This window comes from Triticum aestivum, chromosome 7D, assembly GCF_018294505.1.
Source record: "Triticum aestivum cultivar Chinese Spring chromosome 7D, IWGSC CS RefSeq v2.1, whole genome shotgun sequence".
Lineage (NCBI taxonomy): Eukaryota > Viridiplantae > Streptophyta > Magnoliopsida > Poales > Poaceae > Triticum > Triticum aestivum.
The window spans coordinates 122,478,900-122,550,988 of record NC_057814.1 but is presented as its reverse complement, the minus strand read 5'-3'; positions in this window follow the sequence as shown (position 1 = coordinate 122,550,988).

Sequence of the window (72,089 nt, the reverse complement as noted above, 5' to 3'; positions counted from 1 at the left end):
CTTTCTTCCCCGTCTCCGGCCAGTTCGGCCGCCGCCGCCCCCCGGTCCCGCTCGTCGCAAACAGAGCTTCCCCCACCCTTCCAGCGCCACCGTTCGACTCCCCATGATCTTGTGGAGCTGCCCAGCACCTCAGCCTCGATCGGAAACCACCGGAGCCCAAACCCCCAATCACTCCCGAAGCGCCGTCCGCCGCGAAGCTCACCGCCGGCGGCTCCCTCCGTCCCCACCTGCCTAGCAACCACCGGGAGGACCGCCCTGGAACCATGGATCCATCCCCGCCCTCAGATGCCATCGAGGAGCACCGTTCGCCGGCAAGGATCGCCGGAGCCCCCGCCTCGGCTCGGACAGAGGAGGAAGGAGGCGGGGGACTAGTCAAACCTGACCAGTGGGCCCGCTGGACCCACTGTCAGTGACCCAACCCCGCCACCACGTGTTTAAGTGGACGCGTAAACCCCTGAAGTATGCCTCCTCTGCTTCGAAAACGTATTTTCCCCCGAAACATTTTCTTTTTCTAATTTTATTAAAAACAGAACTTTGACTGGCTATATCTTTTTAAATAAAACTCCAAATGAGTTGATTCTTTTTCCTACCTTTCTCAAATTCTGTCTAGTTTATTTTAGTATTTATTTGAAAATTTTCCAAACAACTTTTTTGTACCGTTTTAAAATTATGTGTTAATTTAAATTTCCTCAAAATAGGATTTTTGAAGAAGGAAAGCAACTTTCAAAAGGTGCACCCCCTTGCATACTCTTGAAGGCAAGCATTCTGAACTCTGGCATAATATGTTTGTGTGTTGTTGATACGGTTACGACACCACCTTGGCTTGGGCATACGTTATTTTATGTGACAATAAAATCATACGCATGAGTGCATAATATAGATGCTTTGCTGTTAGAAATGGATATGCTGGTGATGGTAATCATCTCGTAAGCTTCTCATGCATACCGGAAGGAAGCCGGGAAAGTCGCGGTCTTGGGTAGACATGAGCTTGTCCCTAGTTCCTCGTCGAGACGAGTGTGTCCGGTATGGCATGATGAGGTATGATGAGCGGTGATTCTGTCTGTTAGTTGAAATATATTAGTTATGCTAATCATACAGGGAATACTTGGACCTCCTGAGTCGGCCGTAGGTCGAGTCTTGTTAAGTAACCCCCCCCATACTTGTTTCGTACTACCACTTGTCCCTACCGCAGGTAGGGTACGGTTCAGTAAGTTGTCAACCCCGTCCTAGCACACACCGTACAGAGAGGCCATGGTGGAAGATACCGGAGGCCTCCGGTAGGCATGCCACCTGGTCCGGGGGCATGGGTGTTTCCGGTTGGGACCGAGAGGGGGGCACCCCTTAGAGCGCGCGATATAAATTTGATCCCATGCTAAGTCGAGGTTGTAGCCTCCCCACTTAGAGTTTTGCTTGACATGTGTCGTGGGTGATTCCAGACACCGGTAACTTAAGCTGGTGTGTGCGGGTCAGGTGTGTTTTCAATTAAAAGACCGTAAGCGGAATTAGTCCCGATGGACTAAATAAATCCGTTACTCGTGGGTATAGAGTACACCCTCTGCAGAGGTTAAATCTATTCGGATAGCCATGTCCATGGGTAAGGACTACAGTCTGAGATGGGTCTAGTGACGGTCTTCGGAGGAGAAACGGTTGAACCAGAACATTGATTTTAACCTATGACATATGAGGATCATGATTATTATTATTGTGGACTAACCATTTACATTATTTGAATTATTGAGTATCCCTGGGACGGTTCTACCTCCTGGATACTCACTGCGACTATTCTCTTATAAGCCCTTTATGTGGTGTCGCATAGACGCCCGACTGTGGCATGCTTGCTATTTCTTTTATATTATAAGCCCTTTATGTGGTGTCGCGCAGACGCCCGACTGTGGCATGCTTGTTATTTCTATTATTTATAAGCCCTTTATGTGGTGTCGCATAGACACCCGACTGTGGCATGCTGGTTATTTCCATTATTTAGAAGCCCTTTATGTGGTGTCGCATAGACGCCCGACTGTGGCATGCTGGTTATTTCCATTATTTACAAGCCCTTTATGTGGTGTCGCATAGACGCCCGACTGTGGCATGCTTGTTATTTCTTTTATTTATAAGCCCTTTATGTGGTGTCGCTCAGACGCCCGACTGAGGCATGATTTATTTTATTTTCCTTTCGAGGCGTCGCTTCAGACACTCGATCGGTGCATTCTATTTCTACTCCCGTAATGCATTATACATGAATAACCTGCATGCGTGCATCATGAATTTTTGTTTATTTCGTGACTGACGTTATGATCGTAGAATCTTTCAGAGCATGATTATCCACTATTATATTATACCCGTGTTCATAATGTTTGCGAGTACATTCAAAGTACTCACTGGCTTGTCCCTGGCTATTGTCTTGGCCAGATTTCTTGCTCGGAGAGGAGCGTTGTGATGACAGCCCCGGAACCTACGCAATGATGATAGCAGCCTCGAGAAGATAGGAGTTATCCCGGTCAGCTGTTCTTGTGGGAAATGGAGTCCCATAGACGCAGATGAACCATAAACCGCTTCCGCCATCAACCACTAGAAACCTTTTGTTGTACTCATAGGCCACAATGGTCTTGTACTACATATTTTGTGCTTTGCTTGGAATTTCTGTAACAAGTTGGTGCCTCATCAGCTAACAGTAATCCTGGGGCTGGTGAGCACAAGGGCCATTTTCTGGAAAATTAATATCCCGAAAAACCGGTCATGACAAACTTGGTATCAGAGCCAGGCTGACCATTGGCTGATCCTATCTTAGCCAGGTCAATAAACCTAGGTTAACCAACCCACCAGACCTTAACCTAAAACCCCGACCAAGCTTCTCGCGTAAGATAGCCACACAGTCCCGACGCTTTTGGCAGTCGGTGCCCAACCTATCAGCCTAGCCTGTCGATCACGCGCCAGTGACCAACACCTAACATGTCTCATTCGGAAGCGTGCAAAGGAAGACTCCGTCTCCTTTTTCTATAAAAAGGGCACGCTAGCCTCAACACAGCACAGCACAGCCTCTTTTCCAAACCAAGCTGCGATGCCTGGACCCATTGTTCACCATGAGACCACAGCCACCAACCTTGGATGTTTTGTGACCGTGCTCGCAAACCTCACCCGCCGTGCCTATGCATTAGAAGAGCCCCCAGAATATGTTGTGTACCAAGGACTCATGAGCGGTGAGAGCCGTCAGTTCTGGGCCACTGTGCACATCTATGGTAGGGGTCTATCACCGGAACGCCCCTACAGGTTCACTGGAAGGACAACTTCCTTTGAGCCACAAGCCATCCAACTAGCAGCTCCAGAGGCTATAGTTCAACTCCGGCACTTGTCGCCCAGAGTTAACTGTTGCTCGTTCTACTACTACCCTAGCCATGACGGGTATGGTAGGCCGCCCCAGGTTGCCAACGGAGACCACGAGACGGATCCTGCATTGTTGCATCTGGTGCGCTATGTAAGTGCACTAGAGGAACTATTCGACCAGATCACCCTTGATCTGATCGCAGCTCGTGGAGAACTGGTTCGCCGAGCCCTGGCGAGAGGAGAAGAGGAGCCCGACGCCGACAACCCAGTCGTGCTGTTCGGACACCCGATCGAGTCCTTGAGGTCTGCCCCAGCCATCGACCAAAATACTTTGGTGTCCCCAGAAGTGCTTCGTCGCCTTTTGGGAACACACCCCAACGGGATTGTGGCCAACAACCCCCGCGATGGTCATCATCGCTACCACGACCCTGCAGCCCCTCAACCTCATCCGGCTAATCCCGACGGTGAAACCCGTGGAGAAGCCTCGACGTCCACTAGGCCAGCCCGCTTAGACATTAACGAAGTAGACTAAGTCGCTCGAGTAGTAACGAGCCTTAGTATTTCTACGCCTTGTAATTGTGTGATCCTGTATCACCATTATTAAATGATGTCTACTTGTGCGCCCCTATTTTTGAATAGTAGCCATGCATAAGTACGTCAGCGTATAGTTGCAATTTTTAATTCCGGGCACAGCTACCAAAACCAACCCCGACGACACCCACAGTAATGCGTCACTTTGCGGGATATGTGTATCTGTGGCTTTGACCCTCGACCCCATAGAACAGAACCGACAACTAGTTACCTTTCACCACGGTAATTAACCTAGCCCCAATGCTATATAAAAGGCCACCTCGTGACCTTGCCAAGCACCCCTCACCTTGTTCACAACGCGCACAACCATTTCTTTGCCATGCTGACCCCCAGTATTTACCTGAGAACTCCAGATGCCACCCAGGAAGTTTTGTTAAAATATTGTGGGACTTTACCTGCAGTACCATGAGTGCCATCCATCCACCCCAGTACGAGTTGCTCAAATCAAGGATCACCCCATCCACCTCGAAATATTGGGCAGTGGTGCACATCCCTCCCGCAAACCCAAACCAAGACCCAACGGAAGTCTCCTTCGTGGGGAAATCCATGCCGACTCCGCATCTGGCCATAGAAGCTGTTGCGTACGAAGCGCTTGCTCGTCTTCGATTCGCGGTACCCTATGCCAGCGAACGAGGATATTATTATTTTCGAAGTCGTGCAGCACCCGGAGAAGTAGCATCTTTTCCCGGTGGACGAGTCGAAAGAGACCCAGTACTGGCCAACCTTGTCCAGTATGTCATCGCTCAAGAACGTTTGACCCAGCGAGTTATGGGTTATCTCCAGAGCCTCGTTGATTTAAATCCTCAGATCGCCATCGGCAGACCACTGAGGCCCGACCAGGAGAGACGCGTTCATCGACTGGTCAACCCGCTTCCCCCGATAGAAGAAGAGTGCGCCCCAGTACCAGAGACGTTCTCTCGGGACCCTGTCCATTTGCCGTTTTCATTGTAAGCGTCATAGCTATGTTTATTTGTGTGTTGCAGCTTATGATTGCACCCTAAGTTTGTGCTATGAGTAAACTCTTGGTTTCAACTAATGGGAGTATTATTTTTAAAAACAATTTTAGCAAATCTCGAGGACGAGATTTTTTTCTTAAGGGGGGTAGTGTTGTAACACCCCAAAATTTTGGCCTTGTTTTATTATTTAAAATTTTGCCAGGAAATTAAATTTTCTATTTTTTTGGATTTATCTTTTGATTTCAGAACCCCTCTTCTCTTTAATATTGTGGGTTTTTACCTCAAGTGGAAACTTTCCAAAAGTATTATTGGACTTGTATGCCCTCTCAATAAAACAATTCTTTATCAGTGGATTTATTTGCATAATTGTTTCTCCTAAGCTTTATTCTTTTAAAATGATTTTTCATAAATTTGGAGCCTCTTTTGCACTGCAACCATTTGATAATTGCATTTAAAACTTTCACCAAAATTTGGGGATGTCATGTGATATTTCCACATCACTTTTATGCAAAAATATCTTTTGGTCATTGGAGATTTTGAGCTCTACACCAAATTTTCAAATCTGGCCCAGTAGGTATTTCTGCACTACGACCTATTTAAATATTCATTTAAAAATTCTTCCAAGTGTTTGGAGATGTCAGTAGATGCATATAATTCAACTTTATGCAAAAAACATTGGTGTTCTTTGAAAAATTTGAGTGAATCAACCTCATTTTCATTCTGGTCCAGCTTAGTGATTTGTACTGCAACCCTAATTTATTTTGCTCTAGTGCCCATGATCTCTTTCCTGCTTGTAGTCCTCTCTACCGAACCCTTAAGTCCCGGAGATTGGACCCATTGGAGTACTTTTAGTCCATGCAATAATAGCCCTTAGTTTCTGCCCGAAATTGGCTTTCTCAAAAACTTGCACTATCAAGTTTCTAGTTTTGCCAAACTAACCTTGCCACCATCACCTACATCTAGGGAGACCCTGGTCTGGAGTTTTTGGCCACTCCAAGAGTTGCCTAGATACACTTAGCAATCTGTCGAGCACCTTGTGTGCATGGTCAGTTTTGACTTGATTTTTGCCCTTGCACTGTGACCTTGCACCTTTGGACAAAATAGCATGTCCACTAAGCTCCTAGAAGACTCTAACCTAAACCTGCTACCTGCCAGCCTCACCCAAGCCCTGTGGCATGCATTGGCAGTTCGTCGAGCAGCTAGCGTGCGTGCTCTGGGCGCGCCCAGAGCGCACGTTTTGCACGCACGCGCACCGAGTCGCCGTGTCCCTCTGTCGTCGCCTCGCGCTCGTTCTGGCCCTTGGCCACCCGCAGCCAGCACGCCCGCCCCTTCCCTCGCCGCAGAGCCGCCCCTGGAGTCCCACAGTGCCGCCGTCAGGTCGGCCATGGCGGCTAGCGGCCGGCCATAGTGGGCTCCTGCCCTGGACGGCGCCGCCCAAGCCACCCGCGCGCGCCAGCTGCCCCCTGGAACAGCCCGAGCTCATCCACAAGCTCGTCGGCACGCGCTCGTCGCCGCCACGTCGTCCTGCAGCTACAGAACGGCGGCCGCCGGCGTTCTTATCCACGGCCACCGTGGGAACCAGCCTCGACCCCTGTAAATAGGAGCCCCCGAACCCGTCCCTGCACTAAGGCAACCTCCTTGCACCCCAGCAGTGCCCCCGCGGCCAGCAAGCGACGGTGGGGAGCTTTCTTCCCCGTCTCCGGCCAGTTCGGCCGCCGCCGCCCCCCGGTCCCGCTCGTCGCAAACAGAGCTTCCCCCACCCTTCCAGCGCCACCGTTCGACTCCCCATGATCTTGTGGAGCTGCCCAGCACCTCAGCCTCGATCGGAAACCACCGGAGCCCAAACCCCCAATCACTCCCGAAGCGCCGTCCGCCGCGAAGCTCACCGCCGGCGGCTCCCTCCGTCCCCACCTGCCTAGCGACCACCGGGAGGACCGCCCTGGAACCACGGATCCATCCCCGCCCTCGGATGCCATCGAGGAGCACCGTTCACCGGCAAGGATCTCCGGAGCCCCCGCCTCGGCTCGGACAGAGGAGGAAGGAGGCGGGGGACTAGTCAAACCTGACCAGTGGGCCCGCTGGACCCACTGTCAGTGACCCAACCCTGCCACCACGTGTTTAAGTGGACGCGTAAACCCCTGAAGTACGCCTCCTCTGCTTCGAAAACGTATTTTCCCCCGAAACGTTTTCTTTTTCTGATTTTATTAAAAATAGAACTTTGACTGGCTATATCTTTTTAAATAAAACTCCAAATGAGTTGATTCTTTTTCCTACCTTTCTCAAATTCTGTCTAGTTTATTTTAGTATTTATTTGAAAATTTTCCAAACAACTTTTTTGTACTGTTTTAAAATTATGTGTTAATTTAAATTTCCTCAAAATAGGATTTTTGAAGAAGGAAAGCAACTTTCAAAAGGTGCACCCCCTTGCATACTCTTGAAGGCAAGCATTCTGAACTCTGGCATAATATGTTTGTGTGTTGTTGATACGGTTACGACACCACCTTGGCTTGGGCATACGTTATTTTATGTGACAATAAAATCATACGTATGAGTGCATAATGGAGATGCTTTGCTGTTAGAAATGGATATGCTGGTGATGGTAATCATCCTCGTAAGCTTCTCATGCATACTGGAAGGAAGCCGGGAAAGTCGCGGTGTTGGGTAGACACGAGCTTGTCCCTAGTTCCTCGTCGAGACGAGTGTGTCCGGTATGGCATGATGAGGTATGATGAGCGGTGATTCTGTCTGTTAGTTGAAATATATTAGTTATGCTAATCATACAGGGAATACTTGGACCTCCTGAGTCGGCCGTAGGTCGAGTCTTGTTAAGTAACCCCCCATACTTGTTTCGTACTACCACTTGTCCCTGCCGCAGGTAGGGTACGGTTCAGTAAGTTGTCAACCCCATCCTAGCACACACCGTACAGAGAGGCCATGGTGGAAGATACCGGAGGCCTCCGGTAGGCATGCCACCTGGTCCGGGGGCATGGGTGTTTCCGGTTGGGACCGAGAGGGGGGCACCCCTTAGAGCGCGCGATATAAATTTGATCCCATGCTAAGTCGAGGTTGTAGCCTCCCCACTTAGAGTTTTGCTTGACAGGTGTCGTGGGTGATTCCAGACACCGGTAAGTTAAGCTGGTGTGTGCGGGTCAGGTGTGTTTTCAATTAAAAGACCGTAGGCGGAATTAGTCCCGATGGACTAAATAAATCCGTTACTCGTGGGTATGGAGTTATCCTGGTCAGCTGTTCTTGTGGGAAATGGAGTCCCATAGACCCAGATGAACCATAAACCGCTTCCGCCATCAACCACTAGAAACCTTTTGTTGTACTCATAGGCCACAATGGTCTTGTACTACATATTTTGTGCTTTGCTTGGAATTTCTGTAACAAGTTGGTGCCTCATCAGCTAACAGTAATCCTGGGCTGGTGAGCACAAGGGCCATTTTCTGGGAAATTAATATCCTGAAAAACCGGTCCTGAAACTTATGAGGGCCGGCCCTCTCCTCCTCCCCTCCTTTATATACGGGGGAGGGGGGCACCCCATAGACACACAAGTTGACAATTGTCTTAGCCGTGTGCGGTGCCCCCTCCACAGATTTCCACCTCGGTCATATCGTTGTAGTGCTTAGGCGAAGCCCTGCGTCGGTAACTTCATGATCACCGTCATCACGCCGTCGTGCTGACGAAACTCTCCCTCGGCCTAAGCTGGATGAAGAGTTTGAGGGACGTCACTGAGCTGAACGTGTGCAGATCGCGGATGTGCCGTGCGTTCGGCACTTGATCGGTTGGATCGCGAATACGTTCGACTACATCAACTGCGTTACTTAATGCTTCTGCTTTCGGTCTACGAGGGTATGTGGACACACTCTCCCGCTCGTTGCTATGCATCACATAGATAGATCTTGCGTGATCGTAGGTAAATTTTTTGAAATACTGCGTTCCCCAACAATGGTATCAGAGCCAGGTCTATGCGTACATGTTATATGCATGAGTAGAACACAAAGAGTTGTGGGCGGTAATAGTCATACTGCTTACCAACATGTCATACTTTGATTCGGCGGTATTGTTGGATGAAGCGGCTCAGACCGACATTACGCGTACGCTTATGCGAGACTGGTTCTACCGACGTGCTTTTCACACATGTGGCTAGTGGGTGTCTGTTTCTCCAACTTTAGTTGAATCGAGTGTGACTACGCCCGGTCCTTGTTGAAGGTTTAAATAGCACACTTGACGAAAAATCGTTGTGGTTTTTGATGCGTAGGTAAGAACGGTTCTTGCTAAGCCCGTAGCAGCGACGTAAAACTTGCAATAACAAAGTAGAGGACGTCTAACTTGTTTTTGCAAGGCATGTTGTGATGTGATATGGTCAAGACGTGATGATATAAATTGTTGTATGAGATGATCATGTTTTGTAACGGAGTTATCGGCAACTGGCAGGAGCCATATGGTTGTCGCTTTATTGTATGCAATGCAATCGCTATGTAATTGTTTTACTTTATCACTAAGCGGTAGCGATAGTCGTGATAGCAATAGTTGGCGAGACGACAACGATGCTTCGATGGAGATCAAGGTGTCAAGCCGGTGACGATGGTGATCATGACGGTGCTTTGGAGATGGAGATCAAAGGCACAAGATGATGATGGCCATATCATATCACTTATATTGATTGCATGTGATGTTTATCCTTTATGCAGCTTATCTTGCTTGGTTCAGCGGTAGCACTATAACATGATCTCTCACTAAATTTCAATGTATAAGTGTTCTCCCCGAGTATGCACCGTTGCGACAGTTCGTCATGCCGAGACACCACGTGATCATCGGGTGTGATAAGGTCTACGTTCACATACAACGGGTGCAAGCCAGTTTTGCACACGCAGAATACTCGGGTTAAACTTGACGAGCCTAGCACATGCAGATATGGCCTCGGAACACTGAGACCGAAAGGTCGAGCGTGAATCATATAGTAGATATGATCAACATAGTGATGTTCACCATTGAAAACTACTCCATCTCACGTGATGATCGGACATGGTTTAGTTGATTTGGATCACGTGATCACTTAGATGATTAGAGGGATGTCTGTCTAAGTGGGAGTTCTTAAGTAATATGATTAATTGAACTTTAATTTACCATGAACTTAGTACCTGATAGAATTTTGCATGTCTATATTGTTGTAGATCAATGGCCCGTGCTACTGTTCCTTTGAATTTTAATGCGTTCCTAGAGAAAGCTAAGTTGAAAGATGATGGTAGCAACTACATGGACTGGGTCCGTAACTTGAGGATTATCCTCATTGCTGCACAGAAGAATTACGTCCTGGAAGCACCGCTAGGTGCAAGACCCGCTGCAGGAGCAACACCGGACGTTGTGAACGCATGGCAGAGCAAAGCTGATGACTACTCGATAGTTCGGTGTGCCATGTTTTACGGCTTAGAACCGGGACTTCAACGACGTTTTGAACGTCATGGAGCATATGAGATGTTCCAGGAGTTGAAGTTGATATTTCAAGCAAATGCCCGGATTGAGAGATATGAAGTCTCCAATAAGTTCTACAACTGCAAAATGGAGGAGAATAGTTCTGTCAGTGAACATATACTCAAAATGTCTGGGTATCATAATCACTTGACTCAGCTGGGAGTTAATCTTCCGGTTGATAGTGTCATTGACAGAGTTCTTCAATCACTGCCACCAAGCTACAAAAGCTATGTGATGAACTATAACATGCAAGGGATGGATAAGACAATTCCCGAGCTCTTTGCGATGCTAAAGGTTGCGGAGGTAGAAATCAAGAAGGAGCATCAAGTGTTGATGGTCAACAAGACCACTAGTTTCAAGAAAAAGGGTAAAGGGAAGAAGGGGAACTTCAAGAAGAACGACAAGCAAGTTGCTGCTCAAGTGAAGAAGCCCATGTCTGGACCTAAGCCTGAGACTGAGTGCTTCTACTTCAAAGGGACTGGTCACTGGAAGCGGAACTGCCCCATGTATTTGGCGGATAAGAAGGATGGCAAGGTGAACAAAGGTATATGTGAGATACATGTTATTGATGTGTACCTTACTAATGCTCGCAGTAGTACCTGGGTATTTGATACTGGTTGTGTTGCTAATATCTGCAACTCGAAACAGGGACTACAGATTAAGCAAAGATTGGCTAAGGACGAGGTGACGATGCGCGTGGGAAATGGTTCCAAAGTCGATGTGATCGCCGTCGGCACGCTACCTCTACATCTACCTTCGGGATTAGTTTTAGACCTGAATAATTGTTATTTGGTGCCAGCGTTAAGCATGAACATTATATCTGGATCTTGTTTGATGCAAGACGGTTATTCATTTAAATCTGAGAATAATGGTTGTTATATTTATATGAGTAATATCTTTTATGGTCATGCACCCTTGAAGAGTGGTCTATTTTTGTTGAATCTCGATAGTAGTGATACACATATTCATAAATGTTGTAGCCAAAAGATGCAAAGTTGATAATGATAGTGCAACTTATTTGTGGCACTGCCGTTTGGGTCATATTGGTGTAAAGCGCATGAAGAAACTCCATACTGATGGACTTTTGGAATCACTTGATTATGAATCACTTGGTACTTGCGAACCATGCCTCATGGGCAAGATGACTAAAACTCCGTTCTCCGAAAGAATGGAGCGAGCAACAAATTTATTGGAAATAATACATACTGATGTATGTGGTCCGATGAATATTGAGGCTCACAGCGGGTATTGTTATTTTCTGACCTTCACAGATGATTTGAGCAGATATGGGTATATCTACTTGATAAAACATAAGTCTGAAACATTTGAAAAGTTCAAAGAATTTCAGAGTGAAGTGGAAAATCATCGTAACAAGAAAATAAAGTTTCTGCGATCTGATCGTGGAGGAGAATATTTGAGTTACGAGTTTGGTCTTCATTTGAAACAATGTGGAATAGTTTCGCAACTCACGCCACCCGGAACACCACAGCGTAATGGTGTATTCGAACGTCGTAACCGCACTTTATTAGATATGATGCGATCTATGATGTCTCTTACTGATTTACCGCTATCATTTTGGGGTTATGCTTTAGAGACGGCTGCATTTACGTTAAATTGGGCACCATCTAAATCCGTTGAGACGGCACCTTATGAACTATGGTTTGGCAAGAAACCCAAGTTGTCGTTTCTTAAACTTCGGGGCTGTGATGCTTATGTGAAAATGCTTCAACCTGATAAGCTCGAACCCAAATCGGAGAAATGTGTCTTCATAGGATACCCAAAATAGACTGTTGGGTACACCTTCTATCATAGATCCAAAGGCAAGATATTCGTTGCTAAGAATGGATCCTTTCTAGAGAAGGAGTTTCTCTCGAAAGAAGTGAGTGGGAGGAAAGTAGAACTTGATGAGGTAACTGTACATGCTCCCTTATTGGAAAGTAGTTCATCACAGAAATCAGTTCCTGTGATTCCTACACCAATTAGTGAGGAAGCTAATGATGTGATCATGTAACTTCAGATCAAGTTACTACCGAACCTCGTAGGTCAACCAGAGTAAGATCCGCACCAGAGTGGTACGGTAATCCTGTTCTAGAGGTCATGTTACTTGACCATGACGAACCTACAAACTATGAGGAAGCGATGATGAGCCCAGATTCGGCAAAATGGCTTGAGGCTATGAAAACTGAGATGGGATCCATGTATGAGAACAAAGTGTGGACTTTGGTTGACTTTCCCGATGATCGGCAAGCCATAGAGAATAAATGGATCTTCAAGAAGAAAACTAACGCTGACGGTAATGTTACTGTCTACAAAGCTCAACTTGTTGCGAAAGGTTTTCGACAAGTTCAAGTAGTTGACTACGATGAGACCTTCTCACCCGTAGCGATGCTTAAGTCCATCCGAATCATGTTAGCAATTGCCGCATTTTATGATTATGAAATTTGGCAAATGGATGTAAAAACTGCATTCCTGAATGGATTTCTAGAAGAAGAGTTGTATAAGATGCAACGAGAAGGTTTTATTGATCCAAAGGATGCTAACAAAGTGTGCAAGCTCTAGCGATCCATTTATGGACTTGTGCAAGCATCTCGGAGTTGGAATAAACGTTTTGATAGTGTGATCAAAGCATATGGTTTTATACAGACTTTTGGAGAAGCCTGTATTTACAAGAAAGTGAGTGGGAGCTCTATAGCATTTCTAATATTATATGTGAATGACATATTGTTGATTGGAAATGATATAGAATTTCTGGATAGCATAAAAGGATACTTGAACAAGAGTTTTTCAATGAAAGACCTCGGTGAAGCTGCTTATATATTGAGCATCAAGATCTATAGAGATAGATCAAGACGCTTAATTGGAATTTCACAAAGCACATACCTTGATAAAGTTTTGAAGAAGTTCAAAATGGATCAAGCAAAGAAAGGGTTCTTGCCTGTGTTACAAGGTGTGAAGTTGAGTCGGACTCAATGGCCGACCACTACAGAAGATAGAGAGAAAATGAAAGTCATTCCCTATGCTTCAGCCATAGGTTCTATCATGTATGCAATGCTGTGTACCAAACCTGATGTGTGCCTTGCTATTAGTTTAGCAGGGAGGTACCAAAGTAATCCAGGAGTGGATCACTGGACAGCGGTCAAGAACATCCTGAAATACCTGAAAAGGACTAAGGATATGTTTCTCGTTTATGGAGGTGACAAAGAGCTCGTCGTAAATGGTTACGTCGATGCAAGCTTTGACACTGATCCGGATGACTCTAAGTCACAAACCGGATACATATTTATATTGAACGGTGGAGCTGTCAGTTGGTGCAGTTCTAAGCAAAGCATCGTGGCGGGATCTACGTGTGAAGCGGAGTACATAGCTGCTTCGGAAGCAGCAAATGAAGGAGTCTGGATGAAGGAGTTCATATCCGATCTAGGTGTCATACCTAGTGCATCGGGTCCAATGAAAATCTTTTGTGACAATACTGGTGCAATTGCCTTGGCAAAGGAATCCAGATTTCACAAGAGAACCAAGCACATCAAGAGACGCTTCAATTCCATCTGTGATCAAGTCAAGGAGGTAGACATAGAGATTTGCAAGATACATACGGATCTGAATGTTGCAGACCCGTTGACTAAGCCTCTCTCACGAGCAAAACATGACCAACACCAAGACTCCATGGGTGTTAGAATCATTACTGTGTAATCTAGATTATTGACTCTAGTGCAAGTGGGAGACTGAAGGAAATATGCCCTAGAGGCAATATTATAGTTGTTATTTATATTTCCTTATATCATGATAAATGTTTATTATTCATGCTAGAATTGTATTAACCGGAAACTTAGTACATGTGTGAATACATAGACAAACAGAGTGTCATTAGTATGCCTCTACTTGACTAGCTCGTTAATCAAAGATGGTTAAGTTTTCTAGCCATGGACATGAGTTGTCATTTGATTAACGAGATCACATCATTAGAGAATGATGTGATTGACAACACCCATCCGTTATCTTAGCATAATGATCGTTTAGTTTGTTGCTATTGCTTTCTTCATGACTAATACATGTTCCTATGACTATGAGATTATGCAACTCCCGAATACCGGAGGAACACTTAGTGTGCTATCAAACGTCACAACGTAACTGGGTGATTATAAAGATGCTCTACAGGTGTCCCCAATGGTGTTTGTTGAGTTGGCATAGATCGAGATTAGGATTTTTCACTCCAACTGTCGGAGAGGTATCTCTGGCCCTCTCGGTAATGCACATCACTATAAGCCTTGCAAGCAATGTGACTAATGAGTTAGTTACGGGATGATGCATTACAGAACGAGTAAAGAGACTTGCCGGTAATGAGATTGAACTAGGTATTGAGATACCGACGATCGAATCTCGGGCAAGTAACATACCGATGACAAAGGGAACAACGTATGTTGTTATGCAGTTTGACCGATAAAGATCTTCGTAGAATATGTGGGAGCCAATATGAGCATCCAGGTTCCGCTATTGGTTATTGACCGGAGATGAGTCTCGGTCATGTCTACATAGTTCTCGAACCCGTAGGGTCCGCACGCTTAATGTTCGATGACGATCGGTATCATGAGTTTATCTGTTTTGATGTACTGAAGGTTGTTTGGAGTCCCGGATGTGATCACGGACATGACGAGGAGTCTCGAAATGGTTGAGACATAAAGATCAATATATTGGAAGGCTATGTTTGGACACCGGAATGGTTCCGGATGAGTTCGGGCATTTTCCGGAGTACCGGGAGGTTATCGGAACCCCCCGGGGAGTCAATGGGCCTTATTGGGCCTTAGTGGAGAAGAGGAGGAGGCGGCCAGGTGGAGGCCCCCCCAATCCTAATCCGAATTGGGGTGGGGACCGGGCCCCCTTTCCTTCTCTCCCTCTCCCTCTTCCTTCTTCTCCTACTCCAACTAGGAAGGGGGGAAACCTACTCCTACTGGGAGTAGGACTCCCCCCTTGGGCGCGCCCTATGAGGGCCGGCCCTCTCCTCCTCCCCTCCTTTATATACGGGGGAGGGGGGACCCCATAGACACACAAGCTGACAATTGTCTTAGCCGTGTGCGGTGCCCCCTCCACAGATTTCCACCTCGGTCATATCGTTGTAGTGCTTAGGCGAAGCCCTGCGTCGGTAACTTCATCATCACCGTCATCACGCCATCGTGCTGACGAAACTCTCCCTCGGCCTCACCTGGATCAAGAGTTCGAGGGACGTCACCGTGCTGAATGTGTGCAGATCGCGAAGGTGCTGTGCGTTCGGTACTTGATCGGTTGTATCGCGAAGATGTTCGACTACATCAACCGCGTTACTTAACGCTTCCACTTTTGGTCTACGAGGGTATGTGGACACACTCTCCCGCTCGTTGCTATGCATCACATAGATAGATCTTGCGTGATCGTAGGTAAAGTTTTTGAAATACCGCGTTCCCCAACAGATATAGTACTGTATGAGTTATGTATGTTGGTGACCGAATGTTGTTCGGAGTCCCGGATGAGATCACGGGCATGACGAGGAGCTCCGGAATGGTCCGGAGGTAAAAATTAATATATATAGGATGATATGGTTCGGCCAAGGGGTGCAGCCCACGGGGCTTTATGTCGATGGAAAAGGACTTTTGCGGAGGCCAGGGGGCCAAACGCCGGAGACCCTGGCGTCTGGCCCTGGGCCAGACGTCGAGGCCCATGGTGTCTGGGGCAGACACCAAGGACTGTGGCGTCTGGTCCTGAAAGTCTGAGAAGGAGTCTTCCTTGCGGGCAAAACCGACTTTGAGGAGGCTTTTACTCCAAGTTTCGACCCCAGGGCTCAACATATAAATAGAGGGGACGGGCTAGCACCTGGAACACATCAAGAATCACCAAGCCATGTGCCGGCAACCCCGTCCCCTCTAGTTTATCCTCCGTCATAGTTACCGTTGTGCTTGGCGAAGCCCTGCGGAGATTGTTCTTCACCAACACCGTCACCACGCTGTCGTGCTGCCGGAACTCATCTACTACTTCGCCTGTCTTGTTGGTCAAGAAGGCGAGGACGTCATCGAGCTGAACGTGTGCTGAACATGGAGGTGTCGTACATTCGGTACTTGATCAGGACGGATTGTGAAGGTGTACGACTACATCAACCGCGTTGATAAACGCTTCCGCTTTGCGATCTTCAAGGGTATGAAGATGCTCTCCCCCTCTCATTGATATGCATCTCCTAGATAGATCTTGCGTGAGCGTAGGAAATTTTTGAAATTGCATGCTACGTTCCCCAACAGTGGTATCAGAGCCAGGTCTATCCGTAGATGATATGCACGAGTAGAACACAAAGAGTTGTGGGCGATAATAGTCATACTGCTTAACACCAACGTCTTACTTTGATTCGGCGGTATTGTTGGATGAAGCAACTAATACGTCTCCAACGTATCTATAACTTATGAAGTATTCATGCTATTATATTATCCATCTTGGATGTTTAATGGGCTTTACTATGCACTTTTATATTATTTTTGGGCCTAATCTATTAACCCAGAGCCCAGTGCCAGTTTCTATTTTTTCCCTTGTTTCAGTGTTAAGCAGAAAAGGAATATCAAATGGAGTCCAAACGGAATGAAACCTTCTGGAGCGTGATTTTTGGAACGAACGTGATCCAGGAGACTTGGAGTTGAAGTCAAGGAAGCTTCGAGGTGGCCACGAGGCAGGGAGGCGCGCCTGCCCCCCAGGGCGCGCCCCACCCTCATGGGCCCCTCGTGGCTCCCCTGACCGACTTCTTTCGCCTATATATATCCATATACCCTAAAACCTTCGGGGAACAGAATAGATCGGGAGTTCTGCCGCCGCAAGCCTCTGTAGCCACCAAAAACCAATCGGTACCCTGTTCCGGCACCCTGACGGAGGGGGGATCCCTCACCGGTGGCCATCTTCATCATCCCGGCGCTCTCCATGACGAGGAGGGAGTAGTTCACCCTCGGGGCTGAGGGTATGTACCAGTAGCTATGTGTTTGATCTCTCTCTCTCTCCCTCTCTCTCTCTCTCTCTCTCGTGTTCTTGATTCGACACAATCTTGATGTATTGCGAGCTTTGCTATTATAGTTGGATCTTATGATGTTTCTCCCCCTCCACTCTCTTGTAATGGATTGAGTTTTCCCTTTGAAGTGATCTTATCGGATTGAGTCTTTAAGGATTTGAGAACACTTGATGTATGTCTTGCATGTGCTTATCTGTGGTGACAGTGGGATATCACGTGATTTACTTGATGTATGTTTTGGTGATCAACTTGCGGGTTCACCTTGTGAACTTATGCATAGGGGTTGGCACACGTTTTCGTCTTGACTCTCCGATAGAAACTTTGGGGCACTCTTTGAAGTTCTTTGTGTTGGTTGAATAGATGAATCTGAGATTGTGTGATGCATATCGTATAATCATACCCACGGATACTTGAGGTGACATTGGAGTATCTAGGTGACATTAGGGTTTTGGTTGATTTGTGTCTTAAGGTGTTATTCTAGTACGAACTCTATGATAGATCGAACGGAAAGAATAGCTTCATGTTATTTTACTACGGACTCTTGAATAGATCGATCAGAAAGGATAACTTTGAGGTGGTTTCATACCCTACAATAATCTCTTCCTTTGTTCTCCGCTATTAGTGACTTTGGAGTGACTCTTTGTTGCATGTTGAGGGATAGTTATATGATCCAATTATGTTATTATTGTTGAGAGAACTTGCACTAGTGAAAGTATGAACCCTAGGCCTTGTTTCCTAGCATTGCAATACCGTTTACGCTCACTTTTATCATTAGTTACCTTGCTGTTTTTATATTTTCAGATTACAAAAACCTATATCTACCATCCATATTGCACTTGTATCACCATCTCTTCGCCGAACTAGTGCACCTATACAATTTACCATTGTATTGGGTGTGTTGGGACACAAGAGACTGTTTGTTATTTGGTTGCAGGGTTGTTTGAGAGAGACCATGTTCATCCTACGCCTCCCACAGATTGATAAACCTTAGGTCATCCACTTGAGGGAAATTTGCTACTGTCCTACAAACTCTGCACTTGGAGGCCCAACAACGTCTACAAGAAGAAGGTTGTGTAGTAGACATCAAGCTCTTTTCTAGCGCCGTTGCCGGGGAGGTGAGTGCTTGAAGGTATATCTTTAGATCTTGCAATCGAATCTTTTAGTTTCTTGTTTTATCACTAGTTTAGTTTATAAAAGAAAATTACAAAAAATGGAATTCAGTTTGCCTCATAGGCTTCATCTTTTTAATATCTTTCGTGAGTATGATGGAAAGGAAAATTGTGCTCAAGTACTAGAAGAAGAAATCTATAAAATGTTTTGCACTAAATCTTTGAATGATGAGCATGATTGCAATGTTGTTAGTATGAACTCTTTGAATATCCATAGTACTAATGATGATTGCACTAGTCATGATGAAAATATCTCTTATAAGCATGTCAATTTTTGTGGAGTGCATAGAGTTTGCAAGTACATACCAAACAAGGAAGATAGATATTGCAAGAGGCATAAGTATTTGGAAACTAAATGGTTGCAAGAAAGGCTAGAGGTTTGTGCTGAAAATTTAAACTTTCTTAGCCGTACTTGTGAACTTTGCAATGAACGTGATCATTTCAATACCCAATGCAAATTGTTTCATGATCGTATCGTGTCCAAAAATTGTGATGACTTGATTTCCCTTGCACATCATAATGAACTTAGTTTGCTCTAGGGTTATGAAGAAATGAAACGTATAACTAAGGTTATTTCAGAATTTGCCCCTGATAGAGTTCTTGATTTTGATCTAGAGGAAATTTATATGTATTGTGCGGTGAATTGCATTGAAAATCCTTATATTGCCAATTATATAAAGACAAGAGAACAAAGAGGAGATGAATAGAATACTAATGAAAGGGAAGAGACTTCCCAATGTCCTCCTATTATTTCTTATGATGAATCAGGTAACGAGGAGGAGCCTTCTATTCAACCAATCTCATCAATAAGGAGCTCAAAAAAGAGGGTTAAACACACACATGAGGTGAAGAAGAAAAAGAAAATACGGAGAAGCAAAGGTAGAAAGGTATCCCTCCCAAATAATGTTGCTCCTATTACTCTTTGTGATGATGATAATTGCTATACTATTGGTGCTATCCATACTATTAATGATGAGAGTGATTATGCTTATGATATGAAAAGGCCCAAGCTTGGGATGCTATGTTTTATGAGAATGACATGTTTGAGAATATATTTGCTGCAATTAATGTTTGTCCCAAGCTTGGGGATGCTATGTTTAATGAAGATGATGTTATTAGCCTCCCAAGTTTTGATATGCAAATTTGTTATGATAGCATGCCTCCTACTTATGATGATTATGTTGATGAAAGTGGATTTGGAGAGGTCATGACTTTATTTAGTGATGAATCCACTATTTCGGAAGAGGTTTCAATTGATTATGATGAGAACAAAGTTGCTACTTATGATGATTATTGTGATGATACTTATGCTATAAAAAGTAGTGATGATTATATTTATAAAACTTTTCACGATTATGAGTACCCTTTCTCTGAACATTACTCTTTTAATGTGGAAACAATTTATAGTATTCGAGTCTCTTATGATACTCCCACTATTTCTAATGAGAAGAAATTTGCTTATGTGGGGAGTAATAAAATTTCTATGCTTGTGGATCATGAAAAGAATGCTTTATGTGATGGTTATATTGTTGAATTCATTCATGATGCTACTGAAAATTATTATGAGGGAGGAATATATATGCTTGTAGGAATTGCAATAATATCAAGTTTCCTCTCTATGTGCTTAAAGTTTTGAAGTTATGCTTGTTTTGCCTTCCTATGCTAGTTGATTATTGTTCCCATAAGTTGTTTGCTCACAAAATCCCTATGCATAGGAAGTGGGTTAGACTTAAATGTGCTTGTCATGTGTTTCATGATGCTCTCTTTATGTTTCAATTCTTATCTTTTATGTGAGCATCATTGAAATCATCATGCCTAGCTAGGGGCGTTAAACGTAAGCGCTTGTTGGGAGGCAACCCAATTTTATTTTTGTTTCTTGCTTTTTGGTTCTGTTTAGTAATAAATAAATCATCTAGCCTCTGGTTAGATGTGGTTTTATGTTTTAATTAGTGTTTGTGCCAAGTAAGACCTATAGGATCTTCTTGGATGATAGTTATTTGATCTTGCTGAAAATTCCAGAAACTTTCTGTTCACGAAAGCAATTGTTTAAAATCACCAGAACGTGATAAAATACTGATTCCAATTGAAGAAGATCAATAATCAAATTATCTAGGTCGTCATATTTTTGTAGAATTGTTTTAGTTCCAGAAGTTTGCGTTAGTTACAGATTACTACAGACTGTTCTGTTCTTGACAGATTCTGTTTTTGTGTGTTATTTGCTTATTTTGATGAATCTTTGGCCAGTAAAATAGTTTATAAACCATAGAGAAGTTGGAATACAGTAGCTTTAACACCAATACAAATAAAGAATGATTCTATTACAGTACCTTGAAGTGGTGTTTTGATTTCTTTCGCTAACGGAGCTCACGAGATTTTCTGTTAAGTTTTGTGTTGTGAAGTTTTCAAGTTTTGGGTAAAGATTCGATGGACTATGGAATAAGGAGTGGCAAGAGCCTAAGCTTGGGGATGCCCAAGGCACCCCAAGGTAATATTCAAGGACATCCAAGAGCCTAAGCTTGGGGATGCCCCGGATGGCATCCCGTCTTTCGTCTTCGTTCATCAGTAACTTTACTTGGAGCTATATTTTTATTCACCACATGATATGTGTTTTGCTTGGAGCGTCATTTTATTTTGTTTTGCTTTCTGTTTGAATAATATCCCAAGATCTGAAACTCTTAAATGAGAGAGAGTCTTCACATAGCTACATAATTATTTAACTACTCATTGATCTTCACTTATATCTTTTTGGAGTAGTTTGTCATTTACTCGTGTGCTTAACTTATATCTTAAGAGTAAATGGTTGAATGATTTGAATGTCATAAATCTGAAATTATATATGTTTCTTATGCCTTTCCCATGGGGAGTAATGACTCCACATAGAAGAAGTAGAGGTGGTAAATTTATTGAAGGTTGGCAAACATTGTATTGGTCACTTGAACAATTCATGAAAGAATATTGAAGGAAGAGAGATTTCACATATAAATATACTATCTTGGACATCTTCTATGATTGTGAGCCCCATTAATTATTTTCAAACCTGAGCAAATTAGTTGACGTTGGATAAGGAAGACAACATAATGAGTTATGCTTGGGTATATTTGTATAGAAGTTATATTGTTATGGATCCTCTAACATGTGGTGCTTGCTATTTAGAATCCTTTGCTAGCCAAAATATCTGTACTAAGCGGGAATACTGCTTGTGCATCCAAATTCCTTGAACCAAGTTTCTTCCATGAGTGTCCACCATATCTACCTATATGCGGTATTTACCTGCCGTTCCAAGTAAATTTGCATGTGCCAAACTCTAAACCTTCAAATAATAATCTGTTTTGTATGCCCGAATCGCTCATGTAGCGACTAGGGGCTGTCAGTATCTTCCATGCTAGGTGGGTTATTCTCACGATGAGTGGACTCCGCTCATCATTCACTAGAAAATGGTTAGTAACTGGGATGCCCAGTCCTATGATCAAAAGATCAAAAACAAATTCGCAAATAATTTAAACAAAACTCCACCAGGAATGTTGATAGTTGGACGGCACCCGTTGTTTCGGACAAGCCGTGGAGTGTGAATGTTGGTGGAGGGGGAGTAAAAACTTTACCTTTCTGCATGGGAACCGCCTATAATGTATCTAGTATGGAAGATATTGGGAACTCTTGGTCGTTATGTTGACAATGAAAGCATACCTCTCAAAATTATTTTCATCTCTGTTTTTGCTTCGAGCTCTGGCACCTCTGGAAATCCCTGCTTTCCTCTGCGAAGGGCCTATCTTTTACTTTTATGCAAGAGTCAGTAGTATTCCTTCTCATTCCAACCTACTCTTTAGTTGGCAAGCATCATGTGATGGAAAGATCTAAGCATATATGGCCATTCAAATATATTTGATCATGAATTATTATTGTTGACAATTATCTATATGATAAATAAGTTGGGAGGTGAAACATTAAGCCCCTATCTTTCTCTATGTTCGATGGATGCTATTTGTCCTAAAAATATGCTTTGAGTGGTAGCAATCATGGAAGACTATATGATAGTTGAGTATGTGGGATTTGCTAAATCAAAGCTCTTACATAGACTCTTCCAGAAAATAAGATGAATTGTAATTGTTTGATGACTAATAACACGGTTTGTTAGTTTTCAAGAAAGTTTATGATCTATACTTTAACATGTGAATAGCTTGTTACTTGATCATGAAAAGTTCTGTGAGTTGAGCTACTGTTATGACAAATGATGATGCTAGAGAAGGTGATTGAAATTATCATTGATCCAACTTGTGCACCTGCTAGCATTCACACTTCATAAATTATTTCTTTTATCATTTAGCTACTCGAGGACGAGCAGGAATTAAGCTTGGGGATGCTGATACGTCTCCAACGTATCTATAATTTATGAAGTATTCATGCTATTATATTATCCATCTTGGATGTTTAATGGGCTTTACTATGCACTTTTATATTATTTTTGGGACTAACCTATTAACCCAGAGCCTAGTGCCAGTTTCTGTTTTTCCCTTGTTTCAGTGTTAAGCAGAAAAGGAATATCAAACGGAGTCCAAACGGAATGAAACCTTCTGGAGCGTGATTTTCGAAACGAACGTGATCCAGGAGACTTGGAGTTGAAGTCAGGGAAGCTTCGAGGTGGCCATGAGGCAGGGAGGCACGCCTGCCCCCTGGGCGCGCCCCCACCCTCGTGGGCCCCTCGTGGCTCCCCTGACCGACTTCTTTTGCCTATATATATCCATATACCCCTAAAACCTTCGGGGAACAGAATAGATCGGGAGTTCCGCCGCCGCAAACCTTTGTAGCCAGCAAAAACCAATCGGGACCCTGTTCCGGCACCCTGCCGGAGGGGGGATCCCTCACCGGTGGCCATCTTCATCATCCCGGCGGTCTCCATGATGAGGAGGGAGTAGTTCACCCTCGGGGCTGAGGGTATGTACCAGTAGCTATGTGTTTGATCTCTCTCTCTCTCTCATGTTCTTGATTCGACATGATCTTGATGTATCGCGAGCTTTGCTATTATAGTTGGATCTTATGATGTTTCTCCCCCTCTACTCTCTTGTAATGGATTGAGTTTTCCCTTTGAAGTTATCTTATCGGATTGAGTCTTTAAGGATTTGAGAACACTTGATGTATGTCTTGCATGTGCTTATCTGTGGTGACAATGGGATATCACGTGATTTACTTGATGTATGTTTTGGTGATCAACTTGCGGGTTCGACCTTGTGAACTTGTGCATAGGGGTTGGCACACGTTTTCGTCTTGACTCTCCGATAGAAACTTTGGGGCACTCTTTGAAGTTCTTTGTGTTGGTTGAATAGATGAATCTGAGATTGTGCAATGCATATCGTATAATCATACCCATGGATACTTGAGGTGACATTGGAGTATCTAGGTGACATTAGGGTTTTGGTTGATTTGTGTCTTAAGGTGTTATTCTAGTACGAACTCTATGATAGATCGAACGGAAAGAATAGCTTCATGTTATTTTACTACGGACTCTTGAATAGATCGATCAGAAAGGATAACTTTGAGGTGGTTTCATACCCTACAATAGTCTCTTCGTTTGTTCTCCGCTATTAGTGACTTTGGAGTGACTCTTTGTTGCATGTTGAGGGATAGTTATATGATCCAATTATGTTATTATTGTTGAGAGAACTTGCACTAGTGAAAGTATGAACCCTAGGCCTTGTTTCCTAGCATTGCAATACCGTTTACACTCACTTTTATCATTAGTTACCTTGCTGTTTTTTATTTTCAGATTACAAAAACCTATATCTACATCTATATTGCACTTGTATCACCATCTCTTCGCCGAACTAGTGCACCTATACAATTTACCATTGTATTGAGTGTTGGGGACACAAGAGACTCTTTGTTATTTGGTTGCAGGGTTGTTTGAGAGAGACCATGTTCATCCTACGCCTCCCACGGATTGATAAACCTTAGGTCATCCACTTGAGAGAAATTTGCTACTGTCCTACAAACCTCTGCACTTGGAGGCCCAACAACGTCTACAAGAAGAAGGTTGTGTAGTAGACATCAGCAGCCCGGACCAACATTACATGACCACGTTCATGAGACCGGTTCTACCGACGTGCTTTGCACACAGGTGGCTGGCGGGTGTCTGTTTCTCCAACTTTAGTTGAATCGAGTTTGACTACGGCCGGTCCTTGTTGAAGGTTAAAACAACACACTTGATGAGAAATGGTTGTGGTTTTGATGCGTAGGTAAGAATGGTTCTTGCTAGAAGCCCATAGCAGCCACGTAAAACTTGCAACAACAAAGTAGAGGACGTCTAACTTGTTTTTGTAGGGCATGTTGTGATGTGATATGGTCAAGACGTGATGAGATATAAATTGTTTTATGAGATGATCATGTTTTGTAAAAGTTATCGGCAACTTGCAGGAGCCTTATGGTTTTCGCTTTATTTATGAAATGCAATCGCCATGTAATTGCTTTACTTTATCACTAAGCGGTAGCGATAGTCATAGAAGCAATAGTTGGCGAGACGACAACGACGCTACGATGGAGATCAAGGTGTCAAGCCGGTGACGATGGAGATCATGACGGTGCTTTGGAGATGGAGATCAAAGGCACAAGATGATGATGGCCATATCATGTCACATATTTTGAATGCATGTGATGTTTATCCTTTATGCATCTTATTTTGCTTAGTACGGCGGTAGCATTATAAGATGATCCCTCACTAAATTTCAAGGTATAAGTGTTCTCCCTGGGTATGCACCGTTGCTACAGTTCATCGTGCCGAGACACCACGTGATGATCGGGTGTGATAAGCTCTATTTTCACATACAACGGGTGCAAGCCAGTTTTGCATGTGCAGAATACTCGGGTTAAACTTGACGAGCCTAGCATATGCAAATATGGCCTCGGAACACTGAGACCGAAAGGTCGAACGTGAATCATATAGTAGATATGATCAACATAGTGATGTTCACCATTGAAAACTACTCCATCTCACGTGATGATCAGACATGGTTTAGTTGATATGGATCACGTGATCATTTAGATGACTAGAGGGATGTCAATCTAAGTGGGAGTTATTAAGTAATATGATTAATTGAACTTAATTTTCATGAACTTAGTCCTGATAGTATTTGCAAATCTATGTTGTAGATCAATATCTCGCGATATAGCTCTGTTTTATTTTTCATATGTTCCTAGAGAAAACTAAGTTGAAAGATGTTAGTAGCAAAGATGTGGACTGGGTCCGTGATCTGAGGATTATCCTCATTGCTGCATAGAAGAATTATGTCCTTGATGCACCGCTATGTGACAGACCTATTGCAGGAGGAGATGCAGACGTTATGAACATTTGGCAAGCTCGATAAGATGACTACTTGATAGTTTAGTGCACCATGCTTTAAGGCTTAAAACCGGGACTTCAAAAACGTTTTGAACGCCATAGAGCATATGGGATGTTCCAAGAGTTGAAATTAGTATTTCAAACTCATGCCCGTGTCGAGAGGTATGAGACCTCTGACAGTAATTTGTGAAAGGATCGATATAGTTGACTAGAGGGCGGGGGGGGGGGGGGTGAATAGGCAACTAACAATTTTTAGCTATTCTTTATCAATTTGAACTTTGCATCAAAGTAGGTTGTCTAGATATGCAACTAGGTGAACAACCTATATGATGCAACAACAACTAGCACACAAGCAAGCAAGAGATGCAACACAATATAAACTTGCACAAGTAAAGGTATGAGATAACCAAGAGTGGAGCCGGTGAAGACGAGGATGTGTTACCGAAGTTCCTTCCTTTTGAGGGGAAGTACGTCTCCGTTGGAGTGGTGTGGAGGCACAATGCTCCCCAAGAAGCCACTAGGGCCACCGTATTCTCCTCACGCCCTCACACAATGCAGATGCCGTGATTCCACTATTGGTGCCCTTGGAGGCGGCGACCGGGCCTTTTGAGGGAGTCCTGGATCAGGGGGTCCTCGGACCGCCGGACTATATACTTTGGCCGGACTGTTGGACTATGAAGATACAAGATTGAAGACTTCGTCCCGTGTCCGGGTGGGACTCTCCTTTGTGTGGAAGGCAAGCTTGGCAGTTCGGATATGCAGATCTCCCTTGTAACCGACTCTGTGTAACCCTAGCCCCCTCCGGTGCCTATATAAACCGGAGGGTTTAGTCCGTAGAACAACAATCATAATCATAGGATAGCTTCTAGGGTTTAGCCTCTACGATCTCGTGGTAGATCAACTCTTGTAACACTCATATCATCAAGATCAATCAAGCAGGAAGTAGGGTATTACCCCCATCGAGAGGGCCCGAACCTGGGTAAACATTGTGTCCCCCGCCTCCTGTTACCATCCGCCTTAGACGCACAGTTCGGGACCCCCTACCCGAGATCCGCCGGTTTTGACACCGACATTGGTGCTTTCATTGAGAGTCCCACTGTGCCGTCATGATAAGGCTTGATGGCTCGTCTTGTTGTCAAGGACAACATTACCTCTGGGGGAGCCCTGGTTGTAGGCCAAACTCTCCGACTAGGCGGCTTCGTCATGACCGCCCGTTCGGCCGTCGCGCCGACGATGACTTCTCGGGTCATCAAAAACAGCCTCCACGCCGGCTCGGGATTCGCCGAGCAGATGGATCCAATGGAGCTCTCTTCCCTAAACGAGCTCTTGGATCGCATCGCCACCCTGGGAGTCGCTACGGACTATGATCGGATCGGGCTTAAACCCGACCAAAGGGAGATTAACTCTCCGCCGGTCACCCATCAGATAGCGGTGGTGGAGGAGCAATGTAGCGATTCTTCCTCTATTTTGAGGACAAACTATGTCCGGATTCCCGAGCTCTCCGAGCCAGATACCCGTCTATGGGAGGACATGGCCCAAGCTTCGAACTTAGAATCAGACATTGGGCCAGAACTATTGGGCAACATCCCGGAGCCAGAACTTCCAAGCTCAGAAACTCCTCCGCCCCTGGGTCTCAGATCGGGTCAGGGTTTGGACCTAAATCTACCCACCCACCCAGACATAAGTGATCTTTCCCACATTAGACAAGAGCCCCAAGAGACAGTACATCACTATTGGGCCAGATTCCTCCTTGTAATGAATAAGGTCAAGGACTATCGCGAGGAAGACGCAATTTCATTCTTTTGCGAAAATTGCACGGACAAGGGAATCCTCAACGCCATATGTCGCCGTGACATGGCACACTTCACTGACTTGGCGGCCATAGTACAGAAGTACTGTGCGATGGAAAGCGCCTGGAAAACCCAAGAAAAATTCTGGGATCCCCCGGCTCTCACTAGACCCCCCGTCCGAACTAAAAGGGTGTACTCTCGTAAGTCACCCAATCCAATTACAAAGAAACCAAAGCCCACTACAGGGCATGGAACTATATTGGAGGGATGGCTCAATGGGCCATGCAAAATTCACAGTACACCGGATACCATGCCAACACACAGCCTTAGAGCATGTTGGATACTCCGGCAGGTGGCCAAGAGCGGTGAGGATCTCCTCATCGACAATACCACAGAGCACCATCCCGTGGAAAATAACAATACAGTATTGACAGTCTTCGAGACATTCGCCTCAAATCATAGGCGCAAGCGAGCACTCCGCAGCCTTGCCGAAGTCTGCCACATTGCAGCAATAAATCCATGGAACGACACGGCCATAACCTTCAATGCCAGTGAAGAACCTCAATTCCGAACAGCCCGAGCACCAGCCGCTTTGGTCCTTAGCCCAATTGTGGACAGCTTCTGGCTTACTAAAGTGCTCATGGACGGTGGCGGCGGATTAAACCTCATCTACGAGGAAACTCTTAGCAAAATGGAAATAGACAAGAGCCGCATTGAGCAAAGCAGCACGATCTTCAGAGGAATCATCCCTAGTCGGGTGGCACGATGTGCGGGAAAAATAACACTAAATGTGGTATTCGGCACGCCGAAGAATTATAGGTCCGAAGAAATCACATTCCAAGTGGCCCCGTTCAGTAGCGGATACCACGCCCTTTTAGGGCGGGAGGCATTCAGGATCTTCCAAACTATACCCCATTATGGGTACATGAAGCTCAAAATGCCTGGGCCCAATGGAATCATCACTCTAGCTAGTGATCCGGACATAGCACTCCGCGCCGAAAATAAAACCGCTGCACTAGCCCTCGAGGCGTTATCCGAAGCCCTTGTGGCCGAAGAACTAACTGCGCTGCGCTCCACAGTGGACAGGGACGACGTGATACTCGACAAAAGACCCAAGTCCACCTCTCTTAAACCAGCGGACGAAATAGTCAAATTCCAGGTCCACCCAACAGACCCTACAAAAACAACATCCATTGGGGCACAGCTGAACCCCACAACAGACGCCGCACTGCGGGAGTTCTTGCGCGAGAATTGGGACATATTCGCCTTGCATCCTTCAGACATGCCAGGAATCCCACGCAGGCTGGCCGAGCACAGCCTTAACATTCTAAAGGGGTTCAAGCCGGTCAAGCAGACTCTCCAGCGTTTCTCTGAGCCTAAGCGACAAGACATGGGAGAAGAGCTAGCCAAGTTACTTGAGGCCGGATTCATTAGAGAGATAAAACATCTGGACTGGCTAGCAAACCTGGTGACGGTACCAAAGAAGGACAAATCCTGCCCCAAGGATCCCTTCCCCGTCCCCTGCATCGATCAAATTATTGACGCTACCGCAGGACACGACTCATTGTGTTTCCTCGACGCATACTCCGGATACCATCAAATTAAGATGGCGGAGTCCGACCAGGCCGCAACAGCATTTGTCACTCCATACGGCCCCTTCTGTTTTAACACCATGCCTTTCGGGCTCAAAAACGCCGGTGCAACGTATCAACGCATGATTCAGACATGCCTGGAAACACAAATCGGCAAAACAGTGGAGGCATACGTAGACAATGTGGTCATGAAAACCAGACACGTCGAATCCTTAATAGATGACTTGAGGCTCATGTTCGACAATCTCCGAACATACGACATCAAGCTCAATCCGGGAAAATGCGTTTTCGGCGTGCCTGCCGGAAAGCTCTTGGGCTTCATCGTCTCCAATAGAGGAATTGAAGCAAATCCAGCCAAAATCCGAGCTCTGTCACAGTTGGCTATCCCAACAGACCTCAAGCAAATCCAGAAATTAACTGGATGCGTGGCTGCCTTAAGCCGCTTTATCTCCCGATTGGGAGAAAAGGCACTACCTCTTTATTGCCTTCTTCGACGCATCGAACACTTCGAGTGGACGGATGCGGCCATGGCTGGATTGGAAGAAATAAAGGCCGTCTTGGCCAGCAACCCAACCTTGGCCGCGCCAAATATCGGTGAACCAATGCTGTTATATATAGCGGCAACACAACAAGTTGTAAGCGCAGTGCTCGTCGTCGAACGAGAGACGGACGGACATAAGTTCCCGCTTCAAAAGCCGGTATACTACGTGCCCACTGTCCTCACTCCATGCAAATCACGGTACCCACATTATCAAAAGATAGCATACGCGGTCTTCATGGCATCCCGGAAACTACGACACTACTTTCAAGAGTGTTCAATTACGATGGCCTCTGAAGTACCACTCAACGACATAATAAATATCCGTGATGCCACGGGCTGGATTGCTAAATGGGCTATTGAGCTCCTCCCGTTCGACATAACATACAAACCACGGCGAGCCATTAAGTCACAAATACTGGCTGATTTCGTCGCCGAATGGACAGAAGCCGAACTCCCTAAAGAGTACGGCGCGTACTCCAATTGGATCATGCACTTTGACGTCTCTAAAATGCTGGCTGGTCTGGGGGCAGGCGTCGTCCTGACATCCCCTATCACGACCGGTTTTTCAATAAAATATTTATTGAGAGACCAATCCCTTTTACGGACCAGTAAAGAAGAATTCCTTCTCACTGGTAGACAATATCTTGGTCACAGAAGAAAAATGCCAGGAGTACTGAATATAATACAAGGTTGAGCGGAGACTGCTCAACAATTTATTACATGTACGCCGATAAAACATAACGGCGGATAGGGTGGCATACTACTAACTCACGATAACAACGGTGGTGGAAATATCACAGCGGAGTGGGTGATATGACTCCTGAAAACTACAGCTCTTCGAGCGTCGGGGTGAAGCTCGAGGAGATTTATTGCGGGTGGCGGAAGCGTATATAATACAAGTGACCAATATCCAGGATCGCACGGGACTGACTGGGATTCCTCTAGGCGTCGGACTCACTATCAAACTCTTCATCCAAGAGATCGCCTTCGTCAACATCTGGCCAAATCAACAAGCCAGGTGAGTACTATGAAAGTACTCGCAAGACAGTTCGGACATAAGATATAACAAATGTAAACATGAAGCATATGAACAGATTAACAAGTGCATTCAGACATAGAGACAATAATGCATGGGAAATAAAAGAGAAGTTGGGCGGTAGTCCTCCCGAAATCCCAAAATAAATACTGGGTGCCAAACGAGGGTCTGAATGACTCCTCGAGAGGAAAATGCAAGAATAACAATGCCGCAGTCGGGCGTCAGGGCGACACCACATAAAGGGCTTATAATAGAAAATAAAAGATAGTGCGTGCCACAGTCGGACGTCTGAGCGACGTCGCATAAAGGGCTTATATCAAAAGTAAATAACAAATATGCCACAGTCGGACGTCTGAGTGACATCACATAAAGGGCTTATATCAAGAGTAAATAACAAGAGTGCCACAGTCGGACGTCTGAGCGACATCACATAAAGGGCTTATATTGAAAGTAAATAACAAACATGCCACAGTCGGACGTCTGAGCGACATCACATAAAGGGCTTCATAACTTAATATCTTAGTAGCTCAAGAATTTAAATCATAACAAAGGAATAATCAAGCATGAGATAAATAACAGGGGTTAGTCCATCCTTAGGAAAAATTTTTAACCAAGTTTACCACTCAAGTTTGGTTACCGGGGATAATACCACGAGGACTTGACATAGATATGGATACACTGATCACGATACTTGACCATGGATACGATGACTCGGAAGGATTTGACTCTGCAGGGTTTGTACTTTAACCACAGCGAACGAATTTCAGTAGTCACGGGGACTAGTTCCGTTTACGGTGTTTTGGAAGAAACACGTCTAACTAGTACACACCCATTCAACATTCCGAAGCCAGGAATCACCCTCAACAACATTCAAGAAAAACCTTGAGACGGGGAGGCTACAACCTCGCGTAGCATGGGATCAAAATTTCTATACGCGCGCTCTAAGGGGTGCCCCCTCTCGGTCCCAACCGGAAACACCCATGCCCCCTGACCGGATGACTGGCTTTAATCCAGGGCCATGGAACCCTCATCCCGGCCCCTCTGTTTGGTGTGTACACGGAAAGAGGTTACCAACTTACTAAACCGCATTCTGGCAGAAAACATGTGGTAGCACGGAAGGGGGAAGAACGATAACGTGACTCCGTCCACGTTAACGTCGGAATTTATCGGATGACGTAAGGCTGGCATGCTACAACAGTACCACCTTACTGCCCTTCATGTCACCACATGACTAGGCCATCTCTCATCAGAGATCACAGTAACTTTGGAACACACGGGTAGTTGCCTCACATGCAACGAGATACTCACCGATACTCATATGCCATGCACAACCTTTCACGCAAACATGCAAAACACCTATCATATCAAAGGTTCAAACATGCTTGCCTGGTTCGGAGAAGTCGGAGTCTAGCTCGGCGAAGTTCGCGGCTCCGTCACCTCTTCCGGAACCTACGGTATAGCGAAAATGCATACTAACGTGAAAACCAACGCGTGCATAAAAGTTGTTCCAAATTTTTTTCAAATAAATCCCATAAAAAACTAGACAAAATTATAAGACTGTCAGAAAAAGAATCACTCAAAAATCACTTTTTATTAAAAAGTTATAAGGGTTTCTGTCCAGGGACTCATCTGTAATGAAACAGAAAAGTAACAGGGACTTAACTGAGAAAACAGAAAACGGTTCGATTAGAAACGCGCCAGCCCACAGAGAAAACGTACTCTGCCCGAAGGCGCCAACAGAAAACGCCTCGGGGGTGAAAGAAGAGAGGCTGACGTGGGGGGTCCACATGTCAGGTTTGAAAAACCTCGCCGGCGCCCGAAGGCTGCGGTGGTCGCCGGCGTCGAACCACGGCGAGTCAGGGAGATCGGAGTGTACCAAGAGTATCAGCGTGTCCTTCCGCGTCGGTGGGTGGTGGACTTGGGCGTCGGGGAGCACCACGTCGACGGCGACACTTTCTCCGGCGGACGGCGGCTCGGGCGATGGTGGGGAACTCCGGTGGTGTGCTGCAAACTTCGAATTGAAGCGCGGGTCAGAAGGAGGGATGCACTAGAGAGCTACTGGCAAGAGATGGGAGGCAGAGGTGCACGCACGGGAGCGAATCGAGCTGGATCCCGTGGCGGGTCGCGGCGGCCGGAGTTGAGGAAGGAGACTCCCTCGGGGCTCTTCCAGTGGCTAGGCGGGGTCTTGGTGGAGTGCAGAGGTGGTGTGGGTACTAGCTGGAGCTCGGGGCCTCTATTTATAGGCGGCTCGAGGGGGTGGCCGTGAACGGAGAATCTCCGGCGAGCGATTACGGCGAGGCAGTGGCTTGGCAGAGGGTTTAGGTGGCCAGGCAGCACCAGTGAGAGTTACTGGTCCCGTTCCACTGCTAAACTCGGTCGGGCATGGCGTAATGGCGTCGGTCTTCGTCGGGGTCGCCGTACTGGCACGGCGACGGCAGAGAGCGCGCTCCGCGCCTAGCGGTTCACGACGAGGGTGGCAGCACGCACGGGGGAGTGGAAGACCACGCGGCGGCCTCCGGTGGCTTGGGCGGCGCTGGACGGCGCCGTCTGCGCTGCGCCTCTCTCTGGCGGCCGCAAAGCCGCCGCTGGCGTCGGTCACGGGGCGGCGCACCTCCTCCTGCTCGTCGCCGACGCCCGCAAGCATCCAGGCGCTCGTGCGGTGCAGAGGACAAGGGGGAGGGGACAGGAAACACGGCGACGCCGGGGCACTGGTGTGGCAACGGACACTGAAGAAACGACAGTGGTTCAGACACTGTTAACTGAATTTGACTGAACATGACATTGACAGTGCTCTGAAGGTGTTCGATGAAATGATATGGTATGAAGAAAATTTTTCCTGGAGCTGGGACTTGGTGAGGTGACCTCTCAATGCACCCAGAGGCTGCCTGATTTTTCTCAGAATTTTTGGAGAAGGATTCGAATGAATTTCATCAAATTTGGCAAATCTGGTCCAAACTTGCAGCAAGTATAGTTTGAAAATTTTGAACTGAAGACCAGTGGATCTTCATGGATCTTGGTTGAGGGTTCAAAGGACTAGGAAGGGAAATTGGTTTGGGGGCAAAAATCAAAACAGAAAGGGTAGCTCCTTTGTAAATCTCCAAGAGCTAGAATAGAAGGCAGAAATTGTTTTTGATAAGATATAAATGGAAAATAAATATATGGAGAGGTTCAACTTGCTGTAGTTGAGGTACATCATGATCCAAAGGTGGGGAAAGGTTTGTGGAAGAGGATTTGCACATAGGTCATGGCAAGAGAGATTTGTTGAAAGTGGAAAAAGATCATTCCAAAAGCTATAGGGCTTTTCAAAGGAATTGTCAAAAGACATTTTTCCAAGAGAGAAGTATTTTGGTTTGCGTCCAAATAAAAAGAAAGAACCTCCAAGACCAAAATCATGTCTTGGGTGAATCCAAATAAAACTCTTGCCATAAAGAAAAATATCTTGAGAGGAAGGGTTCTTTTGAAGGAAAATTTAAATCACCTCCCTCAAGTCAAATAAATTTTTTGAAAAATCCAAATAAAATTTTGGGTGTCACAACACCTACCCCCTTAGGAAAAATCTCGTCCTCGAGATTTCAGCTGATCCTCGAATAGATATGGATACTCTGCCTGGAGAAAATCTTCCCTTTCCCATGTAGCTTCATCCTCAGTGTGGTTGCTCCACTGAACTTTGAAAAATATTGTTGTTTTCTGACGGGTCCTCCTTTCAGACTCTTCCAAAATCTTTACTGGCCTCTCTCTGTAGGTGAGGTCTGGTTGTATATCAATGCTTTCATGAGATACATGCTTCTCCGGGTTACTTACACATTTTCTCAATTGTGAGACATGGAACACGTCATGGACGTCTGACAGCTCCTTGGGTAAGTCTAGTTTGTAGGCCACTGTGCCTCTTCGTGCCTCTATACAGAATGGTCCGATAAATCTCGGGGCTAGCTTCCCCTTAATTTTGAACCGTTGCAGGCCCCTCATAGGAGACACTCGTAGGTATACGGAATCACCGGGTTCAAAGCTGACCTCACGATGTTTTTGATCGTAGTAGCTCTTTTGTCGGCTTTGCGCTGTCTTGAGTCTGTCCCTGATCTGCTTAACTTTCTCCTCGGCCTCTTTAAGCATGTCTGGGCCGAAGATACGGCTGTCACCTGTTTCTGACCAATTCAGTGGGGACGACACCTCCGTCCGTACAATGCTTCAAAAGGTGCCATCTGTAAGCTGGCTTGGTAACTGTTGTTGTAAGCAAACTCGGCATACGGCAAACTCTCTTCCCAACTGGATCCATAGGTGAGCACACAGGCTCTCAGCATATCCTCTAGGATTTGGTTCACACGTTCCGTTTGTCCATCAGTCTGAGGGTGGTACGCTGTACTGAAAGCTAGTTGCGTGCCCAGAGCTTGTTGCAGGTGATCCCAAAATTTGGAGACAAATTGGGTGCCTCGGTCGGATATTATAGTCTTTGGGACTCCATGCAAACAAACTATACGGGAGAGATAAAGCTTGGCCAGCCTTTGTGTGGAGTAGGTAGTCTTCACGGGAATGAAATGAGCAACCTTGGTTAGTCGGTCTGTGATGACCCATATGGCGTCATTTCCGCGTTGTGATCGAGGTAGTCCGACGATGAAGTCCATTCCTATTTCATCCCATTTCCACTCCGGTATCCTGTTTGGCTGGAGTAGCCCTGCTGGCTTTTGATGCTCGGCCTTGATGCGCTGACATGAATCGCAACAAGCAATAAATGCGGCTATATCCCTTTTCATACCGTGCCACCAAAATCTTTCCTGAATGTCTTTGTACATTTTGGTTCCTCCAGGATGGATCGAGTATGGAGCGGTGTGGCTTTCGGTTAGGATTTGTTGCTTGAGTTCCTCAATGTTAGGTACGCAAAGTCTGTCTCCGTACCATAATATTCCTTCACTGTCTGTGACGAACTCTGAAGCCTTACCAAGGTTCATTTTCTTCTTTATACCTTCGATGCTGGGATGTCCCTGTTGAGCCTTCTTAATTTGTTCCACTAGGGTGGGTTGTATCTCCAGATTTGATACGGTGCCCTCAGAGACTAACACCATGTTGAGCCTAGCGAACTCTTGCTGAAACTCAGGCCTCAAGTTTTGCGGACCGTCGTTGTCCGGGCTGGGGTTTCGACTAAGGGCATCAGCCACTACATTTGCTTTCCCTGGATGGTAGTGAATGCCGACATCATAGTCCTTGACCAATTCCAACCAGCGTCGTTGGCGTAAATTTAGCTCTGGCTGTGTGAAAATATATTTAAGGCTCTTATGGTCCGTATATATTTCATAGCGATTTCCCAACAGAAAGTGCCTCCACTCCTTGAGTGCATGGATGACCGCTGCTAGCTCCAAGTCATGTGTTGGATAGTTTTCCTCATGCTTCCGTAGCTGCCTGGAAGCATACGCGACAACTTTGCCATCCTGCATCAGCACACATCCGAGGCCCTTTCGGGACGCGTCACAATATACTTCAAAACTCTTGTGTATGTCTGGCACAGTTAAGACCGGTGCGGTTGTTAGCTTCTTCTTGAGTTCTTGGAAGCTTTTCTCGCATGCTTCCGTCCATACAAATTTCTTGTCTTTCTTGAGCAACTGTGTTATTGGTTTTGCCACAGTGGAGAATCCTTCAATAAATCTTCTGTAATATCCGGCCATTCCCAGGAAACTCCGCACATCTGTCACGTTGGCGGGTGGCTTCCAGTCAAGTATGGCTTTGACTTTCTCTGGGTCTACGGCCACGCCTTCTTGGTTTAATATGTGGCCTAGGAAACCAACTTGCCTTAGCCAAAATTCACACTTGCTAAATTTGGCGTACAACTGATGTTTCCTTAATTCTCCCAAAACAATTCTGAGATGCTCAGCATGCTCTTCCGGTGTCCTTGAGTAAACCAGAATATCGTCAATGAACACCACAACAAATTTGTCCATGAATTTCATGAACACTTTGTTCATGAGGTGGACGAAATATGCGGGGGCGTTCGTTAGTCCAAAAGGCATCACTGTGAACTCATATAATCCGTATCTGGAGGTGAATGCTGTTTTAGGGATATCTTCTGTCCGTACTTTCAATTGATGATATCCCGATCTCAAATCAATTTTTGAGAACACCTTGGCTTGTGCGAGCTGGTCAAACAAATCATTTATCCGTGGCATCGGATATTTGTTTTTGATGGTGACCATATTGAGAGCTCGATAGTCTATACACAGTCTCAGTGTCCCATCCTTTTTCTTGGCGAATAATACTGGCGAACCCCATGGTGAGGAGCTGGCTCGAATAAATCCTTTGTCCAATAATTCCTTTATCTGCTTCTTCAACTCCACCAATTCTGAGGGTGCCATTCTATAAGGTTTCTTATAGATGGGAGCGGTGCCAGGTGCTAGTTCGATGCTGAATTCTATCTCTCGGTCTGGTGGCATGCCTGGTAGTTCTTCAGGAAATACGTCAGGAAACTCGCATACCACTGGAACTTTTCTCAGTTCTGAAATGTCCACTTTGTTCAGCTTTGGTTGCCGTGACCGTGGCCTTTCTTGAGCTGTAACCTTTATTGTCTTGCCGTGATGGTGAGTGAGAATCACGGTCCGATTGAAACAGTCAATGAATCCTTTGTTGGTGGTCAACCAGTCCATCCCTAAGATGACATCCAGTCCTTTATTTTCCAACACGATGAGATTTGCTTGGAACTTTAGTCCTTCGAACTCAATGATCACTCCTTGGCAGTAACTCTGAGTGATCTGCTTATTTCCGGGGGATTTGATGACCATAGACTTTTCCAAGGGAAGTATCAGAAAACCATGTTGCAAAACAAAATTCTTCGAAACGAACGAATGGGAAGCTCCAGAATCAAACAAAACCGTGGCAGGTACTGTGTTGACAGGGAACGTACCGAGCACGATGTCTGGGGCATTCTGCGCTTCTTCCTTGGTCACATGGTTTAGGGGACCCTTCCTGTGGTTGTTGTTGGGATTGAAATTGTTGCGCTTGGGGGCTAGATTATTCCCACCATTGTTTGGCTTGGGGGCCGAGTTCCTTGGCTTTGGGCACTGTTTAGCATAGTGCCCTTCCTCACCACAAGCATAGCATGTGACCCCTGGACGGTACGTGAACTCCTTGTCCCTGGCATGAAACTGTCTGACTGGCCTTAGATCAGTAGTCGTGGATTTCCTTGCTTCTGTCCTTGGAACCTCAGTCTTGCTTCGGTTGTTGCGAGCAAGAGTCGTCTTGTCCCTCTTTCGCTTACGGATATCTTCCAGACTACGGCGCTCATTCTCCAAGGTAATGGCCTTGTCAACCAGAGTTTTAAAATCCGGGAAAGTGTGTACAACCAGTTGGCATCTTAGTGCCGGTGCCAGGCCGTCCAGGAATTTTTCCATCTTCTTGTTCTCTGTCATGTGCTCGTCGTAGGCATAACGAGATAGCTGGGTAAACTGACCGTTGTATTCTGTCACTGACATGCCTCTTTGCTTGAGGTCGTCAAATTCTCTCTTCTTGATTTTTATGATGCTCCTGGGGATGTGTGCCCCACGAAAGCCTTCCTTGAACTCTTCCCAGGTGATGTTGTGTTCACTGGGATGCATGTGTAGGAAGTTTTCCCACCATGCTGCAGCTGCTCCAGTAAGGTAGTGTGGTGCATAAAGCACCTTCTCATGATCTGAACACTGAGCAATAATCAGCTTCCTTTCGATGTCACGAAGCCAATCATCGGCTTCCAGCGGCCTATCGGTGTGAGCAAACATTGAAGCGCGAGTCTTCTGTAATTCAGACAACTTGGAATGTGGTTGATAGGGTTCACGGTGGTTTCCCATATTGATGACGTGATTCATCATCTCTTGGTGCTGTTGCTGGCTTTGTTCGAAGAGACGGCATACTTGAGACAAGGCTGCTTCGCTGTCCTGTTGACTGGACTGTCCCTGAGTGAAGTTGTTGCTAGTCTGTGTCCGATAAACTTCTTCTGGCTGATTGGGCATGGAACGAGTCCACGGACGAGACATTTTTCCAGTCTGGGGTATTATTTTGCAAAACTCATGAGAAGAACTGTGTGGCACAAGGAAAATCTTGCAAAGGCAAAAATTTAAAAGACCTCAAGATTTTTCAAGAAAACATAAACGATTTCGCACGGAGAAGAACTGCTTAACACAAATCTTACACGCGAAAAGCAAACACACGATACAGCACTCAGGATGTGCGTACACAATCCTGACATGTTATTTAGACTAGCACACTCCTCCGGAATGCAGCGAACACACTAATACAAACTAGCGTACAGATAAAACACATCATACAAGCAGACATAACGCGCGGCTACTCGGCGCTCTCAGTCGGAGATGGTGACGATGTCCTTTCCCTTGCCGAGGGCAAGACTCAGCGGTGCAGGAGATTCAACCTCCACCTCCTCTCTAGCAGGCTCCTGGCGCGTAGCACTGCGCTGCGGTGATGGCGCGGGTGCGACAGGCGGTAGTGCGGGTGTGGCAGGCGGTGCAGCTCTGACTGGAGTAGGAGCGATGACTCGGTCGAACTCCTCAGTGGTAGGCAGACGGCGAGCAGTGGCCAAAATGGCCGGTGCATAAGATGCTGAAGACGAGACGAATGTCAGAGGCGGTGCCGTGTGGAGAAGCTCCTTCCTGCAGGCAGGACCGCCCCGAACTAAGTCCATCCGGGCAGCCACAAGATCGTCCACGAGGTTGTCGAAAGACTCCTCCAGAGCCTTGAGATACTCCACAACCATCTCGATGGCTTCATCTCGCTCTTCCCGATGGCAGGCGAATGCATAGTGACAAGTGTATGGCACATGGCATGGGAGGTAGCGGTAGCGACGAGTCTTCATCATAGGAAGGATGTCCCGAAGGCGAGCTATCGCCTCACGGGCAGCCATCTGCATGGCATGCCTCTCCGTAGGCATGGCCCTTCCCACAAAACGGAAGTGGCGAGATGCAGAACATCCTCCCTTGAATTGCACCACGGCCTGGTGCATAGACACGTCGTCGCTGAGCTTGTGCTGGTAAAGCGTGAACTCCGGACGAGTCGCTGGCCCGATCGCGAGCTTGGTGATGGAGACGAGGAGTTTGACAAACCCCTCGGGCACGTTCGTGAACACTCGAGTCTCGCAGTTGCTGCCAGCCATCTACAAAAGTAGGCAAAAATTCTGAGTAGTCAAGTCATAAATTTATGATGACCAACAGAAAATAGCTACAATTGCAAAATGCTGAAAAAGCACAAAAGACGCTAATAACCGATTAGCGATCGCACCTAGTGGCTTCCTACAGTCAGCCTGGCTCTGATACCAAGCTTGTCACGACCGGTTTTTCAATAAAATATTTATTGAGAGACCAATCCCTTTTACGGACCAGTAAAGAAGAATTCCTTCTCACTGGTAGACAATATCTTGGTCACAGAAGAAAAATACCAGGAGTACTGAATATAATACAAGGTTGAGCGGAGACTGCTCAACAATTTATTACATGTACGCCGATAAAACATAACGGCGGATAGGGTGGCATAACTACTAACTCACGATAACAACGGTGGTGGAAATATCACAGCGAGTGGGTGATATGACTCCTGAAAACTACAGCTCTTCGAGCGTCGGGGTGAAGCTCGAGGAGATTTATTGCGGTGGCGGAAGCGTATATAATACAAGTGACCAATATCCAGGATCGCACGGGACTGACTGGGATTCCTCTAGGCATCGGACTCACTATCAAACTCTTCATCCATGAGATCGCCTTCGTCAACATCTGGCCAAATCAACAAGCCAGGTGAGTACTATGAAAGTACTCGCAAGACAGTTCGGACATAAGATATAACAAATGTAAACATGAGCATATGAACAGGTTAACAAGTGCATTCAGACATAGAGACAATAATGCATGGGAAATAAAAGAGAAGTCGGGCGGTAGTCCTCCCGAAATCCCAAAATAAATACTGGGTGCCAAACGAGGGTCTGAATGACTCCTCGAGAGGAAAATGCAAGAATAACAATGCCGCAGTCGGGCGTCAGGGCGACACCACATAAAGGGCTTATAATAGAAAATAAAAGACAGTGCGTGCCACAGTCGGACGTCTGAGCGACATCGCATAAAGGGCTTATATCAAAAGTAAATAACAAAATGCCACAGTCGGACGTCTGAGCGACATCACATAAAGGGCTTATATTGAAAGTAAATAACAACATGCCACAGTCGGACGTCTGAGCGACATCACATAAAGGGCTTATATCAAAAGTAAATAACAAACATGCCACAGTCGGACGTCTGAGCGACATCACATAAAGGGCTTATAACTTCATAACTTAGTAGCTCAAGAATTTAAATCATATCAAGAGAATAATCAGGCATGAGATAAACAACAGGGTTAGTCCATCCATAGGAATAACGTTTAACCAAGTTTACTACTCAGCTCGCTTACCGGAAGAAATATACCACGAGGACTTGACATAGATATGGATACACTGATCACGATACTTGACCATGGATACGATGACTCGGAAGGATTTGACTCTGCAGAGTTTGTACTTTAACCACAGCCAACGGATTTCAGTAGTCACGGGGACTAGTTCCGTTTACGGTGTTTTGGAAGAAACACGTCTAACCAGTACACACCCATTCAACATTCCGAAGCCAGGAATCACCCTCGGCAACGTTCAAGAAAAACCTTGAGACGGGGAGGCTACAACCTCGCGTAGCATGGGATCAAATTTCTATACGCGCGCTCTAAGGGGTGCCCCCCTCTCGGTCCCAACCGGAAACACCCATGCCCCCTGACCGGATGACTGGCTTTAATCCAGGGCCATGGAACCCTCATCCCGGCCCCTCTGTTTGGTGTGTACACGGAAAGAGGTTACCAACTTACTAAACCGCATTCTGGCAGAAAACATGTGGTAGCACGGAAGGGGGAAGAACGATAACGTGACTCCGTCCACGTTAACGTCGGAATTAATCGGATGACGTAAGGCTGGCATGCTACAACAGTACCACCTTACTGCCCTTCATGTCACCACATGACTAGGCCATCTCTCATCAGAGATCACAGTAACTTTGGAACACACGGGTAGTTGCCTCACATGCAACGAGATACTCACCGATACTCATATGCCATGCACAACCTTTCACGCAAACATGCAAAACACCTATCATATCAAAGGTTCAAACATGCTTGCCTGGTTCGGAGAAGTCGGAGTCTAGCTCGGCGAAGTTCGCGGCTCCGTCACCTCTCCCGGAACCTACGGTATAGCGAAAAATGCATACTAACGTGAAAACCAACGCGTGCATAAAAGTTGTTCCAAATTTTTTCAAATAAATCCCATAAAAAACTAGACAAAATTATAAGACTGTCAGAAAAAGAATCACTCAAAAATCACTTTTTATTAAAAAGTTATAAGGGTTTCTGTCCAGGGACTCATCTGTAATGAAACAGAAAAGTTCCAGGGGCTTAACTGAGAAAACAGAAAACGGTTCGAATAGAAACGCGCCAGCCCACAGAGAAAACGTACTCTGCCCGAAGGCGCCAACAGAAAACGCTTCGGGGGTGAAAGAAGAGAGGCTGACGTGGGGGGTCCACATGTCAGGTTTGAAAAACCTCGCCGGCGCCCGAAGGCTGCGGTGGTCGCCGGCGTCGAACCACGGCGAGTCAGGGAGATCGGAGTGTACCAAGAGTATCAGCGTGTCCTTCCGCGTCGGTGGGTGGTGGACTTGGGCGTCGGAGAGCACCACGTCGACGGCGACACTTTCTCCGGCGGACGGCGGCTCGGGCGATGGTGGGGAACTCCGGTGGTGTGCTGCAAACTTCGAATTGAAGCGCGGGTCAGAAGGAGGGATGCACTAGAGAGCTACTGGCAAGAGATGGGAGGCAGAGGTGCACGCACGGGAGCGAATCGAGCTGGATCCCGTGGCGGGTCGCGGCGGCCGGAGTTGAGGAAGGAGACTCCCTCGGGGCTCTTCCAGTGGCTAGGCGGGGTCTTGGTGGAGTGCAGAGGTGGTGTGGGTACTAGCTGGAGCTCGGGGCCTCTATTTATAGGCGGCTCGAGGGGGTGGCCGTGAACGGAGAATCTCCGGCGAGCGATTACGGCGAGGCAGTGGCTTGGCAGAGGGTTTAGGTGGCCAGGCAGCACCAGTGAGAGTTACTGGTCCCGTTCCACTGCTAAACTCGGTCGAGCATGGCGTAATGGCGTCGGTCTTCGTCGGGGTCGCCGTACTGGCACGGCGGCGGCAGAGAGCGCGCTCCGCGCCTAGCGGTTCACGACGAGGGTGGCAGCGCGCACGGGGGAGTGGAAGACCACGCGGCGGCCTCCGGTGGCTTGGGCGGCGCTGGTCGGCGCCGTCTGCGCTGCGCCTCTCTCTGGTGGCCGCAAAGCCGCCGCTGGCGTCGGTCATGGGGCGGCGCACCTCCTCCTGCTCGTCGCCGACGCCCGCAAGCATCCAGGCGCTCGTGCGGTGCAGAGGACAAGGGGGAGGGGACAGGAAACACGGCGACGCCGGGGCACTGGTGAGATCGCAACGGACACTGAAGAAACGACAGTGGTTCAGACACTGTTAACTGAATTTGACTGAACATGACATTGACAGTGCTCTGAAGGTGTTCGATGAAATGATTTGGTATGAAGAAAATTTTTCCTGGAGCTGGGACTTGGTGAGGTGACCTCTCAATGCACCCAGAGGCTGCCTGATTTTTCTCAGAATTTTTGGAGAAGGATTTGAATGAATTTCATCAAATTTGGCAAATCTGGTCCAAACTTGCAGCAAGTATAGTTTGAAAAATTTGAACTGGAGACCAGTGGATCTTCATGGATCTTGGTTGAGGGTTCAAAGGACTAGGAAGGGAAATTGGTTTGGGGGCAAAAATCAAAACAGAAAGGGTAGCTCCTTTGTAAATCTCCAAGAGCTAGAATAGAAGGCAGAAATTGTTTTTGATAAGAAATAAATGGAAATAAATATATGGAGAGGTTCAACTTGCTGGATTTGAAGTACATCATGATCCAAAGATGGGGAAAGGTTTATGGAGAGGGATTTGCACTAAGGTCATGGCAAGAGAGATTTGTTGAAAGTGGAAAAGATCATTCCAAAAGCTATAGGGCATTTTCAAAGAAATTTTCAAAAGACATTTTTCCCAAGTGAAAAGTATTTTGGTTTGAGTCCAAATAAAAAGAAAGAACCTCCAAGACCAAAATCAAGTCTTGGGTGAATCCAAATAAAACTCTTGCCATAAAAAAATATTTGAAAGGGAGGGTTCTTTTGAAGAAAATTTAAATCACCTCCCTCAAGTCAAATAAATTTTTTGAAAAATCCAAATAAAATTTTGGGTGTCACATCCCCACCGGATACAACCAATACTACTCAAAAATACAAGACCCACAAGCAGCAGAATATGAGCCGTTACTGGTCTAGACACTCATGGCATCAACGCCTAGAGGTGCGGGGATCGAACCCGCATATCTCAAAAATGAGACTTGTGCCAAGGATCAAAAATGGCGCTTACCGCAAGCGTCTCAAAATCAGCTCTCGAGGGCTCGAATTCCACCAGTGCGAGAAAACAATCAAGCGCGGATATCTCGCCCGCATCGGCGCTAAGCGCGACCTGTCCACTAAATTTGGAATGTTTTAAGCATCAGTGGATGGGAAGGGAGACGGCAAAAACAGTCCGGATCCGGCCACAACGCAACCCGAACACCTGACGTAGTCGGAGGTCGCCACCGAAATAACACCTTCGGCCACGTGATTGTGGCTGTCATCGCCCCGTGGACAGAACCCTTCTTAGCCTACCTAACTAGGCAAGAACTCCCTGAGGACCCAAACGAGGCACGTTGCATTGTGCGGTGGTCTAAAGCCTACAAGGTCCACAAGGGAGAGCTTTATAAGAAAAGCGTTACCGGAGTACTTCAAAGGTGCATCTCCGAAGAGGAAGGACAGCAACTTTTCGCAGAAATTCATGCTGGACTCGGCGGCCACCACGCCGCAGCTCGGGCCCTTGTAAGCACGGCCTTCCGTACAGGTTTTTACTGGCCGACGGCCCGAGCAGACGCACAGTACCTCGTCCAACGTTGCGTTGGTTGCCAGCTTTTTGCAAACCAAAGCCATCTGCCACCAACTGCTCTCCGAACAATCCCCATTACTTGGCCCTTCGCTGTCTGGGGGCTTGATATGGTCGGACCCCTTAAAGGAGGAAGCCATAAGAAAAAGTACCTATTGGTCATGGTGGACAAATTCACCAAATGGATAGAAGCCAAACCAGTTAAAACGGCCGAGTCCGGACCAGTGATAAACTTCATATCCGGGGTTGTACACCGTTACGGCGTCCCCCGTAGCATCATCACCGATAACGGCTCGAACTTTACAGCCGACGAGGTAAAAACTTGGTGCGGCAACATGGGCATTAAGCTTGATTATGCCTCCATCAATCACCCCCAAACAAACGGCCAGGTCGAGCGAGCAAATGGTCTCATTATGAGAGGCATTAAACCCAGATTAGTGCGATCCTTGAAGGAATCAGATACGCACTGGGTTGAGGAGCTCGACTCCGTACTATGGGGGTTGCGGACCACGCCGAATTGCACTACCGAATACACACCGTTTTTTATGGTGTACGGCGCAGAGGCGGTACTGCCCTGCGACATCATTCATGACTCACCTCGAGTGCGCATGTACGAAGAGAAAGAAGCCGAGCTTGATCGGCAGGACAGTTTGGACGCCCTGGAGGAGGAGCATGACGTGGCAGAAGCCCGCTCTTCATTCTATCAGCAACATGCTCGACGGTATCAAAGCAGAGAAGTACGGGCCAAAACTTATAACGTTGGTGAACTCGTTCTACGCCTACCAGAGAAGAAAACAGACAAGCTCAAGCCCAAATGGGAAGGTCCCTTCATTATTGACAAAGTTCTAACTGGTGGAGCGTACCATCTGCGAGATGCATTGGACAATCGACTCGAGCCAAACCCATGGAACGCGGCCAGACTCCGAAGGTTTTACGCCTAGTGCCGGACTCTCTGTTCGTCTCCTTACCTCTGTCAATTTATATATATATATATATATATATCCGTTATCTGTCTTTTCTTTCTTTCTTTTCTCCCTTTTTCTTCACGGCCTTAAAAGGTTAAAATGTGTCTTGACTACACAATCTTGATGCGCTAGGCGTGCTCATTATACCTGGGGGCTTCTTATACAGAAGCTTAATATAACTATGTTCCGGGCTCTATGCCCCCCGCACATGTGTTACTTTTCCACATGTACCTTTTCTTCGCCATTATATGCATCGATATGACTTATGTTTTGGCCAAGCTGGGTTGCCTGGCTCTTGTGTTTATGCCCTACGTTCCCGTTAATTCAGCTAGGGCATAAGGGGAGCACCTCTGTGATTGTTACTGCCGGGTCAGCCGGATGTGTACCTCAGACTGGGTGAAGCCAAAAGCTAGCGTTCTTAAGGGAATATTCGGTCGGTGAACAGAAGATGACTTTTACTTATTGTAATACATGCCCCTAGATGTTTATATCCTGCGTCTCTTTTCGCAGTTCGGACATGCACATTAATGCATGCGTACCCAGGGAAAGGAACCCTTAACGGAACTATTCTCCCTGGAAGATGTTTCTTACTATCCATGTAATATAACATAGCTAGTTGGGTACTTGTCTGTTCAAGCACTTATGACCCCTACGCCTGGTTTCCACGCGTACCCCGGTTTTTACATAACTAAGCGGGTATTCGGATACACTCTAGACTGTCGGGTCCGGAGGTCGAAGCAAAAAGGTCCGCCATGACAAATGATTTACAATCCGGCTAGGGACAATATATGTCACTCGAGGTACACAGTCATTTAGACTGACTAAATTCTTCTTCTATACCATCCAACAGGCTGTCTAGCCTACAATCCTGTTGGGAATACTTTGCGGCTAATTTCACCTGGTCATACACCAAACTGACGGGGATCTCTTTCCCATCAGACCCCACAGGTCCAACCTCGGCCATGTGGTCCGGGTCAGCCTTGGTATATCGAGTCTTCACCATGGCCCAGGCTTCCCTTGCACCTTGTCGGCAGGCGGATATCTTCCATAATCGGAAGCGCCGCCGCGCTCCCTTGAGCATCTCTACAAGCTCCCCCATGCCTCCGGGCAGGGAGGCTGATGGCCACAAGGCTTGGGCAATGCCCTGCATCACCTGCCGAACTTGTTCGTGCAGTTGTGAGAGCTCTGGCAGAAGATCACCCGCAGACCCGGGCATCTCCTCTGCGGGACGACCCGTCAGCATACCTACAGATATAACTCTGTTAGCCGGTTTCTTCGCCGAACTCTACAAAAGTTCGTTCAAGCACTTACTAAAAATGTCACGTCGAAGCCTCTTATTCTCCTTTACGGAGTCAGCAAGCTGGGCCCGAACATCTTTCAGTTCAACACTCAGCCGGGTATTGGCATCTTGGAGATTGTTTTTCTCCCGCCTAACCTGCGTAAGCACGCGCTCGCCAGCCTTTAACTGTCATTGAGCATGTTGCTCATTCCCTCGCACGACCTCCGGATTCCTTCCGGGATCATTTGTAGAATCTATTGTTAGATTTGCATGCATGCCGAATACCAACTGGTACATGTCTTTCTTTTTGATAGAAACAAGTATTACCAGATGGGGCCTTTTCGGACTCCTTCATTGCGGCAACTGCAGCCTGTAGCTGGGCTTTGCACTCCTCCAGCTCTTGAGACAACTGGGTATTCTTCTCTGTAAGAACCTACGCAAATAATGACCCTTAAATCAGTTGTGCCAACTATTTCAAGTCTCAGGGGCTACTGATATACATAATTATCAGATTTTCTTACCCGTATATCCTTTACATACTGGTCCGTTGCTCTGGCAAGACCATTTTGAGCAGCTCGGATGTACGCGTCTCCTGAATTGAAGGCATCGAACGCCTCTTCAGAGAAACCAGGGTTGCGGGGTACGGCCCGGCGACGCCTGTGATTCATGGCACTCTCCACTTCGGAATTTGTAGCGGACAGCCTATCCGCATCCTCTGTAGGAGGAACATCCGGCGTTGTCCCCACGTTATCATCTGCCTCTGAGTCCGGCTCTGGAGCCAGGCTGGTGGAGGCGTGGCCGGCAGGCTATCCAGATACGGTCTGGCGAGCGTTTTTCCTGCCAGGAACCATGGGCGTTATTATATTTTAAAGACGACAACCATGGAGCAGGGTTCTTTTTCATACCTCTGCGATGGCATCTCAGTCCTGACCGCCTTCCTTTTGAGCCTACCCGGTTTCGGTGCCCCTTGTTGGTGAGTCACTATGGGTTCGGCATGGCGTCGCGAGGGCCTTCCCTGTAAGACACCATATGTGTGCGGTAGGTGAAGTGCAAAAAAAAGGGATCCTTCTCAGAAGTTGGGACTCCGGTTTTACTTACATGCGATGCAGGGAGCAGTCCAGGATAATCAGCTATGATGGCCACCAAGGCACCGTCGCAGCTTAACTGATAGAATGTCCTATTGATAAGCTCCACAAATATGTCCGGAACTTCTTCGAGTCTGGGGTCGAGGGCCCGGTCAGGGTCCTCTGGCTGTGGAGACGGCCTGTGGACTTCCCTCACGGCTTTTCACAGTTCCTGCTATGAAATAGCAAGGTAAATATTTATGATAAAGAATGCGGGAAGGTCTGGAGTAAAAAGTAGCAGCTCACCCAGTTCGGGGGGTTGTACATGGAGAATCCATCCCGTGGCTTAATGCGGATGAACTCCTCTTCCTCTCCTTTATACAAATCGGACAGTATTTTCGCTAGGGCAGCGGCGGAGTCCGGACCTTTACGGCCGCAATGAGTGGCATCGTCTTCTCCATTGAAGTGCCACATGGGTTGTCCCCGGTATTGAAGTGGTTGCGCCCCCCCGCATTATACATATTGACATAACCTCGATTATTTTCAGTCCTGATTTGGCCAGCATTTTTATCCGGCCCATCAGGTAAAGGACCTCTCTGTTATCTTCCTCCTGGGGGCTCCGGGGGCACCAGCTGCGGCGTTTCTCCAAAGAGGCATTATTGAACTCAGGAAGGCCCATCCGAATAGGGTCCGGAAGGGGGACATCCTCCATATAAAACCACTCCGAAGGCCAGTCTTCAGATGTCTTCTTCGGAGTACCGGACAGGTATCCGGTCCCGGTGATGCGCCATATCTTGGCTCTGCCCACTTGATATATTGACCCCTCCTGTGTACGGGGTACGAGGCAGAATAGCCTCTTCCATAGCTCGAAATGAGCTTCGCAGCCCAAAAACAGCTCACAAAGGGCGACGTAGCCAGCGATGTGTAATATGGAGGCCGGAGTGAAGTTATGCAGCTGGAGGCCGTAGAACTCCAGGAGCCCACGAAGGAACGGATAGATTGTAAATCCAAGTCCCCTCAATAAGTAAGGGACAAGGCATACCCGCTCCCCCATGGATGGGTTGGGAAAGCTCTCCGCTTGCTCCCCGCCATTGTAAGTGGCTAGTCTGGCTCGGGACCATATACGCAGGAGGGAGAAACCCTTGGGTCTATAACTCTACTAACTGGCTGTGGGAGACGGAACACTTCTTCCAATTGCCTAGCTTAGGGCTACGGGAGCGAGAGGAGGAGCTGCGATGGCCGGCCATGATGGGATGGATTTTTCCGGGCGCGCTCCGATGGATACTCGCTGTGGGAGGATGGTGTGATCTGGATCTGAGGATCCCCGGCTCTTTAAATAGACGATTTACTCACATGGTTAGGGTTGCAAGTGTAAAAATGCCCCTACTTCTCGCATTCGCTCGACACGTGGAAGATAGCCATTATTAGGCGCGGAAGCCAAGGAGTGCAACATTTATGGGAAGCCGGACACTACTCGACAGGTACTCAGAATTTGGAGAAGAACCCGCCTTGCAATGCCGAAGACAATCTGCGCGCCGGACTCATCGTCATTGAAGCCTGGTTCGGGGGCTACTGAGGGAGTCCTGGATTAGGGGGTCCTCGGACTGCCGGACTATATACTTTGGCCGGACTGTTGGACTATGAAGATACAAGATTGAAGACTTCGTCCCGTGTCCGGGTGGGACTCTCCTTTGCGTGGAAGGCAAGCTTGGCAGTTCGGATATGCAGATCCCTCCCTTGTAACCGACTCTGTGTACCCCTAGCCCCCTCCGGTGTCTATATAAACCGGAGGGTTTAGTCCGTAGAACAACAATCATAATCATAGGCTAGCTTCTAGGGTTTAGCCTCTACGATCTCGTGGTAGATCAACTCTTGTAACACTCATATCATCAAGATCAATCAAGCAGGAAGTAGGGTATTACCTCCATCGAGAGGGCCCGAACCTAGGTAAACATTGTGTACCCCGCCTCCTGTTACCATCCGCCTTAGACGCATAGTTCGGGACCCCCTACCCGATTTCCGCCGGTTTTGACACCGACACCTTTACAAACAAGGTTGGGGCAATCTCCACAACTTAATTGGAGGCTCCCAACGACACCTCGAAGCTTCAGCACAATGAAATATGGCTCCGCAGTGACCTCAACCGTCTATGGTGCTCAAATACCCAAGAGTAACAAGATCCGCAAGGGATGTGACACCCCCGATTTGACCGTACACTAATCATGCACGCAAATGTGTACGATCAAGACCAGGGACTCACGAGAAGATATCACAACACAACTCTAAAACATAAATAAGTCATACAAGCATCATAATACAAGCCAGGGGCCTCGAGGGCTCGAATACAAGTGCTCGATCCTAGACGAGTCAGCAGAAGCAACAATATCTGAGTACAGACATAAGTTAAACAAGTTTGCCTTAAGAAGGCTAGCATAAAAGTAGCAACGATCGAAGAGGCAAGGCCTCCTGCATGGGACCTCCTAACTACTCCTCGAAGCCGAACTCCATGTAGAATCATCCTCGGGATCTCTAGCTCCTGGACTCCAGCATCTGGTTGCGACAATCAGGTATAGAAAGGGGAAAAGAGGGAGAAAAGCAACCGTGAGTACTCATCCAAAGTACTCGCAAGCAAGGAGCTACACTACATATGCATGGGTATATGTGTAAAGGGCCATATCAGTGGACTGAACTGCAGAATGCCAGAATAAGAGGGGGATAGCTAATCCTGTCGAAGACTACGCTTCTGGCCACCTCCATCTTGCAGCATGTAGAAGAGAGTAGATGGTAAGTTCACCAAGTAGCATCGCATAGCATAATCCTACCCGGCGATCCCCTCCTCGTTGCCCTATTAGAGAGCAATCACCGGGTTGTATCTGGCACTTGGAAGGGTGTGTTTTATTAAGTATCCGGTTCTAGTTGTCATAAGGTCAAGGTACAACTCTGGGTCGTCCTTTTACCGAGGGACACGGCTATTCGAATAGATAAACTTCCCTGCAGAGGTGCACCACATAACCCAACACGCTCGATCCCATTTGGCTGGACACACTTTTCTGGGTCATGCCCGGCCTCGGAAGATCAACACGTCGCAGCCCCACCTAGGCTCAACAGAGAGGTCAGCACGCCGGTCTGAACCCTATGCACGCAGGGGTCTGGGCCCATCGCCCATTGCACACCTGCACGTTGCGTACGCGGCCGGAAGCAGACCTAACCCCCTTAATACAAGCGCGAGCTTACGGTCCAATGCGGTGCGCGCCACTCAGTCGCTGACGTCAAGAAGAGCTTCGGCTGATACCACGACGTCGAGTGCCCATAACTGTTCCCGCGTAGTTGGTTAGTGCGTATAGACCAAATGGCCAGACTCAGATCAAATACCAAGATCTCGTTAAGCGTGTTAAGTATCCGCGAACGCTGACCAGGGCCAGGCCCACCTCTCTGCTAGGTGGCCTCAACCTGCCCTGTCGCTCCGCCACAAAGTAACAGTCGGGGGCCGTCAGGAACCCAGGCCCACCTCTACCGGGATGGAGCCACCTGTCCTTTCAGCCCCCTCATCAGAATCACTTGCGGGTACTCCTCGCGCCGACCCGACTTTAGTCACCACATGTATCATGTATAAAGTACATAGTATATACCCGTGATCACCTCCCGAAGTGATCACGGCCCAGTAGTATAGCATGGCAGACGGACAAGAGTGTAGGGCCACTGATGGAACACTAGCATCCTATACTAAGCAGTAGGATAGCAGGTGAGGGTAACAACTGTAGCAACAATGACAGGCTATGCATCAGTATAGGATTAACCGAAAGCAGTAACATGCTACACTACTCTAATGCAAGAAGTGTAGAGAAGGAATAGGCGATATCTGGTGATCAAGGGGGGGGCTTGCCTGGTTGCTTTGGCAAGGAAGGGTCGTCAACTCCGTAGTCGAACTGGGGTCGCCGGCAGTCTCGGGGTCTACCAGAAAGAAGTAACGGAGGGGGAACATAATAAATAATAAAGCAATCAAAGCATCACAAAGCGTAACATGGCAATACGCGGTGCTAGGTGTGCCCTAACGCGGTAGTAGGTGATACCGGCGGAGGGGGGAAACATCCGGGAAAGTATTCCCGGTGTTTCGCATTTTCGGATAGAAGAACCGGAGGGGGAAAGTTGCGAGTTTGATATGTTAGGGACGTGTGGTGGACGAACGGGCTGCGTATCCGGATTCGTCTCGTCGTTCTGAGCAACTTTCATGTACAAAGTATTTTCATCCGAGCTACGGTTTATTTTATATGAATTTTAAAAGATTTAAATTAATTTTAGCATTTATTTAATTAATTTAATACAACATTATCCAGAATAGTGCATGCTGACGTCATCACGTCAGCAGTCAACAGGGCGTTGACTGGGTCAAACTAACGTGCGGGTCCCGCATGTCATACACTGCTTAGTTTAATTCGGGTTTAGCTAATTAATTATTGTTTAATTAAATTAACTAATTAATTAGGTTAATTTAAACAGGATTACTTAACTTAATTAATTTAGTTAATTAATTAATTTTTTTAATTTTTTTTTCTTTTCGTTCTGGGGGTGGGGCCCATATGTCATAAGCCCCAGGGGCCTAAGCGGGTGCGGGCATCGGGTAATACCCGAACAGGTGACGGGCCCAGCGGGCAGTGGGCGCCCGAATGGGCAAAACCATGGCGCGGGCGGGTGGCTCGCCGGAGCCCGGCCACGGATGGCACCGGCGGACGGTGGCGGGTCGGCGAACGGAGGCGATGCTGGGCGGCGCACCGGGGGGGCTGCGGACGAGGCCAAGGGAGCGGGGACGTGTGCGCATGGTGGCAGCGGCGGTGCTCGTCCCCGACCGAAGTGCAGGGAGCGAGCGGAGCGCCGGAGTGCGCGGGGTGAGCGTGTGCTGCCCAGAGCATGAGCTCCGGCACGCGGGCGTGTGGCACTGCGATGGCGAGTGCGTGCACGCGCGGGAGATGGGGGGAGGAGAGGGAGAGCTCACGGGGGAGAGGGCGCGGCCACGGCGCGTGTGGAGGCACGCCGGGCAGGGCGACGCGCGGCCAGGGAGCGGGCCGAACGCGGGAAGCGCGGCGATGCAGGGGAGGGGATGAGCACGGGCCGAGGGCCTCACCGCGAGCGTAAGGACTGGGGCAGCGGGGGTCGGGGTGGAGGGCGAAGACGAAGGGCGGCGCGGAGGCAGACGACTGCGGCGAGGGGCGGCGCGCGGCGGCCTCCTCCTCTCGATCCCGATCTAATCGGGGGGGAGAGGCTACCGTGCGGGGGGGGGGGGATGGGGGCTAGGGTTTCTGGTGGGGAGGGGATATGGGGGTGGCCGGCTCGGCCTCGGCTTAGTTGGGCCGGTGGCCAGCTGGGCCACTTGGCCCGGGGGGGTTCTTCCTTTTGTTTCTTTTTTTTGTTTCTTTTTTTTTTCTTTTTTTCTTTTTTTTTGGTTTATTAGTTTACTATTATATTTTCTATATAATTTTATTTTATAAAATATACAAATAGTAACTAAATTATTGTTCCAAAATACCCCAATGCCACAAAAAGTTTGGTGAGTAAATAAAATAGTTTAGTAATTTATTAATTGTAAAAGGCATTTAATTAATTGTTTTTGCTACTGTTTTAATTTTTTTAGGGCCTTTAAACATTATATAAAAGTGTGGCTCCTCCACCATAAATACCTATGCATTATTTGGCACAACCCAAACATTTTAGTTTTAATGTTTGAAAACTTTTACCATTTGCCTTTAATTCAAATATGGATTTGGATCGGTTCTGAACTAACGCGAGATTATCAACAATAATCGAGGTGACGTGGCATCATTACCAGAGGGTTACTGTAGCTTGATTACCCGGGCGTCACAAGGGATTAGTGGGGGAAATCAAATTTCTCTTGGTGGAAGTGTAGATCGGGGCCTTCTCAACCAATCCCTAGAAAATCAACGAGTTTGATTGGCTAGGGAGAGAGATCAGGCGAAAATGGAGCTTAGGGATGGAAGAGGTGGTCAAGTCGGAGAAGAAGACAGCCCTTTTATAGTGATAGGTCAAATCCAACCATTATCCACTCACTCAGCCAGCGACTTGCAGTACTACCGCACCAGATGTGCGGTACTACCGCAAGGGCCTGCAGTACTACCGCGGGGAACCGCGGTACTACCATATGCGCGGCAGGGGCTAGACCAGCCCTGATGCGTTGAAGCAAAGAGCGGTAGAACCACCGGAGCATACCGCTCCCCCTTGCGGTACTACCACAAGGCAGGGTTTGTCTAGGTTGGGAAGGCACGGACATATAAATTACATCCATGGCTACTTCTGCTGAGTTTCAATCTATGCAAAAGTCCGACGCAGTACTACCGCAAACCTGGAGCGGTACTACCGCGTAGGGCGCGGATGTAAAAAATTACATCCGCCCCTACTTCCGCTCGTGCAGTTGTGCCCGGCCTGAGGCCACGGTACTACCGTGACCGTGGAGCGGTACTACCGCAAGGGCCTGCGGTACTCCCGCGTCCCTGGCCGGACTACCGCTCCCATGAGCAGAACTACCGCATGCCCAAGCACAACAACACTATGAGTCCTTCATTTTGCAGAGACACAGAAAACCGGAGGATGCGCCAAAGAGACAAAGGAAAGGTGGTGCAAAAGGAATAGATGTGTACATGATGATTCCACCCAAACCTTTCCAAAGCGGACCCCCTCTTAATAGTACAGCTTTCCTACGACTCAAATCCACCGAAAAGAAACGTAGGGAAAACTCCGTCTTCACTAGACTCCGAGGGGCAACGAATCGTCTTGTGCCTAAACATGAGATATCTGAAATGCTCAATGCACACGATTAGTCCGCAAATGCATTGTCATCAATCACCAAAACCACTTAGGGATAAATATGCCCTTACAATCTCCCCCTTTTTGGTGGATTGATGACAATACATGATTCGCACATAGGGAAATAAAATGAACCATAGGCAAACCCAACATCTATTAAATATAGACGGTCTCCCCCTAGATGTGTGCTCTCTTAGAGAAATGATTTGGACTGCACGGCACACATACTAGGATCAACACTCCCCCTGTATTTTATAGACGAGGCAAATCTTGCAACAATATATTTAACACTAAGAAAGGAGGCAAGATAAAAAATATGAGCATAAACTAAAGGGCACAAGATAGCACAGGCTCACGGGCTACTAAGCATGAAAGACAATAAAGTACGCTAGAGTGCATATGTCTTACACCATATGATAGAGTCTGGTCTCATGAGCACAAACCAAACCAAAGCGGCTGAGGTTCAACAGAACGAAAGCAAAGCGATAGAGCGAAAAAAACATGACACAACTCGCAAATCCTACACTCTATCCCCCTTTGGCACCGAGACGCCAAAAAGGCAGAGAGGACACCTACGACACAGGTGGTAGTCCAAGCTGAAATGATCGCTCGTCACGCTCCTCGTCGGTCTCAGCAGCGGGAATGGTCTCCTCCTCAGATTCAGTCCACTGGTAGCCCTGCTTCACCATCCATTCAGCCTCTGGGTTGATGTGCTTCTCGGACCCGCTTGATACCTGCTCGCCAAACGTCCTCAAGATCCTCTTGTCGTGCCAGCGACTCTCCTTGGAAGCAACATGGGTCCTGTACTGTCCCTTGTCCTGGATGCAGAACAAAGCCTTCATCTTGTTCTTCAGCTTCTTAGCCCAGGTGGGCTCAGAAGATGAAGGCGAGTAACCCTCAGAGCTGTCCTCATCCACTTCTTCCTCCTCAATCCCATCCTCATCCACGTCCATCTTAGCAGCCTCTGCCTCAGCACGGGTAGTGGTGTTAGCCCACTGGCTCTTGATGCGGAGCTTGATGGGCTCATGATGAATCCAGCCGGGGGCAACAAACTCATCGTTGGGATAGAGCTGCTCCCAAGTCCTCGAGATCAAGTGGAACAGGTAAGTTCCATAGATGGGTACCTTACGGTTGAACACCGCAAACCGTAGCTCACACCACATGATATGTGAGACATCAAGTGGTTGCGTCTGAGCGAGACGCGCCTCCTCACAGATGAGCATCATATCCACGAGATAAGCATGCACCTTATCCTTGTCACCAATGCGCGGAAAGAGGGAGTTGCGGAAGATCCAGTCCATGATGTCAAGGAATGGGTTCATCACCCATGCCTTCTTGCCACTGGGAAGCTTCTTCTCAACAAAGTAGGGCTAAAGCTTGTTTTTGCTAGCTGACTCGGGGTTGGCATGAGGGCGAACACCAACGGGCGTGTTGAGCCCCTCATCACGAACCTGGAGCATCTCCATGAACTCCTTCCACTTAGCAGTCATCTTCTGTCCATTGGTCATCCATGTCATGGTCCGTTCCTCATCAGGATGGAAGTGGACCGAAGTAAAGAACTGAGCCACAATCTCAGTGTCGAAGTCCAGGTGGAAAGTGATCAGGTCCTCAATGCCAAATTGCTCCACCATGTCCAAGGCCTCACCAAAATATGCCCGGTGTTTATCGTTCCTCATGTGATCCATGTCGATCCAGTGTATGTCCACGTAGATGTTCTACTTGGCCTTGATCACATCCAGAAAAATAAGATTTTGCTGCTTGGTCCAGAACAAATCATTCCCTCTGAAATTCTCACATGGCTTCACATAGGGGTTGAGCTTCCTGCGAGAGACAAACTCAGCCAGTGGCATCTCATCCATGCCCATTGATGGCTCCTTGGTCTTGGTGGCAGTGGTCTTGGTTTGGCGTTGGGGGGCATTGGAGCCCTCTGGAGCCTCCTCTTGGTTGCACAGGCACTTCGAGCCTGTGTCACGGCTGGGATTCGAACGACGGACATTGGAACCGGAGCCACCACCTATGACACACAACACAAACACGAGAGAAACCGAGAAGGATTATTGCAACGACGAGGGCCAAAACCAAATGAAACAAGCAAACACGAGATTCGGAAGGACAAAACAACAAAGTTTGCAAATCTACAGTAGTACCGGACAGGCTTACGGAACTAAAAAATTACAGCCGCTCCAGCCGCGGTAGTATTGTGCCAGGGTGGCACGGTAGTTCCGCGCCTGGAGCGGAAGTAATTTATTACTTCCGCGCCCCGGGCGGTAGTACCATTCCAGGAAGCGGTAGTACCGCGCCCAGGTCAATTCATGGGTGGGGTGCGGTAGTACCGCTCCAGGAGGAGCGGCAGTACCGCACGGATTCGGCGGCCACATGAACAACGGATCTGGATGCGGATCTGGAAGACAAACAACCGTAGCACTAGATCGGTACTACCATTGATCAAACTATGTTGTTGTATCACTCCAAAAAGCATGTATACTACACTAGAAACTCTGCTACATCCAACTCTTGCAAGGATTTGGCCTAAAATTTCAAGAACAACATGCATCTCCCCAAACTCTAGAGGCAAAACAACGAAGCAAAGACAGAGGGATTTGGGGAGAAACCTTGTTCCATGGCAAGAGGACGGGGTGGGGATCGATCCCACCGGTCGGAATGCGAGGAGAGCGGCCGGAGACGGAGATCCGGCGGGGTCCTCTGGCGCTGTTCTTGGGCAGGAGAGAGAGAGACGGGGTGGGGAAAAGAGATGAATGGGTATGGGGGAGTTGGAACTCCCCCTGCCCCGCTCTTAACCCCCACCCGCTCGTGACGGCGCGGTAGTACCGCAGGTCCTTGCGGTAGTACCGCCCGGGCGGAAGTACCGCTCGCTGGGCAGTAGTACCGCTCTTCCTCCAGCAGTAAAAAAACTGCCGCGATGGAAGCGGTAGTACCGTGCCTAGGATACATCTGTGCACGCACAGAGCAGCCCACCTCCTGCGGTAGTACCGTGGCTTGCCACGGTAGTACCGTACTCCCAAGAGAGTGCAAGTTTCACAAAAAGAGAGGGAAACGGCCTTTGCAATGCAACCTTCAAGCACCCGAACACACCAAAGAAGCAAACACAAGAGGCAACTCAAACACAAACTCGGCTCAAAGAAAAAGAAAGGCAAAAGACAACAAGGACCAAACACGAGACACAACCTCTCCAAAGAGAGGTCCATGGCCGGAGCCACCTATGTTTGAGTCAATTGGTATGGCACCGCGAAGAATTATCCTTGGGCCCATGACCAAAACTCGTCTTTGAAGTACAAGTACCAAAAAAATGGCTAATGTGAAAGAGTTGATCACTTTATGCATAATGGGAGGAGGGAGAGCTCATTGAGAAAACAACACTCCCCCTATGTCCATGCCTACACCTAAACAAGATATCAAGATGCGTGTGGTGTGGTGTGCAAGGGCTCAAACCACATTGCTCGAATCAATGATATTTACCTCATGCCGTAACTCACGAAATCTTGCTTCATCCAAGGGCTTCGTGAAGATATCTGCAAGGTTATCATGACTGTTGACATAGTTGAGCTCAATCTCCCCACGCCTAATATGATCCCGGATGAAGTGATACCAAATCTCAATATGCTTCGTCTTCAAGTGTTGCACCGGGTTGAGAGAAATCTTGATGGCACTTTTATTGTCATACCAAAGAGGCACTTTGTCACAAATGACACCGTAATCCTTTAAAGTTTGCCTCATCCAAAGAAGTTGTGCACAGCAGCTACCGGCCGCCACATACTCCGCTTTGATGGACGAGAGAGACACACAACTTTGCTTCTTGGAAAACCAACTCACCAAAGAGCAACCAAGGAATTGGCACCCTCCGGAAGTTGACTTCCTATCCACTTTGTCTCCCGCCCAATCGGAGTCCGAATAGCCCACAAGGTTGAAGTTAGCTCCTCTTGGGTACCATAAGCCAAAGTTTGGGGTATGAGCCAAATATCGAAAGATTTGCTTGACCGCCACAAAGTGGCTTTCCTTAGGTGCGGCTTGAAACCGTGCACAAATTCCCACACTCAACATGATATCCGGTCTAGATGCACAAAGGTAAAGCAAGCAGCCAATCATGGAGCGATATACCTTTTGATCCACCGCTTTACCATTGGGATCTATGTCAAGTTGGCATTTGACGGGCATTGGAGTGGAAGCCGGCTTGACATCACTTAGCTTGAATCTCTGAGCATGTCTTGAGTGTATTTGGCTTGGTTGATGAAGGTTCCTTCTCTTCTTTGCTTGACTTCGAACCCGAGAAAGAACTTCAACTCTCCCATCATGGACATCTTGAACTTTGAGGTCATGAGAGCGGCAAATTCCTCATTGAAAGCTTTCTTAGGGGAACCAAAGATAATATCATCAACATAGAGTTGGCACACAAACAACTCCCCTTTGACCTTCTTAGTAAAAAGAGTGGGATCGATTTTCCCAATTTCAAACCCACGATCTTGCAACAACTCGGTAATGTGGTCATACCAGGCACATGGGTCTTGTTTAAGGCCATAGAGTGCCATATCGAGTTGGTACACATGATCGGGGAAATAGGGATCCTCGAACCCGGGGGGTTGTTTGACATACACCAACTCATTAATGGACCATTAAGAAAAACACTCTTCACATCCATTTGTTGCAACTTAAAGTTATGATGAGAAGCATAAGCAATCAACAAACAAATGGGTTCAAGGCGAGCGACGGGAGCAAAGGTTTCACCGTAGTCGATACCCTCGACTTGGGAGTAGCCTTGTGCTACCAACCGAGCCTTGTTGCGAACGACAATCCCATGACCATCTTGCTTGTTCTTGAATACCCACTTGGTTCCAATGACATTATGATTCCCTGTTGGCCTTGGCACCAATCTCCACACCTTGTTGTGCTCGAAGTTGTTGAGTTCTTCATGCATGGCATTAAGCCAATCCGGATCCTCGAGCGCCTCATAGACCTTTTGGGGTTCAACACAAGAGACAAACGCGTGATGTTCACAATAGTTTGCTAATTGTCTACGAGTGCTTACCCCTTTCGGATGCTTCCAAGCACATTCGTCATGAGATGACCCTTGGTAGTGAGCTTGGATGCAATCTTGGCGGCACAACGCTCCAATTCCTCCTCAGGAGTGAGTTGAGGAGCGGAACCTTGATCATCTTGAGCGTCATCATGAGCTTGTTCTTGATCTTGAGGTTGCTCTTGATCTTGAACTTGCCCGGAGGAGAGAACTTGACCTTGGGCATCACTTGGTGATTCAACACCATCTTGAGGTTGATCTTGCCCTTGATCTTGTTCATGAGGTTGAGGGCCTTCACTTTGTTCTTCAGAAGCGTGTGGGTCTTGGGTTGGTGATGATTCCACTTGAGTGGAACATTGTCCTTCTCCTTCGGCCACAAGGGGTTCCTCAATGGGTAGGATAAAACCAACACCAATTCTTCTTATGGCTTGGGGAGGAATTTCATCACCTACATCACAAGTACCACTTTGCTCCACTTGAGAGCCGTTATTCTCATCAAACTCCATGTTACATGTCTCCTCAATAAGTCCCGTGGACTTATTGAGGACACGGTAAGCATGAGAGTTTGTAGCACAACCAACAAATATGCCCTCATGAGCTCTAGCCTCAAATTTAGACAGACGAACACCTTTCTTGAGAATGAAACACTTACACCCGAACACCCGAAAGTACTTGAGGTTGGGCTTGTTACCGGTGAGTATCTCATATGGAGTTTTGTTCAAGCCTTTTCGGAGATAGAGCCGATTGGATGCATGACACGCGGTGTTGATGGCTTCGGCCCAAAAGTTGTATGGAGACTTGAACTCCGCCATCATGGTCCTTGCCGCATCCATCAACGTCCGGTTCTTCCTCTCCGCTACACCATTTTGTTGAGGAGTGTACCGTGCAGAAGATTGATGCTTGATCGCCTCATCACTAAGAAACTCATCCAAGGTGTAGTTCTTGAACTCGGTGCCATTGTCACTTCTTATCGTCAAGATCTTTGCATTATGTTGGCGTTGAGCTTCATTTGCAAAATCAATGACGGTTTATTGGGTCTCACTCTTCCTCTTGAAGAAGTACACCCAAGTGTATCTTGAATAATCATCCATAATCACCAAGCAATACTTTCTACCCCCAAGACTATCAAAGGATGGAGGCCCAAAGAGATCCGAGTGAAGGAGCTCCAAAGGCCTCTTCGAGTAAATGATAGTCGTGGGAGGGTGAGCCTTCTCATGTAGCTTTCCTTCGATACAAGCACTGCAAGCATGATCTTTAGCAAAACTAACATTTGTTAGTCCCCGGACATGGTCCCCCTTGAGAAGACTTTGCAAAGATCTCATATTTACGTGGGCTAAACGGCGATGCCAAAGCCATCCCACATCAACTTTAGCCATTAGGCATGTCGCGGTCTTAGTGGGTCGCTGTGAAAAGTTAATCACATAGAGACCATTCTCGACATGCCCAACAAAGGGTACTTTAAGAGTCTTGCTCCACAAGAGGGCCACGGTATCAATATCAAAGGAAGTGGCAAAGCCCATGAGTGCAAGTTGACGAACGGAAAGTAAATTGTATGCAAGGGACTCAACAAGCATGACCTTCTTGATCATGAGATCATGAGAAATGACAACCTTGCCAAGTCCCAATAGCTTAGAAGACAAGGCATCACCCCATTCGACATTGGTGGGCATAGATGGAATCTTGTGCACGTCCACCACCAAGTCCTTGCTTCCGGTCATATGAATAGTGGCTCCACTATCGAGCAACCATGATCCCCCACCGGAAGCAAACACCTACAAGAGATCAATGCTTGGTTTTAGGTACCCATTTTGTAATGGGTCCTTTGATGTTAGTGACAAGGGTCTTAGGAACCCAAATAGACCATTCAATGTACTCATTAGGTGAACGAACAAATTTAGCATAAACATGCCCATCACTAGCACGACATAACACATAGGAAGGGTTAAAGTCGTCGACTTTGTTGGAAGGGGTGGCATTGCCCTTCTTGACACCACCACCCTTCACATTGTTCTTCTTATACTTAGAAGCACCCTCTCCCTCTTTCACAAAAGTTTGCTTCAGAGGAGGAGGTCATTTGGCCTTGACATTCTTCTTCTTGTTCTTGGACTTGGTTGTGAACCCAATTCCCTCCTTGGACACAACTTCCTTTTGATTGCTCAAAAGATCGTTGAGGTTCTTCTCACCTTGTATGCACGACAAAAGGCCTTTCTCAAGTTGCTCCTTCAACTTTGCATTCTCCTCAACAAGATGCACATGCTCACAACAAGGGTTAGTAGCATTTGCATTATCAATTAAAACCATATGAGGAAAAGTGGCTTCCTCCTTGGTTAGCTTCACTTGGAGTTGATCATGAGACTCTTTAAGACTAGCATGAGTGCCCTTCAAGGCCTTGTGAGCCTTGTCAAGTATATAAAACTCCTCCTTGAGTCTAGCAAGATCAACCCCAAGTTTGGCCTTCTCAGAATTTAGCACACGAGATACAACAAGAGCATGATCAAGATCTTTCTTCAATTTAGAATGGTCATCGTTGTGTGACTCCTCAAGAGCCAAACGATGACCGTGCTCTTCCTCAAGCGCATTAGAGAGATCTGATATCTCATCGGCATTAGTCACGACTATGCCCCTCCATCTTAGAGATGGTTTCTTCGTGAGCCTCGATCATGTCATTGGCTTCACCAAGTTGTTGCAAGAGAGCAACGAAGTGATTCTTGGATTTACCCTTGAGCTTACTCATAAAAGACTCAAATTCATTTTCCTCCTCATTAGACCCCTCATTTTCATCAATGCAATCCATCAAAGAAGGATTAGTAATGATGGTGGTTTTGATGTTGGGGGTTACCTTGTTGGTGGCTTTAGCCATGAGGCACTTGGCGGTGATGTTCTCATTGGGTGAGTCGAAGAGAGACACCAGTGGAGATATCACAATGGCAACGGAGGCCATGGCAACCGACTCACCGTCTTCATCATCATCCTCATTGTACTCTTCTTGTGCCACCAACCCCTTGGGAGGAGTCTTCTTGGTGAAGTTGCTCTTGTTGGGGAAGGACTTGGCCTTGTCTTTTCGGATGAGCTTGCCACCATTGTCTTCCCTCTTCTCATATGGGCACTCCGCAACAAAGTGGCTCACATTGCCACAATTATAGCAAGTCCTCACTCGTTGCTTGCACTTCACGCGACTTGTGTTGTTCTTGTTGAAGTTGGGCCTCGTGTTCTTCTTGGTCCAAAATTGCCTTGAAGCGAGAGCCATGTGCTCATGGTAAGCATATTTTGTATCTTCGGGATTGCTCTCCTCTTCTTCCACACTAACCTTGGCCTTCAAGGCAAGGTTGGGCTTCTTTGCTCTTTGAGAAGGCACCACCGCATTGTCGGCGGTCTTGTCCAAGATCCTAATTGCCACAAACTCATGCAACACTTCACTTGAGGACAAGGTGCGGAAGTCTGGCCTTTGACGGATGACGAAGGACATGGCCTTGTGGCAAGGCATCATGGCCTTGAAGAACTTGCGCTTAGTCCAATTGTCATCCGTATCCTTGCTCCCATGATCTCGGAGTGAGACCGCGAGAGTAGTTAATCTCCGGTAAATCTCACGAGGTTCTTCATCTTCATTCATTGTAAACTCATCGGCTTCATCTTGCACCACTTCATAGTTGGAGTGTTGAATGCTTGCGCTTCCCTTGTAAAGGGAAACAACATGGTGCCATGCTTCCTTGGCCACGGTGAAGGGTTGGAGATGTGCAATATCTTCGGATGGAATTGCATCTTAGATGATGAAGAGAGCATTCTCGTTGAATTGATGATCCGTGGCTTCTTTAGGGGTGAAGTTTCTTGGGTCATGCGGATAGAAACCTTGCTCAATGATTCTCCAAAGATTAGTATTAACATGATTTAAATGACGTTTAAAGCGATAGACCCAAGCGTCAAAATCCTCATTTTTCACAATCTTAGGAGGAGAACCGGCATGATTTAAATGAGTGGAAGTAATCGGTCCTCCATAAGTAAGTGGAGGTTCCACATGGGCAAAGATGCCACTCCCATTTCTACCAATAGATAAAGGAACTTTGTCACTAGTAGCTTCCCCCTTGTCGAAGTTAGCATCCGTCACCTTGTTAGTGGGATCGACCACTTCCAAGTGCGGTGGATAATTTAAGACCATCAAGAAAGTTCTTCAGCATGCCTTTGACCTCGGCCGTCATGGAGGTTTTCAATGTGTCCAAAGCCACATTGAACTCCTCACGTGAGACCGAGGTTCCCCATCGGCCGTAGACAAGGACAGAATCACACCGGGGTGCTCCTCCTCACCGTCTACGGTGTCAACCATACTATTCGGATGGCAAAGTCCTTAATAAAGCGACGAGGCTCTGATACCAATTGAAAGGATCGATATAATTGACTAGAGGGGGTGAATAGGCAACTAACAATTTTTAGCTATTCTTTACCAATTTAAACTTTGCATCAAAGTAGGTTGTCTAGATATGCAACTAGGTGAACAACCTATATGATGCAACAACAACAAGCACACAAGCAAGCAAGAGATGCAACACAATATAAGCTTGCACAAGTAAAGGTACGAGATAACCAAGAGTGGAGCCGGTGAAGACGAGGATGTGTTACCGAAGTTCCTTCCTTTTGAGGGGAAGTACGTCTCCATTGGAGCGGTGTGGAGGCACAATGCTCCCCAAGAAGCCACTAGGGCCACCGTATTCTCGTCACGCCCTCACACAATGCGAGATGCCGTGATTCCACTATTGGTGCCCTTGGAGGCGGCGGCCGGACCTTTAGAAGCAAGGTTGGGGCAATCTCCACAACTTAATTGGAGCCTCCCAATAACACCTCAAAGCTTCACCACAATGTAATATGGCTCCACGGTGACCTCAACCGTCTAGGGTGCTCAAACACCCAAGAGTAGCAAGATCCGCAAGGGATTAGTGGGGGAAATCAAATTTCTCTTGGTGGAAGTGTAGATCGGGGCCTTCTCAACCAATCCCTAGAAAATCAACGAGTTTGATTGGCTAGGGAGAAAGATCGGGCGAAAATGGAGCTTAGAGCAACAATGGAGCTTAGGGATGGAAGAGGTGGTCAACTCAGAGAAGAAGACCCCCCTTTTATAGTGTTCCAACCGTTATCCACTCACTCAGCCCGCGACTTGCGGTACTACCTTACCAGACGTGCGATACGACCGCAAGGGCCTGCGGGGCACCGCGGTACTACCGTATGCGCGGCAGGGGCTAGACCAGCCCTGATGCGTTGAAGCAAAGAGCGGTAGAACCACCGCAGCGGTACTGCTGCTCCCCCTTGCGGTACTGCCGCAAGGCAGGGTTTGTCTAGGCTGGGAAGGCACAGACATATAAAATTACATCCATGGCTAGTTCCGCTGAGTTTCGACTGTGCAAAAATCCGATGCGGTACACCGCAAACCTGGAGCGGTACTACCACGTAGGGCACGGATGTAAAAAATTACATCCGCCCCTACTTTCGCTCGTGCTGCTGTGCCCGGCCTGAGGCCACGGTACTACCGCGCCCGTGGAGCAGTACTACCGCAAGGGCCTAAGTACTACCGCGTCCCTGGCCGGTACTACCGCAAGGGCCTGCAGTACTACCGCTCCCATGAGCAGTACTACCGCATACCCCAGCACAACAACACTAGGAGTCCTTCATTTTGCAAAGACATGGAAAACCGGAGGATGCTTCAAAGAGCCAAAGGAAAGGTGGTGCAAAAGGAACAGACGTGCACGTGATGATTCCACCCAAACCTTTCCATAGCAGACCCCCTCTTAATAGTACGGCTTTCCTATGACTCAAATCCACCGAAAAGAAACGTAGGGAAAACTCCGTCTTCACTAGACTCCGAGGGGCAACGAATGGTCTTGTGACTAAACATGAGATATCTGAAATGCTCAATGCACACGATTAGTCCGCAAATGCATTGTCATCAATCACCAAAACCACTTAGGGATAAATATGCCCTTACACTTTGCCTACAAGATGGAGGAGAATAGCTCAACCAGTGAGCATGTGCTCAGATTGTCAGGGTACTACAATTGCTTAAATCAAGTGGGAGTTAATCCTCCAGATAAGATAGTGATTGACAAAGTTCTCTAGTCACTATCACCAAGTTACTAGAACTTCGTGATGAACTGTAATATGCAAGGGATGACGAAAACAATTCCCAAGCTCTTCGCGATACTGAAATCGGCGAAGATAGAAATCAAGAAATAGCATCAATTGTTGATGGTTAACAAGACCACTAGTTTCAAGAAAAAGGGCAAGGGAAAGAAAGGGAACTTCAAGAAGAATAGCAAGCAAGTTGCCGCTCCCGTGAAGAAGCCCAAAGCTAAACCCAAGCCTGAAACTGAGTGCTTCTACTGCAAAGGAAATGGTCACTGGAAGCAGAACTGCCCCAAACATTTGGCGGATAAGAAGGATGGCAAAGTGAACAAAGGTATATTTGATATACAGTTTATTGATGTGTACTTTACTAGTGTTCATAGTAACCCCTAGGTATTTGATACCGGTTCAGCTGCTAATATTAGTAACTCGAAACAGGAGTTACAAAATGAACAGAGACTAGTTGAGGGCGAAGTGACGATGTGTGTTGGAAGAGATTCCAAGGTTGATAATATCACCATCGCATACTCCCTCTACCTTCGGGATTAGTGTTGAACCTAAATAATTGTTATTTGGTGTTTGCGTTGAGCATGAATATGATTGGATCATGTTTATTGCAATACGGTTATTCATTTAAGTCAGAGTTGTTCTGTTTACATGAATAAAACCTTCTAAGGTCTTTGGTGAGCGTCTCGACGCGACTGCTCCTGATCCATCCCCGTCTCCGTCCGCCCTGCGGCAGTAAAAAATTGCTGCCGCGATGGAAGCGGTAGTACCGTTCCTAGGATGCATCTGTGCACACACAAGGCAGCCCACCTCCTGCGGTAGTACCGTGGCTTGCCACGGTAGTACCGTACTCCCAAGAGAGTGCAAGTTTTGCAAAAAGAGAGGGAAACGGCCTTTGCAATGCAACCTTCAATCACCCGAACACACCAAAGAAGCGAACACAAGAGGCAACTCAAACACAAACTCGGCTCGAAGAAAAAGAAAGGCAAAAGACAACAAGGACAAAACACGAGACACAACCTCTCCAAAGAGAAGGCCGTGGCCGGACCCACCTATGTTTGAGTCAATTGGTATGGCACCGCGAAGAATTATCCTTGGGCCCATGACTAAAACTCGTCTTTGAATTACAAGTACCATAAAAAATGGCTAATGTGAAAGAGTAGATCACTTTATGCATAATGGGGGGAGGGAGAGTTCATTGAGAAAACAACACTCCCCCTATGTCCATGCCTACACCTAAACAAGATATCAAGATGAGTGTGGTGTGGTGTGCAAGGGCTCAAACCACATTTCTCGAATCAATGATATTTAGCTCATGCCTTAACTCGCGAAATCTTGCTTCATCCAAAGGCTTCGTGAAGATATCTGCAAGGTTATCATGAGTGTTGACATAGTTGAGCTCAATCTCCCCTCGCCTAATATGATCCCGGATGAAGTGATACCAAATCTCAATATGCTTCGTCTTCAAGTGTTGCACCGGGTTGAGAGAAATCTTGATGGCACTTTCATTGTCACACCAAAAAGGCACTTTGTCACAAATGACACCGTAATCCTTTAAAGCTTGCCTCATCCAAAGAAGTTGTGCACAGCAGCTACCGGCCGCCACATACTCCGCTTTGATGGACGAGAGAGACACACAACTTTGCTTCTTGGAAGACCAACTCACCAACGAGCAACCAAGGAATTGGCACCCTCGGAAGTTGAATTCCTATCCACTTTGTCTCCCACCCAATCGGAGTCCGAATAGCCCACAAGGTTGAAGTTAGCTCATCTTGGGTACCATAAGCCAAAGTTTGGGGTATGAGCAAAATATCAAAAGATTTGCTTGACCGCCACAAAGTGGCTTTCCTTAGGTGCGGCTTGAAACCGTGCACAAATTCCCACACTCAACATGATATCCGGTCTAGATGCACAAAGGTAAAGCAAGCACCCAATCATGGAGTGATATACCTTTTAATCCACCGCTTAACCATTGGGATCTATGTCAAGTTGGCATTTGACGGGCATTGCAATGGAAGCCGGCTTGACATCACTTAGCTTGAATCTCGAGCATGTCTTGAGTGTATTTGGCTTGGTTGATGAAGGTTCCTTCTCTTCTTTGCTTGACTTCGAACCCGAGAAAGAACTTCAACTCTCCCATCATGGACATCTTGAACTTTGAGGTCATGAGAGCGGCAAATTCCTCATTGAAAGCTTTCTTAGGGGAACCAAAGATAATATCATCAACATATAGTTGGCACACAAACAACTCCCCTTTGACCTTCTTAGTAAAAAGAGTGGGGTCGATTTTCCCAATTTCAAACCCACGATCTTGCAACAACTCGGTAAGGTGGTCATACCACGCACATGGGTCTTGTTTAAGGCCATAGAGTACCTTATCGAGTTGGTACACATGATCGGGGAAATAGGGATCCTCGAACCCGAGGGTTGTTTGACATACACCAACTCATTAATGGACGATTAAGAAAAACACTCTTCACATCCATTTGTTTCAACTTAAAGTTATGATGAGAAGCATAAGCAATCAACAAATGAATGGATTCAAGGCGAGCGACGGGAGCAAAGGTTTCACCGTAGTCGATACCCTCGACTTGGGAGTAGCCTTGTGCTACCAACCGAGCCTTGTTGCGAACGATAATCCCACGAGCATCTTGCTTGTTCTTGAATATCCACTTGGTTCCAATGACATTATGATTCCTCGTTGGCCTTGGCACCAATCTCCACACCTTGTTGTGCTCGAAGTTGTTGAGTTCTTCATGCATGGCATTAAGCCAATCCAAATCCTCGAGCGCCTCATAGACCTTTTGGGGTTCAACACAAGAGACAAACGCGTGATGTTCACAATAGTTTGCTAATTGTCTACGAGTGCTTACCCCTTTCGGATGCTTCCAAGCACATTCGTCATGAGATGACCCTTGGTAGTGAGCTTGGATGCAATCTTGGCGGCACAACGCTCCAATTCCTCCTCAGGAGTGAGTTGCGGAGCGGTACCTTGATCATCTTGAGCGTCGTCATGAGCTTGTTCTTGATCTTGAGGTTGCTCTTGATCTTGAAATTGCCCGGAGGAGAGAACTTGAACTTGGGCATCACTTGGTGATTCAACACCATCTTGAGGTTGATCTTGCCCTTGATCTTGTTCATGAGGTTGAGGGTCTTCACTTTGTTCTTCACAACTTAATTGGAGCCTCCCAATAACACCTTTAGAAGCCACTAGGATGTGTTACAATATAAGCTTGCACAAGTAAAGGTACAAGTAAAGGTACGAGATAACCAAGAGTGGAGCCGGTGAAGACGAGGATGTGTTACCGAAGTTCCTTCCTTTTGAGGGGAAGTACGTCTCCATTGGAGCGGTGTGGAGGCACAATGCTCCCCAAGAAGCCACTAGGGCCACCGTATTCTCCTCACGCCCTCACACAATGCGAGATGCCGTGATTCCACTATTGGTGCCCTTGGAGGCGGCGACCGGACCTTTACAAACAAGGTTGGGGCAATCTCCACAACTTAATTGGACACTCCCAACGACACCTCGAAGCTTCACCACAATGGAATATGGCTCCGCGGTGACCTCCACCGTATAGGGTGCTCAAACACCCATGAGTAACAAGATCCGCAAGGGATTAGTGGGGGAAATCAAATTTCTCTTGGTGGAAGTGTAGATCGGGGCCTTCTCAACCAATCCCTAGAAAATCAATGAGTTTGATTGGCTAGGGAGAAAGATCAGGCGAAAATGGAGCTTAGAGCAACAATGGAGCTTAGGGATGGAAGAGGTGGTCAACTCGGAGAAGAAGACCCCCCTTTTATAGTGATAGGACAAATCCAACCGTTAGCCACTCACTCAGCCCGCGACTTGCGGTACTACCGCACCAGACGTGCGGTACTACCGCAAGGGCCTACGAGGCACCGCGGTACTACCGTATGCGCGGCAGGGGCTAGACCAGCCCTGATGCGTTGAAGCAAAGAGCGGTAGAACCGCCGGAGCGGTACTGCTGCTCCCCCTTGCAGTAATACTGCAAGGCAGGGTTTGTCTAGGCTGGGAAGGCACGGACATATAAAATTACATCCGTGGCTACTTCCGCTGAGTTTCGACTGTGCAAAAATACGACACGGTACACCGCCGGAGCGGATTTCTGAAGACTTTCTGAAGACTTTGAAAGTGAAGAAATTGGTGTGACCTTGAAGACTTGGCATTCATTCGAGGAACTTGAAGTGTGAAGACTTTCATTTTCATAGTTTCATTTTCTCTTTCTTGAGTCATAGGAAACACCGTACTGTTAAAGGGGGTCGAGGAAATACTAAGGAAAAATTTCCATGTGATGCTCAACTCAAAATCCTACACCTACCAATCCCTTCGAGTGAAGCCATTGGAAATCTCATACAGTTCAGTCATATTGTTCAGTGACAGAGACGAAGTTCTTCTGGTCTCTGAGGAATTTGTTCTGACTGAGGAGTTAGGAATTCGCCAGTGCGGATTGCCTACACAGTGAGGAACATGATAGCCCTGAGGAATTTGAGCCTCAAATATCCGACCGTTGCTGTGCTACGTGTCAGCTGTCCCAAAATACCTACCCACCTAACGGTCATATCATTGAAGGGCATTTATGTCTTATCATGTCGGGCTGCTCCCTAGGCTATAAATAGCCGCCCCTACAACCACTAGCTGGTTGGCTGCTCCGAGAGAAACTGACACTTGTCATTTGAAAGCATCCCATCCTCCGAGGACTTTGAGCGAAAATCATCGAGTGAGGAAAACCCAAACCCAAACACCTACAAACCCAAAGTGATTGAGCATCACTGAAGAGATTGATCCTGCGTGGATCCGACGCTTGTTACCTTTCAAGACGGTGCTTCTTCCAGACGGTTAGGCGTCATGGTCTAGAGCATCCCAGAGGAATTGTGGATCGCCAAGTGACCGAGTCTGTGAAGGTTTGGAAGTCACCTGAAGACTTACCACGAGTGATTGGGTGAGGTCTGTGTGACCTTAGCTCAAGGAGAATACGGTGAGGACTGTGTGTCCTCAGGTTTGAATACCTAGCCGCTCCAACCAGACGTACAACTGTGACAGCAGTTGGAACTGGTCTACCAAATCATTGTCTTCACCAAGCTTACTGGTTCTATTTCCTCAACTCTTTCATTTCCTCATAACTGTGTTGTGCACCTGTTCATATTTGTGTTTGAAGACTTTGACTGAAGGCTTTCTCAATTTCCTCAGTTCAATTTCTTCAGTCTGTTTGTCTTCATCCTGTGTTATCCTATGTTTTACACTTTCTGTACTCTGTGCTTGTCTTCATTTCATCATGATGACCATGCTTGTGTTCTTCTATGTTTACTTTTGAGTACTTATTCCGCTACAAGTAGTTCTTCGCTAAGGAATTTCCTCACCCACAAATTCCTCAGTGAAGAATTCATAAAAATCGCCTATTCACCCCCCCTCTAGTCGATATAACGCACTTTCAATTGGTATCAGAGAAAGGTACTCCCTTGTTCTGTGTGATTTTGGTTTAACCGCCTGGAGTTTCAGTTATGTCGACCGCAGGTATGATCAAGGTCTTTGCTGGTTGTCCTACCTTCGATGGGACGGACTACCCCTACTGGAAGAATAAGATGCGAATGCATCTTGAGGCAATTGATAACGTTCTCTGGTATGTTGTGGAAAATGGTGTTTCCTCAGTCACAGCTTCTCTGAACGCTACTGATGTGAAGAGATTCAAGCAACTCGATTCTCAAGCGAAGAATATCATATGTGGCCATCTGAGCAAAGGATGGTATGGAAGAGTGAGTGCTTTGGAAACTGCTAAGCCTATCTGGGATAGGCTGTCCAAAGTCAATGAAGGAGTCTCAACACAGCGTGACTCTCGAGTTGATGTTCTTCGCAATCTTTTCAACCGCTTCAAAAGACTCGACAATGAAAATGTTCAACAAACATTCGATCTCCTCACTGACATCTCAAATGAGCTTCAAGCTCTTGGTGCCACTGACATCACCGACCATGAGGTGGTGAAGAA